Source organism: Coregonus lavaretus, assembly GCF_964263955.1.
Source record: "Coregonus lavaretus genome assembly, chromosome: 31".
In the NCBI taxonomy this organism is placed as follows: domain Eukaryota; kingdom Metazoa; phylum Chordata; class Actinopteri; order Salmoniformes; family Salmonidae; genus Coregonus; species Coregonus lavaretus.
Window position 1 is genome coordinate 10894480 of NC_140018.1, and position 60823 is coordinate 10955302.

A 60823-nucleotide genomic window follows, 5' to 3' on the forward strand; every position below is an offset into this window, starting at 1 on the left:
ACATCCCTTATAATGCATCTATAACCCCAGTGATATTATCTGAACTATCTGGACTCAAAGTATAACTAATATTTATCAATATTATCTTCCCAAATGTTACACCATACCATGAATGAAGTCCCCCCTTCTCCCTTAGACTTACCCTTCCATGATAGGCTTGAAGACTATGACATGTAGCCATGTCTCTTTTCACCCCATTTTCAACCCTAGCTTCAGATTTCTGTGTTGGTACCACTCCTCTTTAATGGTAAAAACCTCATATGGAAGCTTAAACGTTGACCTGTAACAACATCCTATCCCCCATAGGGTAAGAATATACTCTATCATCACAAACCCACCAAATATCTCTAAAATTCCCATAGTCACATTGTCAGTCAAAAGCTAATCTTTTAACCATCAAAGTCCTGCTCTTCTTACTACCTGATATATAAAAAGTAACCTATTATTTGTCATTACTACCCTTAAGGTCATACTTATCCAAGGTTATCCTATACTCATCACACTCTGATATTCCCATAAACATACCCCTTACCTCATATGTTTTATTAGAACAACAACAACTTTTATCCTCACTGGTTCACCTGAATACTTCAGGTTTCCACTGTTATCTGACTTTACTTTCCATCTAACAATTCCCATAGGGTAATCCATTTACCCAAGAACACTTAAACCCTACTGTTCTGACAACTACATTATTTTATCTGTCAATGACTGTTGCCGATACCACAGTCATGACAAAGCATAAGACTTACCCACACCTGATAGGCCGCGCGACCGTCTAACACGTCTTGGGCTGGCATCCCCAACAGACATCAACCCTCAAGATTCCTCACTGACCTTACAGAATGAGTCAATCTATCTTGTTTCTATCTGCTCTCCTATTTTAATCCTATTCGTACTATCATTGACAGCCCTCTCCATCCGTAACATAAACTCCTGAGTCATTATTTCTTTCCAAAGTTACCATTACCGTCGTTGATTCAGTTGATGAATTAAAACCCTTAATTCCTTCTAGTGGAAAAGCTACCCATATCCCATGTGTATTATTCACTGTTGGAGTGACTACTGTAATAAACTTATCCTTAACTCCCTCTGTGACTGTGGAAACTTCTACAGACTTCAAATCTTCCATTATAAGCGTCACCTTACAAATTACATAGCCCTTTAACCAATAATTCTTAACCAAAACAAATTTTAATGCTTTCACTAGATAAGTACACATATTCTCCCTAATTATCTCTCTCTCTCTCTCTGTGAAAGAAACGTCATCATCCTAAATGGCATATTATAATTATTATTCTCCTAACCCTAATAACAGTATTTTCCCCCTATAATTGATGCTGGACTCCTATAAACAACCTAGTTTTCCCAAAGCTCTGAACTCTTTACTTGTACTTCCATCCATCACCACTAGTGTCACTTTTTCCCCCTTTCAGTTCTACCTCTAAACTTTAAACCTTTTGATTATAACAAAAGGTACCCACAATTACCTTGATCTTCCTATTCTAAAGTGTCATTCATTACGGTTCTCTCTCTCTCTTACTACTAACGTTAAAACTTAGCTTACTGTCTCAGAGTTCCTTCAACCCTAATCTACTCCTAACTTATTTTAATCTAATCTTTTCTCTCATAACATTTAAAACCTTTTCCCCTGATTTTCACCAAATCCCCTACCACCAAATGTTTAGACTATGTGATTGGGAAAGTTCCCCACCTGCTTCTGACTCATTACACACAGACTTGGCAAAACCGACTAAACACCTTTAGCCTAACCTCAAATCTCTTTGTGTCAGGATGTAACCCAGAATAACAGTCACTCTATTAAGTTTATTTTCCCAGACAGATTGTCTAACAGGTAATCTAATACATTATCATCCTTCCTATGATATTATCTTTTAAGCAAATGATTCCCAAAAAACCCTACTTCTTAAAATATTCTACCAGACAGTCAGTCGTCTAGTGTGCCTCTGATTGAACACTTCAATTTACACCATGCATCTCTTCCCACAATGTCATTGGTATATTGTCTCTTTTAATTCCTATTTGACTTCTATAGCAGAGCTCAATTGATTCCTTAAGAGTAATTAAACTGTTTTACTACTTCCAATCCCTATCCTAACCTAATTAGTTTATTTTACAGAGTGATATGTTTAACCTCTTTAGACTGAACCCAGATAAGTTTTTCCCCTATTCACTATCACTTCTAATGGTCAGTTGTTTTTACTTCAATTGTTGGCTATTTTCTCTTCCTCTCCAATTCTGTGTCTGTCCAGACCTTGGCTGTGGATATAACACCTGGTACCCCCCTTGACTGATACAATTGCATTTGATATTGTTCAGTTGAAGCTGTAACAGTGATTGTTGATTTGATTCACTCTGATTCTTCATAACCAACACTTCTTTTCTTCTTCTCCACCACCAGTTATAAGTTGTATTTGATTGAGTTTTCTTCGTCCGGTTCTTCTCGTTGTGGACCTATCAGTATTCTTCAAAAGGTTATCTTCTAAGTTCTGTTCTTGAAATATCATCTTCTTACCAGTGGCCTTTCCTTTGGCCTCACTGTATTATTCTTCTCCTTCAATTCTTGAGGTCTTCATCCAGTCGTGTTACTTCTTCCACTTCTCCATTTCTTCTTTGCTCTTGTACCTTCAACTTTCATCAGAGATCAAATCTCTAGTATCCATTTCTTCTTTCCTCTCTTGCCACTTCCCTCTGATCACAGAGTCACCTCCACCCATGACCTCTCATCAATCACTCTCATCTTCATCATCCTCTTCTCCTTCACGTTCCAGACATCTCATTTTCTTCCGTCTTCTGGATTCATCTTCATCGTCGTTTCTGCTTGTTCTCTATCTATTCTGCCATTAGTTTCTCTTAACACTACTTTAGTTAAAGAACTATCCTAATTAGTCAATTTTCCCCTATATCAACCCTTTTATATTCCTTTATTGTGAACTATCTTATTTTAGACTGTATAGCCCATGGCTTCCCCCACTCTAATTCTTTTTTAAATAAATCAATTAAAAATCATGAATAATTAAAACCAATCTTTATTCCTATATCACCAATTTATCAATTAGTGTTGAGTATATTACCACAACCCATCAAATGCAAGTAAATTAGTCAACTTCAAAGCAATCCCAAAAACAAAGCCTCTAACCCTATCATTACTCCAATTCCCATCAAACCCCAGTGATACACAGAGCATCCAAAATGCAATTTTTAATGAAATAGTATTTGCCAAGCCTATGTAAAATCGTCATAACATCACATATCTTGTAACAGTAACCTTTTTTATGACTTGATCCTCTGCCGCGTCACGTGATCACTTCCTGTATCTCCTCGCTCCCCCTCTCTCCTGTCTCTCATGACAAGGGACAAAGACACAAGAACAGCTTTTAGTAGTTAATGCCATCACTGAGTATTTCCAACCATTCAATATTCATTCGTTCTACATTATTCACTCTAAGACTAAACTCAGAACTAAATAGATCGCTCAAAAACATTATTTTAATCCGTTATTTAATTATTTAATTCAATCCATTATAATCCATTATCATATATTTAATTTATAAATTCAATAGGTCCCAAAACAAGTTTCATCTTAACCCACCGCCGTTTAAACTTATAAGATTTGTGTTAAAATCTCTTTATGCGTATTTGTTCCGTCGTCTGTGTTCCTCTGTCTCCCCCTGCAGTTTAACCAATGTGTTGTTTTACAGAAATCCACGCATGCGCAAATATCATTTTAACCTCATGCTTGAGTTTCAGCATCCCATCGTGGTGCCGTCTAGTGCCGTAAAACAAAACGTTCCCTAATCTCGTGCCATAAACTCCAACTCCCCCTTTCTGTAGTGTAGTGTCGCAAAATCATGCACATGCGCACATCCATTCAAAAATACTTATTCACCGTGGAAGGGAGATTCTCTACTCCCTCCCCAACCAGACAGAATATCCGTCCAACTGTAACTCTCGTTTTCCCCTCCTAGTCAAACAACATTTAACAGCGCTCACAAAACATACAACCTGACTTACAGACAGTGACAAGTTTAAGAGACTTTAATCCATCGCAATGGAATCTCTAAGGATATCCGTTAGCATGTAGCACGCAACACAATTAGCATGTAGCATTAGCATTTAGCTTAGCCTAAGGTACACTGCGGCACAAAACACAATTAGCATGTAGCATTAGCATCCACCTCAGCCACCATGTAATGTAGCATGATTCACACTTTAGCCTTACAAAAATTAGCCTTAGCAACGATGTACCACGTGGCCTGAAACAATCAAGCATTAGCTTCAGCCTCCAGCCAACTGCGGCCTACTAGCTATACAAATGAACACCCCGCACCGCGGCCAAATCATCATCATCGCAATTATCTCCGTCTAACTTTTTGTTGCCGTAAGTTCTGGATAATCATAGAGAGGTTACCCCATACATTATAGTTCGTCAACCATACGATGAGTATATAACATGCATATAATCCGTCCAGCTTAATAATTCCCAGAATCAACCTTACACCACATAACGCGTTGCAAGGATTTTATGGCCCATTCCTAAAGAATCGCCTCGCCTCGAGGTCTTGTCCAGATTCACGGTGCTCTAACTATGCAGACATCTTTCAACATTTATTCTCTACCAATCCATTGTCACCCGTTACCAATGAAATATACACTTTCAATACTTAAATCCTACCGTTTAATGCTCTACATTCCAATTAACTGCCGTTCTTGATGGAATAAATTTTAGCAGACTCCAGTCGACCGCAATAACACCACCGAGGCCAGGTCATAATGGAACATCCCCTCAGTGTACACAAGTCATATCCAATCTAACAACCTCCGAAGCGGTAAGAACACTCACCCTTTTCCATGCTTCAGAGAGAGTTAGGCCGGCGGTTGACTGAAACAAGGAAGAGACGCAAACCCAGCCCCACGTTGGGCGCCATTATGTCGTATATGATGAATGGTGGTCATCATTGCTGTCAACAAAAGAGTCCATCTATGCTGCATCGTGTCAGAAGTTTTTATTCATACCACGAGGTTACAGCATAAATTACAGACACGCGTTGTCTGGAGAGCAGTTGCCTCGAATTATAATAACCGCTCTGGGGTTTATTGTCCAAAACCCTTCTTATATAGACACTGCCAAAATAAGGGTTACCCCCTCTTCTGGCCAATCACCAGTCTCCCCTCGGGCGTCATCCTCAAAAAGGCACATTTCAAATACCATCATAAACCATCCCCCCCTCGGTTCCTTTAAACAAAGCACACGTTCAGTTCCACTTAAAACAGTCATAATTTCCATACACTACAAAGTCTTTTGGACCTAGACTTGGCACTCTGGTACCGCTTGCCGTGCGGTAGCAGAGAGAACAGTCTATGACTAGGGTGGCTGGAGTCTTTGACAATTTTGAGGGCCTTCCCTCAAAAAAACACACACTCACTGTTTGTACTCATGTTATAGCCAAATCTTGAATTTTGTTTGAATTATTTTTTATAAAATATTTGTATCTAGTTGTCATGTATTCATTATCTTTAACTGGTTAAATGTTTGTAGTTTGCATGTTTCAGTAATGATTAACTTGGTTAAATAGTTGTAAATCTCTGCTTGATTTAGCTTTTGATATATTTGGCATTTTTATACATATTCTGTATTTCCACTGAAGAAAGCAATAATTAATCAACACACTACTGTAAATAAATGGACACTACCTGTTATAAAATGGTGAGAAATGCTCAGTCTGAAGCCATCCGGCTACGGGTTTCACAGCCCTATAATAATGATACAAGTTATAGCACCTTAAAAAGGGTTTATTTACAACCTCTGGGGTATAACATGTTGGGTATAGGAGTGGTATAGGAGAGTCTGACATATAACTTGAGTTCAGTCTTCGCCAATGAGAACCAAGAGGGGCCTAGCTTCGTCCTTCATGACTGGGAAAGGCCTCGATTCTAGGTCGTAGAAAATCCTACATCCATTTCATTAGATCAGAACAGGATGGATCAACAGTGATTCATACTACTGGTTTGCATCCTAAAAAAAGATAGTTGTGTTTTGCTGCATAAGACACTTACATTATTTGTCTACCCATATGATGTGGATCATTGTCAGGTTATTTGATATGTAAGCTTCAGTAACAAAAGAACACCATGGTTGTAATAACACTTTAAACAGGTCGTTTGTAAATGTGTAGAATGTGTTTGTTTTGGGTCCACACTGGTAAGTTAACTTATGTAAATTAGACAGTCACAGGGGATTTTCTTCTGAATAACTGGTCAGAGCATAGAACTTTCCATTCAGCTCCAGGCAACTTTGATGTAAGGCTTGATCACACTTGTAATGATTACGTCTATCCATCACACCCATTGTTGCTTATCCATTGTTCACTAGATATAACAATGTACAACACAATGTTGAAAAACATAATGCTTCCCACCACTAGATCACATAACAAGACGTGAGCTGGACGTGATCCCAACGCTGCCACCAATGTAGCGGAAAAAAGTGAAAGCTGCAACAGGGACTCTAACCAGGACTCATAAGTGGCAAAGTGAACTCTAACGGCCGTTGCCATGAAAGCCTAATAGGCCTCTGGGCAGAGGCAATAGGCCTACAATGCTGGCAAATGCTTTGTTACAATAGCCTAAGTAAATAAGTGTCAGCCAACATAATTCATTATTTTACATTAACCTGTTTAACTGCATTGATATGGCTTAATTGATCATAGTCCAGACTCGTTATAGTTGCAAATACCATGCAGTTGCACCAATCAAATACCTTCATCGATACCACAACAAAAAAAACTGCAGAATACAGATTTTTACTCCAATCTGGCAACCCTCATAAAATCGGAGATAGCACCAGTATCCCAAAGTATTAAGCGAAAAACAAGCATAGAAAACATCATTGTCATTAATAAATTAATTTTTAAAACGTAAGGCTACTATTAAGTATTTTTGTGACAACCTGGTTGATTAACAATATTGTTTTTTTCATATAAATAAATGTGGGACACAAAAAAAAGCAGTGTAGAACACCATTGCCCAAAATGCATTGCTCCAATAACTTTCAAAAGATTGTTCCAAAGTTTTCCCCCAAAACATGTATTTTCCTATGAATGAAGTCGCACAAAAATGTGTGTATTTTCCTACGAATTAGGTTGCACAAAAATGTGTGTATTTTCACACAAATTAAGCCACACAAAAACGCATGAAATCTGATTAAATACTTGTTGTACATATTTCCACGAATTGAGTGTGATATTATGTTGCCTAGTGCTAGGTTTCCATCCAATTGAGACAGATTTTCATACAAATATTCAAAAATCTGCATAAAAACAATATGCACATTTTCCCATCAGAGTTGTGTTTTCATCAAATTGACTTGTTGCAGGTAAAAGTCTGTGTGTAAGTATGTAGCGCACATAAAAAAATAACTTTTGCTGAACAAATAAAAAATACTAGTTAAATGGGTTTCCATCCCATTTTCAACTCTGATGGTTTGGTCACAAAAAAATTTGCAAAGGTATAGCGAATGTTCCCATGTCCACTCTGGTATTGTCACTTGCGCTTTAGTCAACAGCTAGCTGATATAGTGCTGGTAAAGCCTACATGATGAGATTATTATGGACAAAAGTGCGAGATTATTTTCATTTGTCAAATGGCCGCCAAGCATCTATCATCATGTCACCAGAAAAATACCCTAGATATTTATTGAAAGGACCATCAAGTTTATTACCGTGCACTTTCACCACCCTGTGAAGTTCATCATAACTTATTTCATCTGTAGCCTAATAAACTGCATGCATTCCCATAATGTTGTGACATTTTTTATCCAACATGGACTTTACTCACATAGAAGGGTTGGATGTAAACCTGGTTAAAGGAAAACTCCACCCCATTTATTTAATTAGTCAATTGTCGATATAGTCCCAAAATGTTTTGCATGTCAGCAATCAAAGTTTTCAAGATATATAACTTTCAAAACACAGAAATACAGCAAGCAGGGTGCTGGAATTATATTTTGGACAAATGTGTGCAAGCCTACAGGAGACTTTTGAAGTAACCTAATCAGATTAAAACATTGTGACTGGTTGTGTTTATGACATATATAAAAGGTAATACAATTTAGAAGTTCTAAATATTTAGGCTAAAGGCTATTGAAGCGTTAGGTTCTAGGTGCACAAGGAATAGCCGCCGATTGGAGAGGAGGCAGAGCATATGTGGCCACATTATTATAGGACGATTTGGGAGAATGATGATCTGCAACAGACAGCGCATTCAGTATCAGAAGTAAAAATACAGCCAGACTGGCCTGCTACTGTGCCTTTCTAGACCTTATAAACTGTTGAGCGTAGACCCACAAATGTTCCAAATGCAATGAAACATTCAAATCACAGGGCTTTTGCGCTGTTATTCAAATGACATTTTCACTGCAGCCTAGAGTAGAATGTTGTACTCACTTGAAAACGATAATGCAATTATTCATTGCATTGTGGTGTTGTAGGCTAGTCTAGGTAGGATAATTGTATTGTCCCTAAACAAGATCAATAGGGGAGGTTTTTGAGCTGCGTGTGTCATTTCTTCACTGTTCTTTCATGCGCAATGATGCACCTGGCCTCTCCGCTGCCTATCAGCTATTGCTATTTGTTCTTCTGGGTTCATATTAAAAACTGATGCCGCTTTGAATGATTTTATGTGTGGTATGATTGCTAGTTAGCCTATTGCAGATCTAGACAAACGATGCACCTACCAATATTGTTGTCACTATGAATGGTGGATAGAGGGCAACACACTAAAAATATTACATTTTTTGTTAACCAAATTCGACACTGTCATTGACCTTCATACAAAAACTCCTCGCTTGATGACAGAAAAAAACTAAAAAACGCCACCTGTTGGAGAAGACAGATTTTGGGCCCAGTTGTCACTCTCGCTTTGCCCCTATCTCTCTGACCAAGGCAAGGAAACATGGTAAAAGCATCGCGCCTCCCAGGTCCTTACAAAGCGGAGGTGAAAGTTCAGCAGTGCGCCTTGTAAAATGGCGGCTGAATTGACCAGAGAGTGGAGCGATGAGCAGCTAAAAAGTGATGATCTACCCAAAAAAGACATTATTAAGTTCATTCAGGACAATTCTGCTCATTCGGTATGTTTTATGTTTGATCCATGCATGCATTGGCGTGACAGCGCTCATTGAAATGCCATTGCTTACTTTTAGAGCGCACGCATGGTGATATCAGTTTACCTCCGCATTGGCGAACCGCTGCCAATTTAGCTTGATGCTAGCTTGTTAGCCTAGCATGTAGTAGTTCAGCATTGTATGCAGGTCTTTACTGGCTAGTACCATTAATTTTGCTTATCACCATGCCGTGTCAAGTTCATGTGGAAAAGGCTACATATTTAAAGTACTTTTTTTTCCCCAGCCTTTGGGCCTATGTGAAGTAGTTATTTTTGTGGCACCAGGCAGTAGGGAAGCTACGCAGGAAAGTGTTTCTTGCCAGATTTAGGAAATAATGCAGGTGTACAAAAGGACTTAAGTTGTAATTCATTCCGTTCGTGGCAAAATTACTACTCTTCTGACGTAGTGACTTCTCTCTTCCAGTTTCTTGCAGAGCACAAGCTGATGGGAAATATCAAGAATGTTGCAAAAACGGCAAAGAAGGAGCAACTGATTATTGCCTACAACGATTTGTTTGAGAGCAAGGTAGGGTGGACCACATGAATGGATTGAATGTGATACCTATTTTAAAAAGCGTATGACACATGATGGCTCAAATTTAAATAATGAATTCCTGTAATGTAGTATTTTGTTTGTGCAACCACCAGAGGTTTTTAGGTTCAGAACCCATTGAAGATGTGACGGAGCATGTGAAAAATGTGAAGATCGACGACAAGCCCAAAGAAGTTGTGGAAGTCGTTGATGAGGTATGTACACAACCCATGTTTGAAAAACTTTTGATTAAGTGCTTTCCACTGAAATAGGCATCAGGATAAAAGTGCTGTATTTTGCTTTTAAGTTTAACGAGTCTACAATTTTCTGCTCCTCTACATTCAGAAGGTTGTCAGAAGAATTGTACTGTTAAAATGGTAACTTATGTATTACAATTCCCAGGGTCCTCCTAAGTTCTTCAAGTCTGTGCTGAAGAAAGGAGACAAGACTAACTTCCCTAAGAAGGGAGACAATGTGAGCTGTTGGTACACTGGCTCCCTGGAGGATGGCACAGTGTTCGACACCAACATCCCTGCAAGTATGTTTTCTTTCTCATACTTCTGTCACACTTACTCACTCGCATTCTCTCTTACTATCTCTGTGACACACAATTTTATCCTCTTGGTCTCTCTCTCTCACACACACGTATTGTTACTCTGTCACATACTCACTTTACCTCAATTACCTTTCTCTCAGTAATACCAATAATGATTCTACTGTTTCCTCTGTCCTCCCCTCTGCAGCTGCCAGAAAGAAGAAACAGAGCAAGCCACTGAGCTTCAAAGTTGGCCTGGGCCGGGTCATCAGAGGGGTAAGACCATAGCGATACTGTATTATATTAATTACATATTGATTTATATGGCTAAAGGTGCTTTATTGCCTCAATTTAGCAATAATTATGATTTCCTTGTTCAATGGAATGCACCAGTTTTCATTGTCTTATGAGAAATGTTGTTTTCAGTGGGATGAAGGTATCCTAACGATGAGCAAAGGCGAGACAGCCAAACTGGAGATTGAGCCAGAATGGGCCTACGGGAAGAAGGGACTTCCTGATTCAAAGTATCCTTTACATTGGAACATCATGGGAACTATGGGCTAATATTGAATTAGGAGATGGCAGAAAGTGATGAGTCTTGGCTTTAATGGTATGTTTTTCACCACAAGTGATGGTCAGGAAGATTGCTAAGCCTCAGAGTAGTCGTCTCCTGTACAATGGCTCTATCATAGCCTTGTTGATACTCATTGAATTTGAGCCGGATTTATAACTATCTCTTAGTTTTAACACTTTTTATATGAATGTGTCTCTCATTAAATGGATATGCAACAGTTTCTGTGTGCATCCCTTAACTCTCCCACCACCAGAATCCCACCAAACGCAAAGCTGATCTTCGAGGTCGAGCTGGTGGCCGTCGATTAACGGCAGAAACCTACCCAGCATGCCCTTCTCTCCGTGGACGGGGAAAATGCGGTAGTCACTAGACGGCTATGCTCGAAAGGACAGAAGTGGTTGTAACGTTGTCAGAACGTTAAAGGAGTCTGATATATTGTCTTAATTTACGTTTAATGGGATGCTTTGGGAATTTGGCAATGAGGCCCTTTATCTACTTCCCCAGAGTCAGATGAACTTTTGGATACCATTTTTATGTCTGTCCAGTATGAAGGAAGTTAAAGGTAGTTTCTCGAGCCACTGCTAACTAGTGTTGGCACAATGACTGGAAGTCTATGGGTATCTACTAACATGCATTAACACTAGTTAGCATTTGCTCGTGAAACTAAATCTAACTTCCTTCATACTGGACACAGACATAAAAATGTTATCCACTAGTTCATCTGACTCATTGCCAAAATCCCAAAGTATCCTTTTTTAAGGTTAGTCTGGTTTTCTTTTTCTGCTTAAGCCAAGTCCTTTATCATTGTTTTGGCATATTGTCTGAAGCAGACCAGGGTTATTTGTGGTGAGTTGAGAAGGTGCCATGCTTCTGTCCTTTCCTGCATGGCCAGGTAGTGATGACCGGGCAACACTGTACAGATGGGGCATCCTTCCTGACAGTTACACACCGCAGAGGAAAGCCTTCCTGTTTTTTCTTGTTCTTTTGCATGTATAATGTACTTTTTAAAGATTAATAAACCAATTTTGGAGACTAAATTGACATGTGCAGCAGGTCTTGTTTATTTGGTGCCTTCAGCGAGTGTTTGAATGGTGAAGAAAACTGTGGGCAGTAGTGAATGGTTTGGAAGTAAGTTCCTGCTCTTTAAATCACGTGTTCTAATCAGAACCAGTCCTCCCTGCCATCTAAAAGGGCTTCCAAACACCCACCTGAAGGTGTAGTTTCATGCAGTAGTACACATTACACAATCGCAACTGGTCGGTCAGAACAGCACGAACTGGCCCAGTTCATGGAAATGTATACTCAACGGCAGACTTGTCTTAAGTTTGTCACTTTGGATAGCTGTCAGAACGATCATATGGTGCTGGTATTACCGGTTTCATTTTGACATCCCTTATACATTCATTTCCAAACTCCATTAGACTAGAACAGGCAAATTCGTACCTGGACCTTAAGTCAGTTCCACTGCTGATATTTTTTGCCCTCAAATCAAGGACTGATTTAGATTTGGTACACAAGTTGCGTTTACAGGCAGACCAATTCTGATTTTTTCCCCCCACCAATTGGTCTTTACCAATCGCTGATCTAAATTGGTCAAAATACCAATTAGTGAAATCTGAATTGGGCTGCCTGTCAACCCAGCCAAGGTGGGTGCCATTATCAGGTAGAACAGAAAACCAGCATAACTGCAGACCTCCAGGCTCAGATTTGAAAACCCCTGAACAAGAATGTACCAAATCTTTTGTCAGTGTGCTGTCCAAACAATACTTTCTAATAAGTCACTTATCAAACAACCCTGTCTCAAAATCATAAACACCCAAGACAGTCCAAGCCAAATCTTTATTCTGTACAGGAGGAAAACCTTTCAGTGCTTAAAAAAAAAAATCCCAAGCGTTCTCCTGAGGGGGAGGGGGGGTTCTTAGGAGTTGGCGTTGGGGCCCTTCTTCTTGCCGAAGGTGGGCACAACGTTGACGAAGCGCCTGTTGTACTGGATGCGACGCTTTGCACGGCCAGTCTTCTTCTTCTTCTTCTCCTGCTTGTCAACCTGTAGTGATAGAGGGGGACAGTGTCCATTACTATGCAGAAATATATTACATTTAGAAGACACTAATCCAAGAACTATAACGATTTTGAAACAATCAGACATTGTTACAACTGCCACAATACCAACTACCATAATGTCAAAGAGTATGTTTAAAAATATGCAGAAAGCATCTGCTGACCTTGGGTGTCTGTCCCCTCACTTTACCGGCACGGGCCAGGGAGCCATGGACCTTTCCTGGAGGGGAGAGAAAGCAAAGAGATTATCCTGAGTGAACATACAGCAATGGAACTGATGACAAAATACCTTCACAGAGCACCCATTAGTTAACTGCTGATCTGGAATGGAGCTGTACAGTGCATTCAGAAAGTATTCAGACCCGTTTACCTTTTCAACATTTTACCTTAACTCTAAAATTGATTCTCCCCCGATTGCTCAGTTTGGCCATGCGGCCAGCTCTAGGAAGAGTCTTGGGTGGTTCCAAACTTCCATTTTAGAATGATGGAGGCCACTGTGTTTTTGGGGACCTTCAATGCTGCAGACTCAACACAATCCTGTCTCGGAGCTCTACGGACAATTCTTTTGACCTCATGGCTTGGTTTTTGCTCTGACATGCACTGTCAACTGTTGGACGTTATATAGACAGGTGTATGCCTTTCCAAATCATGTCCAATCAATTGAATTTATCCCAGGTGGACTCCAATCAAGTTGTAGAAACATCTCAAGGATGATCAATGGAAAAAGGATGCACCTGAGCTCAATTTCGAGTCTCATAGCAAAGGGTCTGAATACTTATGTAAATAAGTTATGTTTATTTTTAATACATTTGCAAACATTTCTAAAAACCTGTTTCCGTTTTGTCATTATGGGGTATTGTGTGTAGATTGATGAGGAAAAATGTTATTTAATCAATTTTAGAATAAGGCTGCAACGTAACAAAATGTGGAAAAAGTCAACGGCCTGAATTACTTTCCAAGTGCAATGTATGTGATTGGATAAGTCAAAGCAAAGTTCCCACCCTATTTCTTTCTAAATCCAATCTTCTCATAGCTGTGATTATTCAATGGAGGAAGGATACATTTGCAAAATATTCAAATCAGGACACATTGAGATCATGTACAGGACTTAGTAAGCCATTGTGGTGAGCTGTATTTGGTGCTCCATCATTTTAGTCTTATCCAGAGCGATTTAAAGGAGTAATTAGGGTTAAGTGCCTTGCTCAAGGGCACATCTGCAGATTTCACCTAGTTGGTTCAAGGATTTGAACCAGCAATCTTTCGGTTACTGGCCCAACGCTCTTAACCGCTAGGATATCTGCTGCCCGAGTACTGACCTCCCAGAAGTCGGCCAGCTACTTCCAGGGTGCAGTGCTCAGAGATGCCACAGTCCACCAGAGAGGAAGCATCCTCCAGTGGGGAGCCGGCCAGCAACAGCACCTGGTCCTCCACTAGGAGACCCTCCAGAGTCTGGACATGGACCTGAAACAACCCCACAGACACACTCAATGGTTTGCTCCAGACATGCATATATCCCAAAAATGTACATGCATGTGACAAATCCAGACAATGTGGAACACTGTAATTGTAGACTACAGACAGTACACCAATTACACCACAATCATTGATTTATCCAAGCGTGGCCTCTCACCTTTATGTCTCTGACGGTCTCCTGTCCTGTCACCTCAAGGGTGTGAGTGTTCTGTGCACGCAAGAAGAGCTGCATCTTGATGCTGTGGATAGGAAAATATGGTTAGTTAGCGTTTACATTTACGTCATTTAGCAGACGCTCTTATCCAGAGCGACTTACATTATTTATTTTTTTCATACCCCCTGTGGGAATCGAACCCACAACCCTGGCGTTGCAAACGCCATGCTCTATCAACTGAGCTACATCCCTGCCGGCCATTCCCTCCCCTACCCTGGACGACGCTGGGCCAATTGCGCGCCGCCCCATGGGTCTCCCGGTCACGGCCGGCTACGACAGAGCCTGGATTCGAACCAGGATCTCTAGTGGCACAGCTAGCACTGCGATGCAGTGCCTTAGACCACTGCGCCACTCAGGAGAGTATGAGAACAGTAAATGGGGTGTCATTGCTCCACATTACATTTGCATTTTAGTCATTTAGCAGACGCTCTTATCCAGAGCGACTTACAGGAGCAATTATTGTTAAGTGCCTTGCTCAAGGGCACATCGACAGATTGTTCACCTAGTCGGCTCGGGGATTAGAACCAGCGACCTTTCGGTTACTGACACTACGCTCTTAACCACTAAGATTCCTGCCGCCCACATGACTTGAATCCGCCCTAAAAAGCAACAATGACTGAGCTAGGGATATAGACGCATTGACATACTGCCTGTCTAGGTGGCCCATCTGTTTAGATACCTAAAGCAATAGAAATTAGCGCTTTGGGAACCAATAACTACCACTTCGCAGGAAAGACAGCGCAATGCTAGCTAGCATAGCAGTAAGGTTGAGGCATGTTTGAAGTTGACTGGCTAGCTAAAGTTGTATTTAGACATACCTAGCCAGGCAATAAGAGTTTGCAAATCATGAGGATTTATTATAGTTACGACCATAACTAGTAGCTAGGCGTCCATGGTCGTTTGATTAGCTAGTCAGCCACACAGTCACGTAACTAAGCTAGCAAACATAATGCTAGCTAGCAAGCCACATGGGGCACGCGGTTCCAGAAACACTTTACTTTTTTGTGTGCTAAATATAAGGCAATCAAACAAACAATTATTCGTTTGGATGATGTACTTACGACCAATATTCCGAGCTGATATATTGTCTCTAATGGGTATAAAATGCAATATTTTATCTCAATTTGCACAGGCCTTACCTCGTTTGATGCTAGACGTTCAACACTAGGCAAAAAAGGACTTTCGGAGCGTCGGCAGTGCGCATGTGTCAACGTGTGACGTAGATAAGGCTGAGGGCACTACCGTAAAAAGCCTATGCGAAATGTATTCATGAATAAAATTGTTTTTTTTTTTTTTCTATGATTTTGTATACAAATAACATTGTACATTTTTGCCTGTCATACAGAAACATGTAATGATATGATACATCATGCTATGTTTCAACTGCTGGATCAAGACAGTAAGCTGAATGAGCTTTTTCGTGCTGGGCCACACCTTATATCTCTCCATGAGTACCTACATGTCAGTTTCAAATGGATCATGATTGGAGAGCATTCACATGTAACCAATCTATTCCCGTTTGCTTTCATGTAGCCGCAATGGCAGTGTTGTTAATATCGTACAAATATGGGTTAATTCAGGGGAGTACAAAACACATGAAATAGGATATTAATCTCTTTATTATGAAATAAAAAACAAAAATCTTCATTTCTGTTCTGTCCCAGGAAACAAAAACCTTAATCTTAAAAAGCTCACATTTTAGGAAAGCAGAGGAGAGGCTCAGGGAGGAGCATAGCTGTTACCACTACCTCCATACAAATCTATCATCTGTATCAAACAACTAGTTTCCCCACACAGACATATTGAAGAGGAACCAAATTATGCAGTGATCCAATCTAAAAATTAAAAACATCATTGTGTCTTTTCAACTGAGGAAAAAATTAAATTCATATGAAGTCTGCATCAACACACATGCGCAAGGAACACAAAAAGCAGCCAGTCGATGAATGATGGAGATGATGATGACAGTGAATGTGTCAATCTAATGGCCAATGGAAACAAATGACATCAAACAACAAAAGAGGAGGCGGGGCTAGCTGAGATGAGCAGTTGGACTGGGTAGAAAGGATGCCTCCTCTAATCTCTTCTTTCTGCAAGACCTTATGTTGGTGGAGGGGGGTAGTACTGGTTATACTGCTGGGAATACTGGTTGTACTGTCCCCAGGAGTTTTGGCCCCAGTTGTTGTACTGTTGCTGGAGAAGGAAAGCAAAAGAAAGACAGGGTTAGTTGGCATTCCTTCAAATACTTAGGAACATCTCATTCCAGCATTAGGGTCACCAGATGAAGAGAATAGAGTTCAACACTATCACACTCCCGTTTTTTACTCATTAAGAAACCAATTTTGCCATGAGGGATGGTATGACATTTGTCACCTATGCACAGTATGGTGAAAATACACTCAGTTGGCAGTTAATTAGGTACACCCATCTAGTACCAGGTCAGACCCCCCTTTGCCTCCAGAACAGCCTGAATTCTATAAGGTGTGGCGTTCAAATGTTGCTCAATTGGTATCAAGGGACCGAATGTGTGCCAGGAAAACATTCCCCACACCGTTTTTAGCTGATAGTAGTGGAACCCGGTGTGGCCATCTGTTTGCTGCAATAGCCCATCCATGACAAGGATCGACGAGTTGTGCGTTCTGAGATACCATTCTGCACACCACTCTTGTACTACTCCATTTGTGGGCCACCTGTTAGCTTGCACGATTCATGCAATTCTCCTTCAAACCTCTCATCAACGAGCTGTTTTCACCCACAGGACTGCTGCTGACTGGATGTTTTTCACAGGAAACCCTAGACACGGTCGTGTGTGAAAAGCCCGGGAGGCCGGACGTTTCTGAGATACTGGAAAAGGCGCACCTGGCACCGATGATCATACCACACTCAAAGTCGCTTAGATCACTCATTTTGCCCATTCTAACGTTTAATCGAACCGTAACAATGCCTTGATGCCCGTCTACCTGCTTTATATAGCAAGCCACGGCCACGTGACTCACTGTCTGTAGGACCGAACCATTTTTATGAACCTAATAAACTGGCCACTGAGTATATCGCTCAATGCAAAAATAAATTGGGTGTAAAACAGTATGTTTGAGTCTGCTCTTTATCATAGGACTCACCTGGTACCAGTTGTAGTTGTAGGCAGAGTTGTCTCCCTGCATCATGTGCCCTGAGCCTGAGTGCTCGTCGGTACGCTGTCTCTTCGACTCAGGCTCCTGCGAGCTGCAGGGACACAAAGGAACAGGTTAAATGTCAATCAAGAGCACCCAAATAACCAATTCAAGCATGGCGATTCACACCCTGCTATGAAGTGTCCTACCAATCCTATTGTTTTGTACTCCATGATGTCAATGTTAAGCTGAGGGAAGTGAATAAACTGAAATCTTACCCATTCTCTGCTTTCCTCTTTGTCGACTCGTGTTCTTTCAGAAGCTTCTGGTGTTCATCGTAAGCAGCCACTAACCTGTGAGGGTTAAAAATAATACATGGTTAAGATTAAAGATGCACTATGCAGAAATCCCTCTGCCATTTGCGAAAATTAGTGTCTGCTGGTTGTTTTTTTCCTTTCAATTAAGACCTAGACAACCAGGTGAGTGGAGTTCCTTACTCATCAGTGACCTTAATTCAGCAATCAAGTACAAGGGAGGAGCGAAAACCCGCAGACACTCTGCCGTCCGTGGACTGAGTTTGACACAGTGTAAAAAATCATTGCACCATCTAAACCGCTGTGAAATATATTTTCCATAACCCAAAATATTGTATTTTCAGCTGGTGTACTAAACCGAAAGTAACAAACGCAAAAACAAAACTTAAGAACGCGAAGCATAGAAAGTGCGCACATAACAGATCTGTTGCTTCTTAGACTTGCTTTCAATGAGAATGACAGATCTATAAATCACATTGCTATGTGAATTTGGTCAGGTCGCCAAAAAAGTACATATTGTAGCTTTAAGTGGAAAGGGCACAGTCATTCACAGACTCTAATTTGAACACTGGTCATGAAACATTCATTAATTGTATTTGAGAGTAGGTACTGCAGGTGAACTGACTTGTTGATGTCGCTGCCAAAGTCCTGGAGGAACTCGACCTTGCGCTGAGAGAAGGTGAGACGAGAGTCGAGGGGCAGCAGGCTGCTCAGGGCACGGTCGAAGCAGGCCAAGATGTCAGCTTCGTTCTGCTGCACGTCCCCACTGTACTCCAGCTCCAGCAGGTTCAGATACAGTTTAGGACTCGCCTGGGAGAGACACATAAAATAGATTCATTATGAACTCAAATGGTTTCTCTGAACACATTTTCTCTGAATCAAACTCCATTCGGCACCATGCGTATCAATACCACATCTCAATATCAAGATCCTGAACCAAGTGACTCCATTTCTCATCTAGCTTTGTGATCTTACCTGGTCCTTGTCTATGGCGTCCAGCAGCACCTTGCGGGCCTTGATGAGGCTTCTCTGCACCTTCAGCAGCTGCCGGGCCAGCTTCACGGCGTAGAACGAGGTCTCGCTGGTGTTTTTCCCCGACGCAATCGCCTCTCTCAGCAGGGCCTCCGCTTCCTCCAGGTTGCCGTGGCGCCGCTCCAGGCTGACCCGCCGCAGACGCACCATAGCCAGGGCTGGCACCGCCTCCTCCAGAGCCTTCAGGATGCCGCGCGCCTCCGCTATGTTCCCTACAGGGAAACGAATGACACAGACAAACTCAGTTCCACTTCTGGGTTGAATGTTTCTTACTAGTTTTTGTAGACAGAGGCTACCAATGCTTTTGAACTTGTATTATGTGATTGGCTCAGCCTCCTTATTTGAATGTACCCGTTTGTAAATCACTTTGGACAAGAGCATCTGCTAAAGGTCTAATGACATGTGAGATGTGTGAATGTGATGTCAAGAGGGATCTAGAAACACCACTCACCCTGTTGCTCCTCGAATGCAGCCCACAGCAGGTGAATGTTGGGCTTCTTGGTCAGGTGGATGGTACACGCCTTCTTGTACACGTGTCTCACTCCATCAATGCTGTAGCCCTCTAGATATTTTGCATACTTCAGAGTGAAGCGAGAGAAAGAAAGGAGGGTTGGAGGAAGAGGGGGACAGGGTGGATGGAAAGGAGGAGGTGGAGAGAGAAGACGAGGAGGGGAAGGGGACGACAACATTTTAAACACCCATTTCCGGGTCACTCAACCAGTGAATTTCTTCATTGACAAGATCGTGTTTTTAGAAATTTTCTTTGTAAACCCATCAGCACCTTCATGGAACGAATAAGATAAGTTTCTGTAAGGTAGTGGGAGACGGAGAAGATGCAACGTAGTAGTTGGCAAATGCTGGAGTCAAATCTTGTGTGGCAAAGCTGGCCATCCCCTAATACAACAGATACAGTGAGTCACAGATCAACGATACACGCAAAGAAGAGATGTGCAGGACGATTTACTGTTGTCAGGAAGTGATGAAATCGTTGATAGGGGAAGTGCGGGGAGTTCATTATTTTTGGGGTGTCGGTGGGTCAAAGGTTAAGGGTTGGGTTACCTTTGTCCAGAAGTCCTCGTAGAGAGCACAGGCGATGAGGCAGCGTTCGAACAGAACGACCACACGTTCGGGAGTGCCGTTCTCGATCTCATAGTCCAGGTACTCCTTCCAATTGCTGAGCTGGGTCTTCTCCAGGGCTTTGACATGGAAGTAGGGACGTTTTATCTACAAAAATAACAATTTCAGAGTAATAATTAGGGACAGTTCACCCCAAAATCAACATTTGTCCGATATTTTCATATCTCGTATTCCATCTATTGTGTAGACCTCTGTAGGCCTCAATCCCAAATTAATGGGAAAGAGTGGCACCATCCAATTCCATCTCGACCCAGCTTGACAAAGCCCACTTTAGAGGTATGTAAACTTTGAAGTGAACTAGTTCCTTTAGCATAATGAAATATAAGTGGATGATATTCTGACCATAAAAAAAAAAGAATAGGTGTCAGTACTCACCCCTTCCTCGAAGGCCCAGCGTTTGCTGACCTCCTGCTCGTTTTGGTTGAACACCTCCTGGCGCGACTCGATCACCTTGTGGCGCATGTTCTCAATCTCCGTCACCCTCTACACAGAACACAAGACACTCAATGTTAACCTTCTCACTCCACTTTAAAACAATCTCGTAACAATCTCATTCTCCACTGATGTGCAAACTGCATGTCCAGCTGCCAAGATTATTTACATCACCATGAGGCCGAGAGAGCCAGAGACTAGCAGGGGCCCTGCCTGTCGAAGGCGAGGGGGCCGACCCAGGGACCGAGGCCCGACCCGGGGCAGGGTATGTACCGTATGCACCCTGCCTGTAGGCCAGCCCTGGTGCTGGGGACTGGAAAGGACGAGGGGTCACTCGACTTGGCCAGCCGGCCCACGATCCAGCCATTCCTGACCCGCTTTAAGCCGAGTCCCTGACTGGATGATGCCAACTTGAATCCCCCACGTACTCATTGGCTTGGCTGCTGATGGAAAGACACCTCTTCAAACCTGCACAGATTTGTGTTTCTCTCCATGGATGATGATGATGATGAAGAGGCAAGGGCCTCTTTCCTAACCCTCTGGCATGTTGTGGCATATCAACCCCTCCTCGAGGGTGAGGAGGTGGAGTCGTACCTTTGCAGGATCTGGGAGGTCCTCGGTGCCTGCTGGGAGCTCCTCGGACTCGGTGGGTGTTGCTTCCTCTCCTTCCTCATTGGCTGCAGCTGCTACGTTGGCTTTGGCTAGCTCCACCCTCAGCTGGACAAACTCCTCCTCTGACAGGAAGTGTTTGGGGTTGTTGTTCTGCACATGCTCTTTGAACCTGCAGAGAGACATTCAGTACATCACTAGGAGAACCAAAAGTACTACCAGAGAAGTCAAAATCAAATCAAATTGTATTTGGCACATGCTTCGTAAACAACAGGCGTAGACTAACAGTGAAATGCTTACTTATGGGCCCTTACCAACAATATTTTTAACAAGGAATAAATACACAATGAGTAACGATAACTTGCCTATATACACGAGGCAGGGGTACGAGGTAATTGAAGTAGATATGTACATATAGGTAGAGGTAAAGTGACTAGGCAACAGGATAGATAATAGACAGTAGCAGCAGCGTATGTGATGAGTCAAAAGAGTTAGTGCAAAAAGGGTCAATGCAGATAGTCCGGGTAGCTATTTGGTTAACTATTTAGCAGTCTTATGGCTTGAGGGTAGAAGCGGTTCAGGGCCCTGCCGTGCGGTAACGGAGAGAACAGTCTATGACCTGGGTGGCTGGAGGACTACATTTTTTAAGACCTTCCTCTAACACCGCCTGGTAGAGGTCCTGGATGGCAGGGAACTCGGCCCCAGTGATGTACTGGGCCGTATGAACTACCCTCTGTTGCACCTTGCCATCGAAAGCCAAGCAGTTGCCATAGTGTGCCCGAAAGTGAGTTTCTGACAAGGGTAAAACTATTGCCAGTGTTCAGTATTTGATTTCTCTTAGCTACCCACTACCTGAGACGTTGACCATAACCATAGATATAGAATGAATAGAATGGACGTCCCCATTCAAGTCAATGATGGCATAATGGATGGACTGGCATCCATTTTGAGTGCACCCATGCCAGGAAGTAAAAGCAGGTGTACCCTTCAATCTAGGTAAGTACTATCTGGGATCCTTGGGACCTCCCTACCCTAAACATTCCCAAGGATCCAGGGTTTGCACAGACCCTTCAATATGTGCTGTGACTGATTGAGTCAACTCAACTGACATTAAAACAAATACATTCCATTGCATGAGCCACATCAGTTAGCATCATTCTACATTTCCATGACAATCCAGCATCAGTAGATAGAGCATTCCAAATGACCATGGAACTTATTGCATCATAACACCAGGCAGCCATTGCATGTGTACCTATGAGTTTACTAGTCAAATTGTCAGGGTTAGAGCTTCCAAGACCTTTCTTTTAATTATATAACCATAACCCTCATGGATGGTTTATCAAAACCCATTGTGAATGAGCTGACCCCTCGTACCTCTGGAGGTGCTGTGAGTAGAGCTGGGTGGGGATGCCCAGGATGCGGTCGTAGATGGCCGTGACATTGGCCAGTTTCTCCTGCTCCGTCTCCCAGTTGATGTAGGCCTCCCAAAGACGGTCAGAGCGGAAGTCTGTCCCTGCTGCCAACACAGCATGCTCATACGCACTGTGGGAAAGAACATAGACTACATAATTAACAATGCACTATGACCTGAAAAGTTCAGTAAGACACTTGTCGTTTTGGTTGTTGACGTGTCACAAGCTTCCCATGCACACAGCTTGAGGATATACAGGAGTGTGTGTGTTGAGGTGAGTGAGATGAGGTCTTTCACTTTTCAGTGACGACAGGGATCTTTACTCACCCTCTAATGCGTCCTGGTGTCTCTGGGTCTTCGTGGTCAGCGTTGTCCTTGATGAAGGACATGTAGTGAAGCCACAGATCCACACTGAGGGGGATGGCCTGCACACCCCGCCGGTACACCTGGGGACAGGACACAAAAGGACACTGGTGAATGAGACAAAGACCGTGTGAAATGCCAATGACTGCCACAGCAAGGACCCAAAAAGTAGAGCGAACAAAGCAGACTAACCCTGTCAAGTCCTTTCAGATCAGGACAGAGGACAGGTAGAGAAGAAGTCCATTTACACTATTGACTACATCAGCACATCCGCGAAAGAAGAGCTCTTTTCACGCTTACCTCCTCTGCCACCTGCGCATTGCCATGCTTCTTCTCAATGTCAGCAAACTTCTTCCAGTAGCCGTAGCAGTAGGGGTAGTGCAGGAAAAACGCATCAAACGCCTTCCTCACAACACCGAGATGATTCTGAGGAAAAAATAACATTTATAACTTGCTTCCTGCCAGACAATTTCCATCAATGTGACTTTAACCAAATCCAGCCTCATCATCAAACCACGGGCTCGCCAACGCTGTTTCGGGAGATCTACTCTCCTGTTGGATCCGTGCTATCTGGGATCCTTGGAACGTCCCTACCACATTGAAGTTGAAATGTAAAATGGTTAAAGTTAGGGTTTAGGGTAGGGACATCCCAAGGATGCTTGATAGCACTGACCACCCCAGCTAATCAACCAGCTAATTATTAGAATCAGGTGTGATGGATTAGGGTTGAAGCAAAAAAAAAACTACAGGACAGTAGCTCTCCAGGAACAGGGATGGAGCCCTGATCTAACCCTTTACTTAACCAGGTTTAGTCGCATTGAGATTTTAAATGTAGTTTTCAATACAGAAGACTATGAGAGCAGATTACACCTATTCACAATACAAGGGTTAACATAAAATTCCAGGACTTCTCTATGCTCACCTCTTGCTCCACATACTGCAGCAGGTAGACCCAACCATTGAAGTCTTCAGGGTTCTCCTCACACCCTTTAACCAGCTTCTCGTACTCAGCAGGGATGAGAGGCTCTGTGGGGACAGCTGGTTCATCAACAGCTTCCCCCTGTCCTGTCGTCTCTTTGGATTCTTCCAGCTCCATGTTAGCTGGGCTTCCATCTTCTGCAACCATTGGTGGCTGGGCTTGGGCTGGATCTTGTTCCTGATCTACAGGCTCTGACATCTCACCCTGTATCAGAGACTCTGTGGCTTCCGCTTGGTTGTTCTGTCCATCCTGGCTCTCTTCTTCTGACGACGCTTCCATTTGGTTCTGTTGTTCTACCTGGGGAGAACGAGACTGATCATCTGAATCCTCCTCTTGGAAGAGCTTGGCGCTCGCTAGCTGGAAGTGCTGCACCGCTTGTTCAACTGATCCCAGATCAGACTGCTGGTCCTGGTGCAGCTTGATTACCTCTGGTGACGACTGATCTGACTCTGAGTCAGTGTCGTGGATAACCGTGGTGAGGTTGTCAGGGGGAACCTGGTAGGAAGAAAAGTAGGCAAAGGGCACTGTTTGAAACATCAACATTATTTAAAGTTGAAAGCGTTGTGGTTTACTAGGACTGCAAGCAGAAAAAACATGACATTTGCTATGGGTTGTTGTTTAGAGTAATGATGACAGGGCATTGTCTTTATGATTCTGCTCAGGGGCATTTTTCGATTTCCTAGAGTAAACTCCTGTCTATTTTCACCACTGACCTGGTCCACGGTCCATTCAGCAGGGTGCGTGAGGACAGGCAGGTCTGGGAGGAAGCCCTCTCCATTGCCCTCCATGGCTGGGGAGTCCCCACTCTCAGAGCTGTCTGTGTCCAACATCCCCATCATGGGCTGGTCTGAGACATGCAGGTTTGAAGAGGGACACAGATTGCACGTCAATCAATATCACAACATCAAAACGGGTTGAGGGTAATAATTACCTTTGCCTTACAGGAAAATGGTGTAGAATCAGGAGTGGATCCAGTCAATATTGACATAACTGGGTTATTGTGGGTTCCTTGGGCATATCTACTAGTGCACGAAAACATCCTTATCAACCAAGGTTTGACATTCAATAAAATCTGTATGGCTCATCCAAATGTGTGCACATATACAGATATGGCTAGATAGGTAACGAAGTTAAATGTATTTATCATACGTGCTCCAGATATTAACCTAAAACATTCAAGTCAAGCTCAACTGAAGAATCCTCACTCTGACCGCATCTGTTGACTTGTTAAGAGTCGCACTGAGCTGTATAGCATGCGCACATCCTTGTTTAGCAACATTAGCATGCTAGCTAGCTGACTACAGGTGCGCGTGCTGGTAGATAGTAGCACATTATGTAGCAAGTTAAATAACATTTAATCCGGTCAATTAACTAGTTAGCCTATTTTTCTTGATAGTTAGCTAAAGCTTTTGGTCATCATTCAAGCACGGCACACAACTGTAAAGTTGGCTTAGGAACCTACTGCAGTCAGTAAGTATATAACTAACTACATCATTGGTCAGTGCACACTCAATGATGTTAGCTACACGTTAGCATAGTTAGGTAATTAAAACATATCTAACTAGCTACCCACTCTGTAGGTATCCTAAAAAATAAGACGTTAGTTACGGTTAACGTTACTGCGTGTTGTTGTAAAGACTGTAACTAGGGAAAGGCGACCGTTTCATTCTAATCCCAAATAATAGGCTGAAAGTCTTATCGTTACAAACAGCGAAGTTAGGGCTTCAACCTTGCCTCGGTTTGGGCCTAGTTAGCTAAAGTTAGCTGCTAGCTAGCCAGACCGCACACGTCCACCATCTTCACGTTACAGCAAGCGAACTAGAAAGTTCTCAAAATAAACATTTGATCAAAGAGGGTGTTTGAGACAACTTACCAGTATCTTCCATGAAATTTAGATGAGACAAATGTATATTTCAGACACTTTAAACGTATCTAACCAACAACATGTAGCCGCGTTTCTACTCTCATTCTCCAGCGACAACTTCGAGAAGGGCACAGAGACGCGCATGCGTACTGTAGTGTTATGGGGGCGGGTCCACTACAATGTAACCATTCTTGTAGTGAAGCTATATATCCAGTGTCTGTCTGTAATGAATCCAACAACCGTAGCCAATAGAGGCTGCAGTCACTGATTTATGCAAAAGGTGAAAGTTACCATTGCCATTCAGAATAAGAATAAGATGATAGGATAATAACATTCCTATAAATAGTTGACACTATTCCTATAAATAATGTAGAATAATTTAAATGTAATGTAAATGTAGCCAACATAGAAATCCAACAATAGCCTATGTGTGATTGAGAGCATTCTGTCTGGCTGCATCACCACCTGGTATGGCAACTGCACCGCCCTCAACCGAATGGCTCTCCAGAGGCCAACACATCAACGGGGGCACGCTGCCTGCCCTCCAGGACATTTACAGCACTCAGTGTCAAAGGAAGGCCAAGAAAAGCATCAAGGACTTCAGCACCCGAGTCACGGTCTGTTCCCTCTTCTACCATCTAGCAGACAGAGAAGGTACTGGTGCATCAAAGACAACACCGAAAGACTGAAAAACAGCTTCTATCTCCAGGCCATCAGACTGTTGAACAGCCATCACGCAATCTCCTGCAGTAACAGACAAAGACACACTCCCTCACACAAAACAGATACACAAGCTCACACACACCTCATACACAAGCAGACCCCTGTACTCACATATGCACTCACACACACGCATACGCCCATACTCACAAACAAACACGCACACACACACACACACACACACACACACACACATGATAGAGACATTAAACACTGGACCGTTTCTTTATACTGTTTTTCACAAAGTAAACCACTGTAAATTTACAGCAGGGATGTTGTAATATGTTTTTACAATAAGAAAAAGAGTACTAAAGCAAAATGACAGTATTAAGCTGGCAACTCTGGTGCCAGTATAATGCTGTAAAATTACAGAGAAAAGTTTTACAGTGCATACTGTATTTTTTACATAGCTCATTCTAATATATTGCATTTTTGCTACACTGTTTATACACACCGCATATTTATATACTGGATTCTTGACATAGCTCACTGTAATATATCTACTGCTGTACACAGCATTCTTAGTATATATTTTTGGTGTATACTGTATACGCATAGATAGCATTTGGATTACTGATGCAGTGTTATTTCGGTTGTTTAGATTAGATTTTCATTTAGTCACATGAACAGGGTCACAGATGAAGTTGCAGTGAAATACTTACAGTTTTTCTCAATTGCTAAAACACTAAACCCTATTGTCTGAACCAAATGCTCAGTTGCCTGAACCCACTGATTGAATCAATCACTCTTTTGGCAAAACCATAAGCACTTTTCACCTGTTTAGACATAACTTGTCAACACATTTTCATTGTGATGCACCCGTGCTGCATAATGGTGAGCACAGGTGACAAAAGTCAAACACAATTAGAGCACAGGTGTCACCACTTGAACACAACAACTCAAAATTGATCACACTTGTGGCTAATGATGTGAGGGAACATATACAGTAAGCCAGTTCAGAGAGCACTGGTTTGTGAGGCCCTACAATGGATAGAAATCTGAGAGGAAGAGTTTGTGTGAGAGGAGGTCGAGGTGGTCAGCGAAGACAAAGAACAGTAATATCTGATGAAATCAGAGCTACTGTGATTGACCATGTTCTTGTCCATGGTATGAGCATGAGGGAGGCTGGACAAAGGGTACAACCAAACATCAGTAGATTCACTGTGTCCACCATAATCCGAAGATTTAGAGAAGAGAACAGGTAATTACCTTTTTTTGACATTATAGTACAGTATGTAAATGTTGACAGCAATTACTGTATGACATACTATATACTGTACCACAGTATACTGTAAGTAAATATATTTCAGTACATCACTGTACCAATGTACTGTAGTATTGTAAGGGAGGGTTGGTCTAACTGTTTGTAGGCCTAGTATTCCATGTATATTTTTTGTAACTCCATGTTCTCTTTTTGTAGAATTGAAAGACTGCCACATGGGGGTGGGAGGACAGGTATGTTCTCCCCACACCAAGAGACCCTAATTGTTGATATGGTCCGTGAGAACAATGCCATTAAACTGAGCGAAATTCAGCAGAAGATCATTGAGGACCATTTAAATTTTGAGGGTATCAACAGTGTCAGCCTCTCTACTGTTGATCGTGTCCTCAAGTGCAACAGACTGCGCATGAAACAGCTATACAGAGTGCCCTTTGATCGCAACTCAGACAGAGTCAAAGAGCAAAGATTACAGTATGTACAGGTTGGCATATATCCAGACACATTCAATGTTGATTACTCTAAGTAGTGATTTACTGTAGTGGCCTAAATCACTTTTTCCGTATCACTTACAAAACTATATCTATTTCTACAGAGGGTTTTTCAACTGGATGCAATGGAAAGACCCCATCAATACATCTACATGGATGAAGCTGGGTTTAATCTCACCAAAAGGAGAAGGAGAGGCCGTAATGTGATTGGCCATCGGGCCATTGTTGGTGTTCCTGGGCAGCGTGGTGGCAATGTCACATTATGTGCTGCCATCAGCAATCATGGGGTTGTCCACCATCATGCCAACCTGGGGCCCTACAACACTCACCAGCTCCTCATTTTCCTCAATCACATGCGAGATGCTTTGTTAGGGCAGCAGGATGAGCATCCCATCTATGTTGTTGTTTGGGACAATGTGAGTTTTCACAGAGCCCTCCAGGTTAGAGAGTGGTACAATATGAACCAAGGTTTTATCAATCTTTGCCTTCCACCGTACTCCCCTTTCCTAAACCCCATTGAGGAATTATTCTCCTCATGGCGGTGGAAGTTATATGAACGCCAACCTTACACCAGGGTAAATCTCCTGCAAGCCATGGGACTTGCCTGTGGTGACATAGGTGTGGAGGCATGCCAAGCCTGGATACGGCATGCCAGGGGTTTTTTCCCCCGTTGCCTGGCCAGACAAAATGTGGCCTGTGATGTGGATGAAGTCCTGTGGCCTGACCCAGTACGGAGACATGATGCTGTGGCTGAGTAATGCACTTATTTGTATATTTTTGTACTTTATTTTTACATGGGCTTACTGTACACAAGTGGCAAACGCATAAGATTTCTGTTTGTTTGTACAAGTGCTAAATGCACAGGTTTTTTTTGTTTTGCAACATGCATTTAGGCTACAGTGAACAATAAACATTTATTTCTCCAGCTTCATGTCCTGAGCATTGTGTTTTCTATTTTTCTACATAGTGTTTAGTGACTGTTCAGTAGTGTTTTTTATTTTGATTGACTCGGGGCACGATTTGACAACATAGTTCAGTTTTGAGCACAGATTGAACTGTTTTGAGGTGAAAGTTTGGTTTTGCAAGAAGAGTCTGAGGTTTTGTGAATGTAGCTTGAAAATTGGGTTTTGTGTTCACAGTTAAGAGAAAAGGAGAGCAGCTTTCAAGAAAAGTCTTAGCAATCGAGAAAAACTGTAAGCTCCACAGGTCTGTGGACGACACTGTCAACATTGGCCTACACTACATCTTCAAACAACTCGATAACCCAAAGACATATGCAAGGATATTGTTTGTGGACTTTAGCTGTAGAGAGGGTCATTGGCTGCCACCTTCCCTACATCGAGGTCCTGCACGACTCCAGGACAAGGAAGCGAGCAGGAAAGATCACTGCTGACCCATCCCACACCAGTCACCCCCTCCTCCAAAAATTCACCTCTGGCATGCGGTTCAGGTCACTCATGACCAAAACCTCCCGCCACCTGAAAAGTTTCTTCCCCTGGGTTGTTGCCCTCACCAACCGACTATTTGACCCATAGAGACTAAAGGACTCTGCACTCTATGCTGCACACCGCATCAAGCCATCTCTGAACTGTACACAAAATAACTGCACTATACTGCAATTGCACTCTGTTAATCTCTCTGCATTTAGATATATTCATACCACAGGAGGTTGGTGGCAGCCTCCACTGATTCATACTGATACTGTACATTTGTACATCCACTGCATATCAACCGTATACCCACTGTATATTTGTATATTTGCTCACTCTACCTAGTTATATATAATATACACTACCGTTCAAAAGTTTGGGGTCACTTAGAAATGTCCTTGTTTTCGCAAGAAAAGCAAATTTTTTTTGTCCATTAAAATTACATTAAATTGATCAGAAATACAGTGGAGACATTGTTAATGTTGTAAATGGCTATTGTAGCTGGAAATGGCTGATTTTTAATGGAATATCTACATAGGCGTACAGATGCCCATTATCAGCAACCATCAGTCCTGTGTTCCAATGGCACGTTGTGTTTGCTAATCCAAGTTTATCATTTTAAAAGGCTAATTGATCATTAGAAAACCCTTTTGCAATTATGTTAGCACAGCTGAAAACTGTTGTGCTGATTAAAGAAGAAATAAAACTGGCCTTCTTGAGACTAGTTGAGTATCTGGAGCATCAGAAACAGACGCCTCACAGGTCCTCAACTGACAGCTTCATTAAATAGTACCCGCAAAACACCAGTCTCAACGTCAACAGTGAAGAGGCGACTCCGGGATGCTGCCCTTCTAGACGGAGTTGCAAAGAAAAAGCCATATCTCAGACTGGCCAATAAAAAGAAAATATTAAGATGGGCAAAAGAACACAGACACTGGACTTTCTCTTTGCAACTCTGCCTAGGTCAGCATCCCGGAGTCGCCTCTTCACTGTTGACGTTGAGACTGGTGTTTTGTGGGTACTATTTAATGAAGCTGCCAGTTGAGGACCTGTGAGGCGTCTGTTTCTGATGCTCCAGATACTCAACTAGTCTCAAGAAGGCCCGTTTTATTTCTTCTTTAATCAGCACAACAGTTTTCAGCTGTGCTAACATAATTGCAAAAGGGTTTTCTAATGATCAATTAGCCTTTTAAAATGATAAACTTGGATTAGCAAACACAACGTGCCATTGGAACACAGGACTGATGGTTGCTGAAAATGGGCCTCTGTACGCCTATGTAGATATTCCATTAAAAATCTGCCGTTTCCAGCTACAATAGCCATTTACAACATTAACAATGTCTACACTGTATTTCTGATCAATTTTATGTAATTTTAATGGACAAAAAAAAATTGCTTTTCTTTCGAAAACAAGGATATTTCTAAGTGAACGGTAGTGTATGTAAACTTTGTTTAAACTCTGCTGTCTGTGTTCTGTCTCTAAGTCTATTACTAGCAGCACCATATCACTAAGTACAATTCTGAGTATGTGTAAATGTACTTGGCGAATAAAGGTGATTCTGATTCTGATAATGATTTCTAAAAAAATCTAAAGGCTTTATGAACCCAATACTAAATGTATCTCATATCCACAAGTTTCGTCTGTTTGTACTGTAATGTTAAGCTAATTCAAATTCACAGGAAGCTGGTGTTGGGAGGACAGCTAATAATAATGGCTGGAATGGAGTGAATGGAATGGTATGAAATACATGGAACTATGCGTTTAATGCGCTTGATACCATTCCATTGATTCCATTCCTGCCATTACTAGGAGCCTGTCCTCCCCAATTAAGGTGCCACCAGCCGCCCGTGAATTCAATATATGGCATACTATTGTGTTTATTGTTGATGCCATTGCTGTTGCAAAAAGAAGGGCTCAAATACAGCATTTAAAAAGCAAGTTTATAGATGGACATTTGACGTCATTTACCGGCATTCTCTCAATTTGGGCATTGCAAATTCTCACATTACATCTAATGAACAATCACGACGTCATAATGAGCCGACAAGCAAAATGACGTAAGCAATTGGGAGATAAGTTTCTAGACGTGTAAAACACAGACCCAGAAAATCACAAGACAAAATTAAACCGTGCTGTTTTCTATCAATACGCACGAGATATTCCTAAATAATACCAAAGCAACTACAGCATTTTTCTTTAGTTTCGAGACAGACAAAACGCAGAGCGACACAGAGCCCAAATGGCGTCCATTTCAACTGTCATACGATCGGTTTGCTGTTGAGTCTCTCCGTGTGCGCATGCCAAATGGCGTAGTGCGTTTGTGCATGAGCAATCGAGAGGAAGTGGCGGGTGATCTGGGTCCGCACCTTTTCCGGTAACACAGCACCGCCACCGCTGTGACTGAACGACTGTAGAAAGAGGGAGAGAGGCAAGAGCGGGGATAATCAACCTGGGGAACGGGGGGTTGCCGCAGTTGCAGGTACCTATCACATTTTTCAACGTGACTCTTTTGATTTATATTACGCGCTATTTTCAGCCTAGAACAGTGCGCTTTGGACAGAACGGTAGCCGATTAAAGTTGTGCTCTGTCTGTCTGACACCCCTCCCTTTTCTGAACCGCTCCTGTGTTACAGGGAGAGAGAGAGAGAAGAGAGAGGAAGAGCTGAAAGTCGGATGAATCAATGACATTTTGAGCATTCTAGACCTGGATGTCCCGGCGAAGATACGACCGGGAGTGATCTTATTTGTCTCTGTTGCAATGAACTACCGAATAGAATCGTTCATTTGAATCCACCGATTGGAATAAGGGCAAGTTGACAGCCGGCAGACAAGGAGGAAGTCGGAATTACCACGGGCTTTTGAGAGGGCCTAATTTCTTAAACGCAACTATTAGGCTATATTTTTTGTATCTCTCTCTACATTATTAAAAACACCAAGGTAGGCCTACGCACCGGGAACTGAAATGGGGATTTAAAGATGACGGTACACTAATCGTTTTAATCAAAGAGACAGTGTTTGAATCGGAGTGTTGTACGATTATGAAAATATTTCCCCACCCTCTCCCGTGCACTGAGACGCCCAATTCTCAAGCACTTAAATTTCCCTTTGAATCCTCTCTTCTAGGCTAGCACCCAGCTATTTTCTGACAGCTGTTAGTGTAACGGGATATTTGTATCTTTCAGTGGATCATTTTCCATTGATTGACCGCCGTTCTAGACATAAGTGTAACGTTATCTGGAACAAACTTTTGTAACTGCTACCTTAATTTATACTTGTGTCAACCCACCACTGATAGACTGTCACGTGGATGTCTGCTGTCAGGAAACCTGCTGCAGCATTAGAAACAAAAACCTGTTAAGCTTTTATTTTGAAGAACAATTTCTGCTCTCTTGAAATCATAGGGAAGTAATTAACTTTTTTTCCCCCCAAGGAAGTGATATTTATGCACAGCCTACAAGATGGGGAAAATGCTCTCGAAGATCTTTGGCAACAAGGAGATGAGGATATTGATGCTTGGACTTGATGCTGCTGGCAAGACCACCATCCTCTACAAACTGAAGCTGGGCCAGTCCGTCACCACCATCCCAACAGTCGGCTTCAACGTCGAGACGGTCACCTACAAGAACGTGAAGTTCAACGTGTGGGACGTCGGGGGCCAGGACAAGATCCGGCCTCTGTGGAGGCACTACTACACCGGCACCCAGGGCCTCATCTTCGTGGTGGACTGTGCCGATAGGGACCGGATAGACGAGGCCCGCCAGGAGCTCCACCGGATCATCAACGACCGGGAGATGCGGGACGCCATCATCCTGATCTTCGCCAATAAGCAGGACCTGCCCGACGCCATGAAGCCCCACGAGATCCAGGAGAAGCTGGGTCTGACCCGTATCAGAGATAGGAATTGGTACGTTCAGCCCTCGTGTGCTTCCACCGGTGATGGACTATACGAGGGTCTCACCTGGCTCACCTCAAATTACAAATCTTAATGTTCATCACTTCTATGCTCAGCCTGGACTGTTTAGTTACAATAACAAGCAAAAAAGCAAAAAATAAGTGAAATGAACAACCGATGGAAATAATTACACGCTGAGGCAATTAATGAATAACAAGACTTCTCAGATGAGTAGGCCTTTATAAAAGAGAAGTTTCATTATAATACTCCCTTTTTTTTCATTTGATAATGGTGAATGATGCCCCTATAACCCATGTTTTTTTATAAACAAAAAAACAAATATTTTTGGCTGGCTTTTCTTTAATTTTTTTGGTTCGCTTTGACTCTGTAGTATACTTTACTCACTCTCTAATCACTCAATACTTCGCAAAATATTATTTTCAGAAGCTCTGAAAGATGCAGATTACTTTTTTTTTTCTCTTGTAGGATTTATTTCTGGGGTGGCAGGGTTCAGGGTTAGGGCGTGCTATTTTTTGTCCCTCAGTTATAGATACATAACTGAATAGAAGGTTGTCTGTATTCATACAGTATTCTCATGACCCAACATCAACCCAAAGGATGGGAAAGGCCAATGCCCCTGTGAGGACGTTACCCGCTCATATCTGTGCCGGAAACCAAGGGGCAGAATCAGCATATCAGTTCTCATGGTTCCAAACTGCCACCATGGTTTTTAAAGAGTTAAGCATGTGTATTACGGACATGTAAGGACCTCATGAAGAAGTACTATTTTCACTTTTGATTGATTGTACAAAATTGTTGAGATGATTGAGAAAAATGTGTTCATACTTAATTCCTTAAACAGTGATTCCATCCATGTCTGCTAGGGAGGTTTTCTGAAAAGACACTATGGACACTGCGACATGGATGGATATCATTGTATTTTTGTTCTGTTTTGGGTCAGAATCTGTTACCACTGATCTCTTTTTGCCTCTAATCTTCCAAGAGCTTCCATTTCCAGTTGAGTATTTGTAGTTCCGGCTGCCTTTTGGGAAGCCCTGAGTTACAGGTGCACCAACAGAAAGACTGACAGCATGGGGGAAAGCACCCTCATAGCTAAGTCTTCACTAGGGGTGGGGGGGAGGGGACTACCCTTTCCACGAGAGGGTGGGGTGGGAGGGGGGCTACACTTTCCACGAGAGGGTGTGGTGGGGGTGGGACTACACTTTCCACGAGAGGGTGTGGTGGGGGGGGGGGGGACTTCACTTTCCACGAGAGGGTGGGGGTGGGGGGGGACTACCCCTTCCACGAGGGGGTGGGGTGGGGGGGGACTACCCCTTCCACGAGGGGGTGGGGTGGGGTGGGGGGGGACTACCCCTTCCACGAGGGGGTGGGGGGGGGGGGGGGGGGACTACCCCTTCCACGAGGGGGTGGGGAAACACAATACCATAGGGCCCCTTGACTAAAAGTGCACACTTGACTCTTTCTGACTGACTCTTGGGCCCCAGTAAGCAAGTGTTTACTTTTCAACCCACCACCACTTCCATGGTGCTCTGCTCTCCAGTAAATGGGGCTTCCCGCTCAAATCAATTTACATCAGTTGTACAGCTCGTCATGCAGTCAGACAAGATTACACGTTCTGTTCATAAGTTATAGATATGAAAATGCTTTGTTTTATTATTTTTGTTCCATTTGCTATGCTGATGAAATAATAAAAAAATATGTATCAGATCAACATGGAAGTGGAGCTTTTTCAATATGAAGCCTATAACATTTCACATTATCAATGAGCATGTACTTGCCTAAACTATTTGAAATGTCACGAAAGAGGAAGTGAAATATGGGTGTTTATGAGAGTTGGAACAGAAAAAAAGGTTGTGTGAACTGTGAAGTCAGTTTGGTGTGTTTCCGTTGTGCTCGTGAGTCACCGGCTGTGAATAAGTGATGATACGAGCTCTGGTTTCGGGGTAGTGATTGGCAGGTAGCTTAGGTCCTACTTTCCGGGCCTACTTCAAGACCTCTCTCTACGTATTTCTTAGTCTATCATTAGAATACTGTAGTAGGAGTCTCTGGTGTATTCAACCCAAAGTGCTTTTTTGACATTTAGGGACGTGTAAGCAAAACATGCCCAAGCCGTTGTTATTTAGTGAATTTGTAAGGTTCTGTTCTGGAACACGGTTTCTTCATCCTTTGTCAAACTTGAAGTTAAGCAAAGTTAGTCCTAAAGTTGGTGTTGGTTTGAGAACGTAGGAGACTGCTGGCAGATTGATAGATTGAACCCCACCACTTTGGCGATTACCCTTAAATGGCCACAGTTGAGAGAGATCGACTGTATGAAACTGACTGACACTTGTGTACATAGAGAATAGATAATCTGATTGACGTGGGTCATTCAAACAAGGCTTTGTCCTCAAGAACAAACAACTCCGTGTGTTTGAGTATGTACATTGGCCTGTACAACTGTATAGATCCACAGATTTAAATAATACATAAGGCAAGGGGAAAAAAGTCAGTCACATTTGAACATGCTCTTAGTTGCTCAAAGTAAGTTACTGTATTGGCAAATCTGTTGGCAAGTGTACTGTAATGCATTTGAGTTCACACCAATGAGAACTTGCTTGGCGACTGGGCTGGAGAGTGATGTCATCCTTCATGCTTGTGTGACCTGTATAGGGAATAGGGTGTCAGCCACACAAAAGGACCCAACCAGTCTGGCTGGCAGCTCGCCCTGATCTAGTATTAGTTTACCTGCTCCCTAACTGTAACCATTAGAGTGGGGGACTGCAAAACTGATCTTAGATCAGTGTCTATGGGCAAGTTAATCTTCTGACAGATGGAGAGGCAGGGTGAGTTATTGGTATGACATCAACGACTGAAGTCAGGAAATGCTAGAGGGAGACAGAGGGAAGATCTCAATTGCATATTCCTCGCGTCCGCTCTCCTCATCTCCATCTTAAAACCCATTGGATGAGAAAGCCAGAGGTCCCGCCCCTCTGACCTTCTCCTCCAATGGGTTTTGAGAAGGAGGCAAGGAGAGGGGACGTCGAGGAGTATGAAATTGCGATTCTCCCATGCACGTCAGTGTGATTGTTGTTTGGGGTGTGGCCCAGCCATTCCAGAGTGCTAAGACAGGCAGCCAAGTGTGACGCTTCACTTTTAAGCAATAAGGCCAATATACCACGGCTAAGGGCTGTTCTTAGGCACGACGCAACGCAGCCAATCAGCATTCAGGGCTCGAACCACTCAGTTTATAATTGTGCTTAGATGAGGTCAGTGTGACCTTTCTGATAAAGAGAAAAAACAAGGAGCGGCTTAGGGTATTGGATATTTGCAGTATTCTACTCTACAGTTTGTGTTACCCACTCACAATAATCAGGCAGCTAGTGCCCAGCCCTGAGTCTGTGAAGGAATGTCAGTCCTGCTCTTGTCTCTCACTCCCTTCTCTGATTAAATGGAGGCATGGCTGCAGTGTTGGCTGTGTTTGTTCTGTGTCTGTTGGTTTGGAGTTTGACCTGGCTGTCGCTGTGTTGAAAGGATTGAGTGACTCAGGCTGGCTGGACCAAGGACGTGTAGTTAAAGTCCACACCAGGGAGATCAGATGCAGCCGCCTGCTGTCTCCTCTAAATCAACCTGCTTTCACCGCTGATGCCTTTGCAACTGTCTGTAAGCTTAACTAAATTCTAGAAAGACAAAAGGAAAACTTCCCCCTGCTGTCCCTCTCTCGCTAGCTGTATGGCAAATGTTTGAATAAGCAGCGTCTCCATTTGCCTGGTATGCACACTAGCGATCCCAGCATACACAGTGAGGGGAGTTGAACTCTCAGGCTCCGTCTCAATCGACTGATGTGGCCTACTCTCCTTGTCTTCTCTCCTTGTCTACCATCTTTCATCTTAAATTATCTGAAAACATAGGAGATGCGAAGGCACCGTGTTGGTATTTGCTTTCACCAGTCCACTTCTCTCCAAATCAGCTCAGATGAAAGAGAGGACCCCAAGGACAGGAAGCCATTTTAGACTGTTGAGACTCAGCCCTGTAGTGTTTGATTAGAGAGGCTCAGAAGCACACGTGTCAGAGGCTTTTCTACAGCTGTCACTGTACTCTGAGCCAGATGTACAATAGACAATAGCTAACATCCTCTGCTGTCAGTCTCACCTGTGGCCATATGTTAAAGAGTTTGTGTTCTTCTGTGTTCAGTAAGGCTTCTGAACTTTATCATGATGGTCTGTCTGAAATACCTATTTTTAAAGTTAGTAGACACATAGGTCCATGTCTGCGAAACGCACACATTGAAGCTGTATTCCCCTGCTTTTCTGGTTCTAATATTTTTACATCAAGATTAGGGGAACTACTATTGAATCGCTCACTTTCCTCTAATTTCGTAAAGAAGGGTTTAGAATTGAAAGTTATTGGAGAGGCACATATAGTAAGTATGATTGAGTGAAAGGCAAAGAGAACATGCTTGGGTTTTGCTGGGTGGATTTAGCCTTGAGCCTGACCATTGTCTGCTGCAGTGTGGGGGTGGACTGATCTATTGTGTTAGTTTTGGAGTGAACTAAAACAAAAATGTTTAATGGACCTTGTTGCCAGTTCCCTGTAATTTAGTTTACTCAGGCGTCCCTCCCTGATTTTAATATTATTACTGCTGTGTTGAACCACACACACACACACACAACAATTCTTTCTTGAACAAAACATAACTATTTATAGACACCACAACCAAATGCAATGTTACTTTGGTTATTAATGATTTACACTTATTATTTGGACTGCAAATTTACAGTCACACAATATTAGTAAAGGGGATGTTTGTTGTGTTCACTGGGGTGACTAATAAAAGTGTTAATGATGTTGTATCAGGTGTATTTGCACTTAGTGACAGCTTCATTTGAGCCTACCTATGAAACCGATATACACACACACACACATACACACACATTAACCCAACTCACACACTACTATTAACATAGCAGCAGTTGTTACAAGACACCTCTACGGAATTCTGGTTAGTACAAAATCACTTTTATTTTCTGAATCTTTAAGCTAACCCCCCTTCAAGGTTGTATTTGTATACCTCTAGTTTGTGTCTTTCTATATAATAAGGAGCTGGCATGCTAAACTCAAAGTGAAGGGATAAGTGTTTTCAGTTTTGGGTCCTTGAATCTGGTATTTTATTAGATCCCTATTAGCTGTTACAAAAGCAGCAGCTACTCTTCCTGGGGTCCAGACAACATTACATAATACAGAACATTAATAGACAAGAACAGCTCAAGGACCGGACTACATAAAGTTAAAACGTCACACAGCTTACATTTCAGTACATACAGTGCCTTGCAAAAGTATTCATCCCCCTTGGCGTTTACAACCTGAAATTAAAATGGATTTTTTGGGGGTTTGTATCATTTGATTTACACAACATGCCAACCACTTTGAAGATGCAAAATATTTTTTATTGTGAAACAAACAAGAAATAAGACAAAAACACGGAGAACTTGAGCGTGCATAACTATTCACCCCAGTCTCAAATCTCTGGAAGACTGAAACAGGTTTCCCTCAATAATTTCCCTGTATTTAGCGCCATCCATCATTCCTTCAATTCTGACCAGTTTCCCAGTCCCTGACGATGAAAACATCCCCACAGCATGATGCTGTCACCACCATGCTTCACTGTGGGGATGGTGTTCTCGGAGTGATGAGAGGTGTTGGGTTTGCGCCAGACATAGTGTTTTCCTTGAAGGCCAAAAAGCTCAATTTTAGTCTCATCTGACCAGAGTACCTTCTTCCATATGTTTGGGGAGTCTCCCACATGCCTTTTGGCGAACACCAAAAGTGTTTGCTTATTTTTTCCTTTAAGCAATGGCTTTTTTCTGGCCACTCTTCCGTAAAGCCCGGCTTAAAGTGGTCCTATGGACAGATACTCCAATCTCCGCTGTGGAGCTTTGCAGCTCCTTCAGGGTTATCTTTGGTCTCGTTGTTGCCTCTCTGATTAATGCCCTCCTTGCCTGGTCTGTGAGTTTTGGTGGGCGGCCCTCTCTTGGCAGGTTTGTTGTGGTGCCATATTCTTTCCATTTTTTAATAATGGATTTAATGGTGCTCCGTGGGATGTTCAAAGTTTCTGATATTTTTTTAGAACCCAACCCTGATCTGTACTTCTCCACAACTTTGTCCCTGACCTGTTTGGACTTCATGGTGCTGCTTGCTTAGTGGTGTTGCAGACTCTGGGGCCTTTCAAAACAGGTGTATATATACTGAGATCATGTGACAGATCATGTGACACTTAGATTGCACACAGGTGGACTTTATTTAACTAATTATGTGACTTCTGAAGGTAATTGGTTGCACCAGATCTTATTTAGGGACTTCATATCAATGGGGTGAATACATATGCACGCACCATTTTTCAGTTTTCTAAGTCCTTCTTTGCAGCACCTAACCATATGACTGGACAATAATCAAGATATGATAAAACCAGAGCCTGCAGGACTTTCTTTGTCTTTACAACCATTGAATCAATATGGTTTGACCGTGACAGTTTACAATCCAAGGTAACATCAAGTAATTTAGTCTCATCAACTTGCTCAACAGCAACATTATTCATTATCAGATTCAGCTGAGGTCTAGAACTTCGGGGATAATTTGTATGGTACCAAATAAAATGCTATTCGTTTTAGAGGTTCAGGACTAGTTTATGACTGGCCACCCATTCTAAAACTGACTGCAACTCTTTGTTTAGGGTTGCAGTGATTTTACTAGCTGTGGTTGCTGATGCGTATAGGGTTGAATAATCAGCATACATAGACACACAGGCTTTGTTTAATGCCAGTGGCAGGTCATTAGTAAAAATAGAAAAGAGTAGATGGTCACGAGAGCTGCCCTGAGGTACACCACACTTTACATGTTTAACATTAGAGAAGCTTCCATTATTAAGTTCTATTATACTGAACAAAAATATAAACGCAACATGTACCGTGTTGGTCCCATGTTTCATGAGCTGAAATAAAATATCCCAGGAATGTTTCATTTGCAAAAAAAGCTTATTTCTCTCAAATTTAGTGCACAAATTTGTTTACCTCCCTGTTAGTGAGCATTTCTAATTTGCCAAAATAATCCATCCACCTGACAGGTGTGGCATATCAGGAAGCTGATTAAACCGCATTATCATTACACAGGTGCACCTTGTGCTGGGGACAATAAAAGGCCACTCTAAAATGTAGAGTTTTGTCCCACAACACAATACCACAGATGTCTCAAGTTTTGAGGGAGCGTGCAATTGACATGCTGACTGCAGGAATGTCTCCAAAACTGTTGCCAGAGAATTCAATGTTAATTTCTCAACCATAAGTCGCCTTTATTGTTGGTTGACAGGATCCCTGGACAGATAGTACTGGTCCCAGCAACTGATGCTACAAGTTTTCTAAAACGCACTTGTGAGGTCCACCAACACTGAGTGGACAGTGAGAGTTGAATGCAAACTAGGTGTCTGGATCTCCAAATATTCCACTGTAAACATTTGAGTTAAAGGATGATGAAAGTAAATGTTTTAGATTTATCACTCTTATTCCCTTGCTTCAAAGCTGGGACCGAAAGACTGAAAAACTGCTTCTATCTCAAGGCCATCAGACTGTGAAATAGCCATCAACAGCCGGCCTCCACCCAGTACCCTGCCCTGAACTTAGTCACTAGCTGGCTACCACCCGGTTACTCAACCCTGCACCTTAGAGGCTGCTGCCCTATGTGCATAGACATGGAATCACTGGTCACTTCAATAATGTTTACATACTGTTTTACCCTTTTCATGCAGTTGAAGTCGGAAGTTTACATACACCTTCGCCAAATACATTTAAACTCAGTTTTTCACAATTCCTGACATTTAATCCTAGTAAAAATTCCCTGTCTTAGGTCAGTTAGGATTACCACTTTATTTTAAGAATGTGAAATGTCAGAATAATAGTAGAGAGAATGATTTATTTCAGCTTTTATTTCTTTCATCACATTCCCAGTGGGTCAGAAATTTACATACACTCAATTAGTATTTGGTAGCATTGCCTTTAAATTGTTTAACTTGGGTCAAACGTTTCGGTTAGCCTTCCACAAGCTTCCCACAGTAAGTTAGGTGAATTTTGGCCCATTCCTCCTGACAGAGCTGGTGTAACTGAGTCAAGTTTGTAGGCCTCCTTGCTCGCACACGCTTTTTCAGTTCTGCCCACAAATGCTCTATAGGATTGAGGTCAGGGCTTTGTGATGGCCATTCGAATACCTTGACTTTGTTGTCCTTAAGCCATTTTGCCATAACTTTGGAAGTATGCTTGGGGTCATTGTCCATTTGGAAGACCCATTTGTGACCAAGCTTTAACTTCCTGACTGATGTCTTGAGATGTTGGTTCAATATATCCACATAATTTTCCTTCCTCATGATGCCATCTATTTTGTGGTGCACCAGTCCCTCCTGCAGCAAAGCACCCCCACAGCATGATGCTGCCACCCCCGTGCTTCACGGTTGGGATTGTGATCTTCGGCTTGCAAGTCACCCCCTTTTTCCTCCAAACATAACGATGGTCATTATGGCCAGACAGTCCTATTTTTGTTTCATCAGACCAGAGGACATTTCTCCAAAAGGTATGATCTTTGCCCCCATATGCAGTTGCAATCCGTAGTCTGGCTTTTTTATGGCGGTTTTGGAGCAGTGGCTTCTTCCTTGCTGAGCGGCCTTTCAGGTTATATCGATATAGGATTCGTTTTACTGTGGATATAGATACTTTTGTACCTGTTTCCTACAGCATCTTCACAAGGTCCTTTGCTGTTGTTCTGGGATTGATTTGCACTTTTCACACCAAAGTACGTTCATCTCTAGGAGACAGAACGTGTCTCCTTCCTGAGCGGTATGACGGCTGCGTAGTCCCATGGTGTTTATACTTGCATACTATTGTTTGTATAGATGAACGTGGTACCTTCAGGCGTTTGGAAATTTCTCCCAAGGATGAAACAGACTTGTGGAGGTCTACAATTTTCTTCGGAGGTCTTTGCGGATTTCTTTCGATTTTCCCATGATGTCAAGCAAAGAGGCACTGAGTTTGAAGGTAGGCCTTGAAATACATCCACAGGTACACCTCCAATTGACTCAAATTATGTCAGTTAGCCTATCAGAAGCTTCTAAAGCCATGACATTTATTTCTGTGATTTTCCAAGCTGTTTAAAGACACAGTCAACTTAGTGTATGTAAACTTCTGACCCACTGGAATTGTGATACAGTGAATTATAAGTGAAATAATAATATGCCATTTAGCAGAAGCTTTTATCCAAAGCGACTTACAGTCATGTGTGCATACATTTTTACGTATGGTTGGTCCCGGGGATCGAACCCACTACCCTGGCGTTACAAGTGCCATTCTCTACCAATTGAGCTACAGAGGGTCTGTAAACAATTGTTGGAAAAATTACTTGTGTCATGCATAAAGCAGATGTCCTAACCGACTTGCCAAAACTATAGTTTGTTAACAAGAAATTTGTGGAGTGGTTGAAAAACGTGTTTTAATGACTCCAACCTAAGTGTACGTAAACTTCCGACTTCAACTGTATGCATATACTGTATTCTACTGTATTCTAGTCAATGCCACTCCGACATTGCTCATCCTAATATTTATATATTTCTTAATTTCATTATTTTACTTTTAGATTTGTGTGTATTGTTGTGAATTGTTAGATACTACTGCACTGTTGGAGCTAGGAACACAAGCATTTTGCTACACCAGCAATAACATCTGCTAAATATGTGTGACCAATAACATTTTATTTAATTTTTATTTGAGTAATATTTATCCCTTCCGATTATGTCCCAAACTTCATTCTCAGACACAAGCAGCAATCTGATGTGTAAAACATCAAACAGAAAGTCCTTAGCATCAGAATCAGTAGGAAGGAAGGTCTATTGTTTGGTGACAAGTACATAAACCGACACACTGGGAGATTCTACCTTCAGGTAGTCTGATCAATGAGTAGTAATTATCTGCGCCTTCTACTCTCCTGCCAGCCTGTTCAGGTGTGACATAACCCAGGGTGCATTTCAATACTCAAAATAGCTTCCTATCTCCTCATCTCCTTTCCTTTATCCTTTCACTTGAGCATGGAATCTTCCAGTATAGTCAAGAGGGAGGTGAAAGATTTCACATACAGTGGGGGAAAAGTATTTAGTCAGCCACCAATTGTGCAAGTTCTCCCACTTAAAAAGATGAGAGAGGCTTGGAATTTTCATCATAGGTACACGTCAACTATGACAGACAAATTGAGAAAAAAATTCCAGAAAATCACATTGTAGGATTTTTTATGAATTTATTTGCAAATTATGGTGGAAAATAAATATTTGGTCACCTACAAACAAGCAAGATTTCTGGCTATCACAGACCTGTAACTTCTTCTTTAAGAGGCTCCTCTGTCCTCCACTCGTTACCTGTATTAATGGCACCTGTTTGAACTTGTTATCAGTATAAAAGACACGTGTCCACAACCTCAAACAGTCACACTCCAAACTCCACTATGGCCAAGACCAAAGAGCTGTCAAAGGACACCAGAAACAAAATTGTAGACCTGCACCAGGCTGGGAAGACTGAATCTGCAATAGGTAAGCAGCTTGGTTTGAAGAAATCAACTGTGGGAGCAATTATTAGGAAATGGAAGACATACAAGACCACTGATAATCTCCCTCGATCTGGGGCTCCACGCAAGATCTCACCCTGTGGGGTCAAAATGATCACAAGAGCGGTGAGCAAAAATCCCAGAACCACACGGGGGGACCTAGTGAATGACCTGCAGAGAGCTGGGACCAAAGTAACAAAGCCTACCATCAGTAACACACTACGCCACCAGGGCCTCAAATCCTGCAGTGCCAGACGTGTCCCCCTGCTTAAGCCAGTACATGTCCAGGCCCGTCTGAAGTTTGCTAGAGTGCATTTGGATGATCCAGAAGAGGATTGGGAGAATGTCATATGGTCAAATGAAACCAAAATAGAACTTTTTGGTAAAAACTCAACTCGTCGTGTTTGGAGGACAAAGAATGCTGAGTTGCATCCAAAGAACACCATACCTACTGTGAAGCATGGGGGTGGAAACATCATGCTTTGGGGCTGTTTTTCTGCAAAGGGACCAGGACGACTGATCCGTGTAAAGGAAAGAATGAATGGGGCCATGTATCGTGAGATTTTGAGTGAAAACCTCCTTCCATCAGCAAGGGCATTGAAGATGAAACGTGGCTGGGTCTTTCAGCATGACAATGATCCCAAACACACCGCCCAGGCAACGAAGGAGTGGCTTCGTAAGAAGCATTTCAAGGTCCTGGAATGGCCTAGCCAGTCTCCAGATCTCAACCCCATAGAAAATCTTTGGAGGGAGTTGAAAGTCTGTGTTGCCCAGTGACAGCCCCAAAACATCACTGCTCTAGAGGAGATCTGCATGGAGGAATGGGCCAAAATACCAGCAACAGTGTGTGAAAACCTTGTGAAGACTTACAGAAAACGTTTGACCTGTGTCATTGCCAACAAAGGGTATATAACAAAGTATTGAGAAACTTTTGTTATTGACCAAATACTTATTTTCCACCATAATTTGCAAATAAATTCATAAAAAATCCTACAATGAAATTTCTGGAAATTTTTTCTCATTTTGTCTGTCATAGTTGACGTGTACCTATGATGAAAATTACAGGCCTCTCTCATCTTTTGAAGTGGGAGAACTTGCACAATTGGTGGCTGACTAAATACTTTTTTTCCCCCACTGAATACCCAGTGTGCCTTCATATGAAGGCTGATGGGAGAGGAAGCCACTTTAGTCTAATGAGATACACACTGTCTGGTCAGCTGTGGATGCTTTACACTGCTCTATAAAACAGCCATGCTGTGCTTCAACAGTGTCGCTCAGCCTTGAGGCTGCAACCAGCCGCTTTAGAAAATGTCACAGAAAGCTTTTCCCTCTGCCTTTGCCACATGCTAACAATTATACAGGGCCTTGAGGGCCTAGTGCATCTGGTGGCGGTGTTTTGTGAGAGGGATGCGTGCTGCGGCTCTCTAAAACAGGATGTGATGCAAGCTGCCAGATCTAAATAAATATGAGAGGAATCGAGCCCTGTTCATTTTTTTAATGCATCCTTCCTTTCTAGATTACTTGGAGTCACTGATCACGATTGGTTAGGTGAAAACAAGGCTTATCCAATCATGCTGATTGCTTAGTGATTACTACCAGGGAAGGGAGGAAGGATGGATGTGTTTTTGAAAAGTGTTGTAACAGGTCCCAAATATAAAAGGAATTATGTGTTTTATGTTCCCCAATGCAGATCTCAATCTTGATTCTCCTCCTTCCTGAAGTCTGCAGTTATCTCCACCTGTAGGATACAGTATAAAAGCATTGGACCAATCCAGTGCTACAGAGAGGAGTGAAAGAGGCTGCTGTGAGGTCCAGAGACAGATGGTCATATTCAGGCAGGGGAGGCTGGTGGGGGGAGCTATTGGAGGACGGGCTCATTGTAATGGCTGGAATGGAATAAATGGAACGGTATCAAACATATAGAAACCACACGTTTGACTCCATTCCATTAATTCCAGCAAGTCCTCCTATAGCTCCTCCCACCAGCCTACTGGGATAATAACCCTTCTACTACAGCACACAGACATTCTCTAATCCACTTGAGTACATCCGAAAATAAAACAATCAAAGACACATTACCCGATTCAAATCCAAGATATCAATCGTGTTGTGTGTTTGTTAATTAGTAAAGCCACTGCAATTATCCGGATTGAGTTTAAGAGGAATTCTGCCAGGTCAGCAAGACCATGTGGAACGGTGTAATCAGCTGACTCATATCCTCTGCACACACACACACACACACACACACACACACACACACACACACACACACACACACACACACACACACACGTACACACATATATTTCGTTTGTATCTTTTATCTTGTTTGTATTCATAAAGACACTCAAAGCCTCTGAGATCAGAAAAAATGGCTTGAGAAAAAAAATATGCTAAAACATAAATACATGTTTTTTTCTGTTACCCAACATTATGACAACTATGATAAACATTGGGGTGGAACTGAGATGGAGGCTCCCATTCACTGTAAATTAAATTATTGATACTGAGGAACTGAGAACAGGAAGTCAATTACTGTAAATGTCACTCTCCCTATGGTCTATCCTCTATTTCTCTCTTACACACACACACACACACACACCTGCCGCAGACAGACCCTCACATTAACACTGCCTCTTTAAATAGCCTGCCACTCCACTCTCCCTCAACAAGACATTTTATCCTTAAATAACCTCCCTGCCAAGAGCTCAAACACCTGCTATGTACACCTGCTGGACACACACACACGCACCTTCCACTGATTCTTTCTAACGACCTCCCTGAGGAACCAGCTGCTCTTTCTGTAGGGCAGTCAACAGGTCCCAGACCAGCAGTGTGTACGTGTGTGTCTTTGTGTCTGTGGAGACGATGCAAGTGAGTATTCTTTCCATGCATTGGGAGGACACACACACACTGCGACCAGTCTGTTCCTCCCAGCTGACGCTAACCTAGTCTGCAGTTGTTGTCCCACAGGCATTGCTGGTGATGAGGGTGGTTGGTTTCATGGTCTCACATTACAGACTGGGACAATACTGCCTCTTTTCCTAGATGGATTGCAACAGGGATGTGATGCCTTTGTTGAGAGGTGGCCACTTAGATACATGAAACACAAAGATGTTGAGTAAGAAATGTCTTGTAATATCTTGTTATTGTAACTTAGTACTGTGTATTAATTTTCACTGTCTGGTGTCTGTGTTATGGAAACATCTTGTGGAAACATGTTATGGAGAGTTGGTTGGCTAGCCACTGGTCCTTTATAACCACAAGGGACTATTTGGCTGACTCAGTGTGTGAACTCATTACCCCATCACATTGGCAGCTCTTACTTGCTGCTGCTTGTCAATAAATGGTCTCATTGAAGACCACAGATTTTTTTCCCAGTCTGATTTTCACTGAGTAGGCCTAAACCGTTTTAAATCTTTGCAGCTGGGGCAATGATTTTACTATATATATGCACTACCGGTCAAAAGTTTTAGAACACCTACTCATTCAAGGGTTTTTCTTTATTTTTTACAATTTTCTACATTGTAGAATAATAGTGAAGACATCACAACTATGAAATAACACATATGGAATCATGTAGTAACCAAAAAAGTGTTAAACAAATCAAAATGTATTTTATATTTGAGATTCTTCAAATAGCTACCCTTTGCTTTCATGACAGCTTTGCACACTCTTGAGATTCCATATACAGTGAGGGAAAAAAGTATTTGATCCCCTGCTGATTTTGTACGTTTGCCCACTGACAAAGACATTATCAGTCTATAATTTTAATAATAAATAATAATAATAATATGCCATTTAGCAGACGCTTTTATCCAAAGCGACTTACAGTCATGCGTGCATACATTTTTGTGTATGGGTGGTCCCGGGGATCGAACCCACTACCTTGGCGTTACAAGCGCCGTGCTCTACCAGCTGAGCTACAGAGGACCACCTTAATGGTAGGTTTATTTGAACAGTGAGAGACAGAATAACAACACAAAAATCCAGAAAAACACATGTCAAAAATGTTATAAATTGATTTGCATTTTAATGAGGGAAATAAGTATTTGATCCCCTCTCAATCAGAAAGATTTCTGGCTCCCAGGGGTCTTTTATACAGGTAAAGAGCTGAGATTAGGAGCACACTCTTAAAGGGAGTGCTCCTAATCTCAGCTTGTTACCTGTATAAAAGACACCTGTCCACAGAAGTAAGCAATCAATCAGATTCCAAACTCTCCACCATGGCCAAGACCAAAGAGCTCTCCAAGGATGTCAGGGACAAGATTGTAGACCTACACAAGGCTGGAATGGGCTACAAGACCATCGCCAAGCAGCTTGGTGAGAAGGTGACAACAGTTGGTGCAATTATTTGCAAATGGAAGAAACACAAAATAATTGTCAATCTCCCTCGGCCTGGGGCTCCATGCAAGATCTCACCTCGTGGAGTTGCAATGATCATGAGAACGGTGAGGAATCAGCCTCAAACTACACGGGAGGATCTTGTCAATGATCTCAAGGCAGCTGGGACCATAGTCACCAAGAAAACAATTGGTAACACACTACGCTGTGAAGGACTGAAAACCTGCAGCGCCCGCAAGGTCCCCCTGCTCAAGAAAGCACATATACAGGCCCGTCTGAAGTTTGCCAATGAACATCTGAATGATTCAGAGGAGAACTGGGTGAAAGTGTTGTGGTCAGATAAGACCAAAATCGAGCTCTTTGCCATCAACTCAACTCGCCGTGTTTGGAGGAGGAGGAATGCTGCCTATGACCCCAAGAACACCATCCCCACCGTCAAACATGGAGGTGGAAACATTATGCTTTGGGGGTGTTTTTCTGCTAAGGGGACAGGACAACTTCACCGCATCAAAGGGATGATGGACGGGGCCATGTACCGTCAAATCTTGTGTGAGAACCTCCTTCCCTCAGCCAGGGCATGGAAAATGGGTCGTGGATGGGTATTCCAGCATGACAATGACCCAAAACACATGGCCAAGGCAACAAAGGAGTGGCTCAAGAAGAAGCACATTAAGGTCCTGGAGTGGCCTAGCCAGTCTCCAGACCTTAATCCCATAGAAAATCTGTGGAGGGAGCTGAAGGTTCGAATTGCCAAACGTCAGCCTCGAAACCTTAATGACTTGGAGAAGATCTGCAAAGAGGAGTGGGACAAAATCCCTCCTGAGATGTGTGCAAACCTGGTGGCCAACTACAAGAAACGTCTGACCTCTGTGATTGGCAACAAGGGTTTTGCCACCAAGTACTAAGTCATGTTTTACAGAGGGGTCAAATATTTATTTCCCTCATTAAAATGCAAATCAATTTATAACATTTTTGACATGCATTTTTCTGGATTTTTTTGTTGTTATGCTGTCTCTCACTGTTCAAATAAACCTACCATTAAACTTATAGACTGATCATGTCTTTGTCAGTGGGCAAACGTACAAAATCAGCAGGGGATCAAATACTTTTTTCCCTCACTGTATTTCATAGTTTTGATGTCTTCACTATTATTCTACAATGTAGAAAATAGTAAAAAGAAAGAAAAACCCTTGAATGAGTAGGTGTTCTAAAACTTTTGACCGGTAGTGTATATATATATATATACATATATAAGCACACTCTTGGCATTCTCTCAACCAGCTTCACCTGGAATGCTTTTCCAACAGTCTTGAAGGAATTCCCACATATGCTGAGCACTTGTTGGCTGCTTTTCCTTCACCCTGCGGTCCGACTCATCCCAAACCATCTCAATTTGGTTGAGGTCGGGGGATTGTGGAGGCCAGGTCATCTGAGGCAGCACTCCATCACTCTCCTTCTTGGTAAAATAGCCCTTACACAACCTGGAGGTGTGTTGGGTCATGGTCCTGTTGAAAAACAAATGATAGTCCCACTAAGCCCAAACCTGTCACGTTCGTTTACAGATGGGACGGACCAAGGCGCAGCGTGATATGCGTACATGTTTATTTTTCCGAATAAACACAATGACAAAACAACAAACGAAACGTGAAGTCCAAGGTACACAAAACAAACATACCTAACACAGAACAAGATCCCACAACCCACTAGTGCCAATAGGCTACCTAAGTATGGTCCCCAATCAGAGACAACGAGCTACATCTGCCTCTGATTGGGAACCACACCGGCCAACATAGATCTACACGATCTAGATCTAAACATAGAAAATGCAACATAGAACATACCACACAGAAAATACACACCCTGACTCAACAAATACGAGTCCCCAGAGTCAGGGCGTGACAAAACCAGATAGGATGGCGTATCACTGCAGAATGCTGCGGTAGCCATGCTGGTTAAGTGTGCATTGAATTCTAAATAAATCACAGTGTCACCAGCAGAGCACCCCAACACCATAACACCTCCTCCTCCATGCTTTACAAAAGGGAAATACACATGCAGAGATCATCCGTTCACCCACACCGCGTCTCACAAAGACACGGCGGTTGGAACCAAAAATCTCAAATTTGGATTCCAGACCAAAGGACAAATTTCCACCGCTCTAATGTCCATTGCTCGTGTTTCTTGGCCCAAGCAAGTCTCTTCTTATTATTGGTGTCCATTAGTAGTGGTTTCTTTGCAGCAATTCGACCATGAAGGCCTGATTCACGCAGTCTCCTCTGAACAGTTGATGTTGAGATGTGTCTGTTACTTAAACTCTGTGAAGCATTTATTTGGGCTGCAATTTCTGAGCCTGGTAACTCAAATGAACTTATCCTCTGCAGCAGAGGTAACTCTGGGTCTTCCATTCCTGTGGCGGTCCTCATGAGAGCCAGTTTCATCATAGCGCTTGATGGTTTTCGCGACTGCACTTGAAGAAACTTTCAAAGTTATTGAAATGTTCCATATTGACTGACCTTCATGTCTTAAAGTAATGACGGACTGTCGTTTCTCTTTGCTTATTTGAGCTGTTCTTGCCATAATATGGACTTGGTCTTTTACCAAATAGGGCTATCTTCTGTATACCCCCCCTACCTTGTCACAACACAACTGATTGGATTCAAACGCATTAAGAAGGAAAGAAATTCCACAGATTAACTTTTAAGAAGGCACACCTGTTAATTGAAATGCATTCCAGGTGGCTACCTCATGAAGCTGGTTGAGAGAATGCCAAGAGTGTGCAAAGCTGTCATCAAGGCAAGGGTGGCTATTTAAAGAATCTCAAAAATAACATATATTTTGATTTGTTTAACACTTTTTTGGTTACTACGTTATTCCATATGTGTTATTTCATAGTTTTGATGTCTTCACTATTATTCTACAATGTAGAAAATAGTAAAAATAAAGAAAAACCCTTGAATGCGTAGGTGTTCTAAAACTTTTGACCGGTAGTGTGTGTGTATATATATATATATATATACACTGCTCAAAAAAATTAAGGGAACACTTAAACAACACAATGTAACTCCAAGTCAATCACACTTCTGTGAAATCAAACTGTCTACTTAGGAAGCAACACTGATTGACAATACATTTCACATGCTGTTGTGCAAATGGAATAGACAACAGGTGGAAATTATAGGCAATTAACAAGACACCACCAATAAAGGACTGGTTTTGCAGGTGGTGACCACAGACCACTTCTCAGTTCCTATGCTTCCTGGCTGATGTTTTGGTCACTTTTGAATGCTGGCGGTGCTTTCACTCTAGTGGTAGCATGAGACGGAGTCTACAACCCACACAAGTGGCTCAGGTAGTGCAGCTCATCCAGGATGGCACATCAATGCGAGCTGTGGCAAGAAGGTTTGCTGTGTCTGTCAGCGTAGTGTCCAGAGCATGGAGGCGCTACCAGGAGACAGGCCAGTACATCAGGAGACGTGGAGGAGGCCGTAGGAGGGCAACAACCCAGCAGCAGGACTGCTACCTCTGCCTTTGTGCAAGGAGGAGCACTGCCAGAGCCCTGCAAAATGACCTCCAGCAGGCCACAAATGTGCATGTGTCTGCTCAAACGGTCAGAAACAGACTCCATGAGGATGGTATGAGGGCCCGACGTCCACAGGTGGGGGTTGTGCTTACAGCCCAACACCGTGCAGGACGTTTGGCATTTGCCATAGAACACCAAGATTGGCAAATTCGCCACTGGCGCCCTGTGCTCTTCACAGATGAAAGCAGGTTCACACTGAGCACGTGACAGACGTGACAGATTCTGGAGACGCCGTGGAGAACGTTCTGCTGCCTGCAACATCCTCCAGCATGACCGGTTTGGCAGTGGGTCAGTCATGGTGTGGGGTGGCATTTCTTTGGGGGGCCGCACAGCCCTCCATGTGCTCGCCAGAGGTAGCCTGACTGCCATTAGGTACCGAGATGAGATCCTCAGACCCCTTGTGAGACCATATGCTGGTGCGGTTGGCCCTGGGTTCCTCCTAATGCAAGACAATGCTAGACCTCATGTGGCTGGAGTGTGTCAGCGGTTCCTGCAAGAGGAAGGCATTGATGCTATGGACTGGCCCGCCCGTTCCCCAGACCTGAATCCAATTGAGCACATCTGGGACATCATGTCTCGCTCCATCCACCAACGCCACGTTGCACCACAGACTGTCCAGGAGTTGGCGGATGCTTTAGTCCAGGTCTGGGAGGAGATCCCTCAGGAGACCATCCGCCACCTCATCAGGAGCATGCCCAGGCGTTGTAGGGAGGTCATACAGGCACGTGGAGGCCACACACACTACTGAGCCTCATTTTGACTTGTTTTAAGGACATTACATCAAAGTTGGATCAGCATGTAGTGTGGTTTTCCACTTTAATTTTGAGGGTGACTCCAAATCCAGACCTCCATGGGTTGATACATTTGATTTCCATTGATAATTTTTGTGTGATTTTGTTGTCAGCACATTCAACTATGTAAAGAAAAAAGTATTTAATAAGATTATTTCATTCATTCAGATCTAGGATGTGTTATTTTAGTGTTCCCTTTATTTTTTTGAGCAGTGTATTTACAATTCCAGGGGAGCATTTTCCACTGCTCTATGTGCTCTATTGTCAGTATGCTATTTAGTGTGCATTCCAAATTGGCCCTGGTAAAAGTTGTGTACTATATGCAATAGGGTGCCATTTGGGACTCAACTTTAGTAAATCTTTATATAGTACAGTAGTAGAACACTAAACCATGTTAGTACCATTTTACAAGAGTAGTTTTGATTGAACATGTGTATGTATTGACATGCTTTTCTTTGTCTTTAATGATCATAGACATGTACAGTTCATGTGAGCGACAGTGTGGTATAGTTCCTGTCTGATGTGGGGTGGGGTCAAATGTTGTTTCTGTGACTTCACTGAGCGCTGGAGTGAAACTGCTGCTCTTAACAACCGTCATAAAGCTGTTTCCTGTTGGCTCTCATGCTCCTCCATCATCCCCCTCTCTTTCTTCCCTCACTGCATGCTTTCCATCTCTCTTTCTGTCTGAAGAGAAGATTTGTCAAAGTTTAAAATGTTGTGTGTGTGCGTGCATGTGTGTGTAAGTGCCTTATATGTATGTATTTGTGTGGCCTATATTGCCTATAAAATAATTTATTAAATACTCATCAATAACATAATTGTTTGTGTAAAATTACACTGTAAACAATTAAATTTCCCTATGTAGTCTGTAGAGGAGCCTGTGTGTGGGGGCCCATAGCAAATTATCAGCCCTGGATAATCTGCTGAGCAATCTGCTGTATATTGACTGCTCCTTGAGGGAGACTGACTGCTCAGCAAGTGGGAAAGGGCCACTCACAAATACATAAAACAGACATATGACTCATATCAACTGATCTACTGACACACATATAACCCTCCGTATCATATCAACTGATCTACTGACCCATATAACCCTCCGTATCATATCAACGGATCTACTGACCCATATAACCCTCCGTATCATATCAACTGATCTACTGACACATATAACCCTCCATATCATATAAACTGATCTACTGACCCATATAACCAGTGCTTGACCCGGGCAGGAGCTCACCAGAACTGAGAACCAGTACCTCAAATGTTCTACTGCTTGAGTCTCTGCACCTCTTATATAATATTAGCTCAAAAGTGTTGTGGAGTTCCTGCACCTAAATATAGAGAGTACCGGCACTCAAAATGATTACGCCCACCTATTTCAGTCAGTCAAGCACTGCCTAGCATATAACCCTCCATATCATGTAAAGTGTGAAGGAACACACACACCTTCACCTTATTTACCTTAGACAATGCCGAAAGCATCCAAAGCTTTACTAGACTAGTGAGCCCTCAGACACAAGAGGCTAGATCACTGCACTGCTAAATACCTTTGCTTTGTTGGCACTTGTTTCCGTGGTGACCACCTGACACCAGTTTTATGGCAGGAGAGGGAGAGAGGAGGGCGGGGTATGAGCAGTAGACACTATAAATTGAGAGTCTGTTAGGTATTTTGTGTAAGAGAAATGAGTAAGCTAATTCTCCCATAATCAGCCGGTAACTGAACCACAACCAGGAAACATCTTGATGCTGCATGTGGAGCATGAGCCGCAGCCAAAATACTTCACCCCCCCCTCTCCAGAGCCATGACATAATTACTGTGCGTGTGTGCGGGCCTGCATGTGTGCGCGTGTGCTCGTGTGTGTGTAAGAGAGAGGGATAAAGAGTATGAAAGAAAGAATGTTTCAGTGAGAGTGGGAAAGAGAGGGGAATGTGTGCTTTGTGTGCTTATGGGACATATTTGGTAGTAGTGAGTGTATGCTTTGTGCGTGTGCATGTGCGTGTGCATGTGTGTGTGTCTGTATATCTGTGTATATAAATGTGTGTGTTTCCAAAAACAAAAACTATGTACTGGCTGTTCTGTGCTCTTGCTCTAGCACTGAAATAAATCTGCATCCAATGGCTGGCTGCATAGTGATAGCAGAGGGTAATGCATTCCGCACTAAAACAATAGTAAGGCACACAGTCAGATCTCAAATCAGCACACCAAATATGGTTCCTACACAGTCTCTCTGTGACAGTGACTTGTGGATAAATAAAGTAAACTGGTTGTTTTTGCTTTATATAAACTATCCAGCCACAAAGTGAAACCACAAGAGCCTGTTCAGTGACTCCAGCCTTTTATTAGGCTTACTATAGGTATGGTGTACTACTGTCAGATGGCTTCACTAAATGAGGGTGTGTTTAGGTTTACATAGTGTCAAGTTCATTCATAAGTCATACTGCTTGTTCTCTAAGGTATGATAGAGGTAAGCGCTGTTGAGATTAGCTAATCTTTCCATAATAAGGACCAGTCAACCCCCAGTTGTTTAGAAGTTGAAGTGATTTGTAGATCAGATAATCTGACCAGCACCTTGACTCAGGCTGGCCCTTGTAAACCAGCAGATTTAGACGTTTCACTCTGAATAGGGTTACCAAGTCTCCTGGAATTGGCCTTTACCCCTTTACCTCCCAGGGAGCAGTGAAGCTAATCTGGGAGATTTTTTCTAAAGCCAGACTGAAATTAATACTGTCAAATGTACACAGTGTTAAAGCCTGAAGGACTTTGATGATATACCAGAAGGAGTTTGATCCCAGTTGGCAACCCAACCTAACCCTAGCCTAGCTACAGGTGATACCTCAGCCTTAGAGCCAGTCTCTGACCTTGTGGAGGCCAAACATATTCCCTTACAGGCACAGTGGCACACCATGGCCCGGCTGGCTGGGTCTCTTCCAAAACCTGCAGCACAGGGCTCACTTTCTGCTTGGTCATATAGCGTAAAACAACAACACACAAGGAGAGATGAAGGACAGCATGGCTCATTGCAGTGATTAGACCCTACTGGACATGCTACGCTGTTCCAAGATAGCGTAGCAGTGCGGTCGTGTTCTCTTGTGTGTCCATGTAAATAGCCTGTTTTTTGTATTTTTTTGTATTTTACGTATATATTTCCCTATCACACTTTTCATCCTTCTACTAAATATACTTTCCTGCAACCCGCCTCACTCAATGTGGAACGGATTCTATGATTTACTCACCTTTATCTAGAATCTCCAGTTGAAACTAGCCAGCCAGCTAACTAGCTACTTGCTATTAGCCACTGTTAGCGGTTTTCACTCAGAACATCGGATTCAATACTTTCACAATGCAACATTGGATTTTCTGCCGGAATTACTGAATCACTGGACCTTAACAGCGGATCTAGCTAGCCGCAACCGAATGGATGTCGAATGGATGTTGCTGTAGGCTAATCACCACTGCCCCTGCAGCACCAGTTAGCCTTGAGCCTTGAGCTAGCCCCGGCTATCTACCTCTCTGTCTACCGGACGGGAGTAGCCAGCTAACCAGCTAACTAGCTACTTGCTATTAGCCACCGTTAGCTGCTTTTTCTCCATTGTCCGTGGCCTGCACTACCTACCAGCCAGCTCTAGTCTGGACTATTATCAGCCAGTCTGCACAGCGAGTTATCGACCCAGAACCTATCGGATTTTCTGCCGGAATCACTGAATAACTGGACCTTTAACTCTGGATAATCGCAACTAGCTAGCTGCAACCAAATGAACGTTGTTGTTGGCTAATCAGCCTTGAGCTAGCCTTGAGTCAAGCACATCTCCTGGCTATCTACCTCTCTGTCAACCGGATGGGACCTCCTAGAGTCGACACAGAGCCCTGCCGATCCATCACGACTGGTCTGCCGACGTAATCGTCTGTGTTTTCAACAGGCTTCCCGTTGCGACGACCACAAAGATCCATCTGCTAGCCCCGGCTCGCTAGCACACGCAAACTACAACCGTGCTTCCTGCTCGCTGTGCTGAAGCACCAACTTGAACTGCTCTCGGATTCACATATTGCTGTTCACTGGACCTTATGATCACTCAGCTGCACAGCTGATGCCTGCTGGACTGTTCCTTTACACGGTACCCTGTCCTGTTTATTCTGTTTAGCCTCAGCCCAAACTTTATCGCCATTACCAGTTGTTGTCTTAGCTCTCTCTAATAACACCTGTGATTGCTTTATGCCTCTCTCCCATGTCAATATGCCTTGCCTATTGCTGTTCCAGTTAGTTCTTATTATACAATTTCACTGTAGAACCCCAAGTCCCTCTCAAACTGCCTCAAATAGTTCCTTTGTTCCACCCCCCATACACGCCGAGACCGGCTCAATCGGTGCCTCCAGTGATGCTATCTCTTTCATTGTTACCCAACGCATAGGTTTACCTCCACTGTACTCATATCCTTCCATATCCTTGTCTGTACATAATGCCCTGAATCTTTTCTACAACGCCCGGAAATCTGCCCCCTTTATTCTCTGTACCCAACGCACTAGAAGACCAGTTCTTAAAGCCTTTAGCCGTATCCTTATTCTAGTCCTCCTCTGTTCCTCTGGTGATGTAGAGGCTATCCCAGGCCCTGCAGCCCCCAGTATTACTCCTACTCCCCTGGAGCTATCATTTGTTGACTTCTGTAACCGTAAAAGCCTTGGTTTTCTGCACGTTAACATCAGAAGTCTACTTCCTAAGTTTGAGTTATTCACTGCGTTAGCACACTCCGCCAACCCTGATGTTCTAGCAGTATCTGAATCATGGCTTAGGAAGGCCACCAAAAATTCTGAAATGTCCATCCCCAACTACAACATTTTTCATCTAGATAGAACTGCCAAAGGGGGTGGAGTTGCAATCTACTGTAGAGATAGCCTGCAGAGCTCTATCATACTATCCAGGTCTGTGCCCAAACAGTTTGAGCTTCTACTTCTAAAAATCCACCTTTCCAGAAATAAGTCTCTCACTGTTGCCGCTTGCTACAGACCCCCCTCAGCCCCCAGCTGTTCCCTGGACACCATATGTGAATTGATTGCCCCCCATTTATCCTCAGAGTTCGTACTGCTTGGTGACCTAAATTGGCATATGCTTAACACCCCGGCCATCCTACAATCCAAACTAGATGCCCTCAATGTCACACAAATTATCAACGAATCTACCAGGTATAACCCTAAATCCGTAAACATGGGTACCCTCATAGATATCATCCTGACTAACTTACCCTCTAAATACACCTCCGCTGTCTTCAACCAGGATCTCAGCGATCACTGCCTTATTGCCTGCGTCCGTAACGTGTCCGCGGTCAAACGATCACCCTTCATCACTGTCAAACGCTCCCTAAAACACTTTAGCAAGCAGGCCTTCCTAATTGACCTGGCCCAGGTATCCTGGATGGATATAGATCTCATTCCGTCAGTAGTGGATGCCTGGTTGTTCTTTAAAAGTAATTTCCTCTCAATCTTAAATAAACATGCCCCATTCAAAAATAACAGAACTAAGAACAGATATAGCCCCTGGTTCTCCTCAGACTTGACTGCCCTTGACCAGCACAAAAAAAATCCTGTGGCGTACTGCATTAGCATCAAATAGCCCCCGTGAAGTTAGGAACCAATATACACAAGCAGTTAGGAAAGCAAAGGCTAACTTTTTCAAACAGAAATTTGCATCCTGTAGCACTAACTCCAAAAGTTTTGGGACACTGTAAAGTCCATGGAGAATAAGAGCACCTCCTCCCAGCTGCCCACTGCACTGAGGCTAGGAAACACTATCACCACCGATACATCTACAATAATCGAGAATTTCAACAAGCATTTTGCTACGGCTGGCCATGCTTTCCACCTGGACACCACTACCCCGGCCACCAGCTCTGCACCCTCCGCTGCAAGTTGCCCATGCCCCCCCCGCTTCTCCTTCACACGAATTCAGACAGCTGATGTTCTGAAAGAGCTGCAAAATCTGGACCCCTACAAATCATCTGGGCTAGACAATCTGGACCCTTTCTTCTAAAACTAGCCGCCGAAATTGTCGCAACCCCTATTACTAGCCTGTTCAACCTCTCTTTCGTAACGTCTGAGATCCCCAGAAATTGGAAAGCTGCCGCGGTCATCCCCCTCTTCAAAGGGGGTGACACTCTAGATCCAAACTGTTACAGACCTATATCCATCCTGCCCTGCCTTTCGAAAGTTTTTGAAAGCCAAGTTAACAAACAGATCACCGACCATTTCGAATCCCACCGTACCTTCTCCGCTATGCAATCCAGTTTCCGAGCTGGTCATGGGTGCACCTCAGCCACGCTCAAGGTCCTAAACAATATTATAACCGCGATCGATAATAGACAGTACTGTGCAGCCGTCTTCATCGACCTGGCCAAGGCTTTCGACTCTGTCAACCACCGCATTCTTATTGTCAGACTAAATAGCCTTGGTTTCTCAAATGACTGCCTCGCCTGGTTCACCAACTACTTCTCAGATAGAGTTCAATGTGTCAAATCGGAGGGCCTGTTGTCTGGACCTATGGCAGTCTCTATGGGGGTGCCACAGGGTTCAATTCTTGGGCCGACTCTTTTCTCTGTGTATATCAATGATGTCGCTCTTGCTGCTGGTGACTCTCAGATCCAGCTCTACGCAGACGACACCATTTTGTATACATCTGGCCCTTCATTGGACACTGTGTTAACAAACCTCCAAATGAGCTTCAATGCCATACAACACTCCTTCAGTAGCCTCCAACTGCTCTTAAACACTAGTAAAACTAAATGCATGCTCTTCAATCGAACTCTACTGGCACCCGCCCACCTGACTAGAATCACTACTCTCGACGGGTCTGACCTAGAGTATGTGGACAACTACAAATACCTAGGTGTCTGGTTAGACTGTAAACTCTCCTTCCAGACTCACATTAAGAATCTCCAATCCAAAGTTAAATCTAGAATCGGCTTCCTATTTCGCAACAAAGCCTCCTTCACTCATGCTGCCAAACATGCCCTCGTAAAACTGACTATCCTACCGATCCTTGACTTCGGCGATGTCATTTACAAAACAGCCTCCAACACTCTACTCAGCAAATTGGATGTAGTCTATCACAGTGCCATCTGTTTTGTCACCAAAGCCCCATATACTACCCACCACTGTGACCTGTACGCTCTTGTTGGCTGGTCCTCACTACATATTCGTTGCCAAACCCACTGTCTCCAGGCCATCTATAAATCACTGCTAGGCAAATCCCCGCCTTATCTTAGCTCATTGGTCACCATAGCAACACCCACCCGTAGTATGCGCTCCAGCAGGTATATCTCACTGGTCATCCCCAAAGCCAACACCTCCTTTGGCCGCCATTCCTTCCAGGTCTCTGCTGCCAATGACTGGAACGAATTGCAAAAATCTCTGAAGCTGGAGACTCTTATCTCCCTCACTAACTTTAAGCATCAGTTGTCAGAGCACCTTACTGATCACTGCACCTGTACACAGCCCATCTGAAATTAGCCCACCAAACTACCTCATCCCCATATTGTTATTTATTTTGCTCATTTGCACCCCAGTATCTCTATTTGCACATCACCTCTTGTGCATCTATCATTCCAGTGTTAATACTAATTGTAATTATTTAGCACTATAGCCTATTTATTGCCTTACCTCCATAACTTGCTACATTTGCACACACTGTATATATATTTTCTGTTTGTATTTTTGACTTTATGTTTTGTTTACCCCATATGTAACTCTGTGTTCTTGTTTTTATCACACTGCTTTGCTTTATCTTGGCCAGGTCGCAGTTGTAAATGAGAAAAAGAAAAGAAAAAAGAAAAAAAACATGTAACTGAATGGGTATCGAACCCAGGTAGTCTATCTATTTGACTCCAGACTGTGTAAGCCTTCTAAGATAAAGTCTTTAGTTACTCA

At 42.9% G+C, this 60823-nt stretch overlaps 4 protein-coding genes across 7 annotated transcripts; 2 read left to right on the plus strand and 2 right to left on the minus strand.

Moving 5' to 3' along the window:
• Positions 1-8902: 8902 nt before the first annotated feature.
• Positions 8903-11862, plus strand: LOC311106429 (peptidyl-prolyl cis-trans isomerase FKBP3-like). The gene is made up of 7 exons (XM_084148762.1): positions 8903-9148; positions 9605-9706; positions 9829-9927; positions 10115-10250; positions 10456-10523; positions 10674-10771; positions 11075-11862. The coding sequence occupies exons 1-7, from the start codon at positions 9044-9046 to the stop codon at positions 11127-11129; spliced, it is 663 nt and encodes a 220-aa protein (XP_084004888.1). The 5' UTR covers positions 8903-9043; the 3' UTR covers positions 11130-11862.
• A 779-nt stretch (positions 11863-12641) lies between these two features.
• Positions 12642-15782, minus strand: LOC311106430 (ubiquitin-like FUBI-ribosomal protein eS30 fusion protein). Its single transcript, XM_084148763.1, has 5 exons — positions 15706-15782; positions 14510-14591; positions 14196-14340; positions 13044-13099; positions 12642-12865 (listed from the first exon to the last, which is right to left on the minus strand). Exons 2-5 carry the CDS (start codon positions 14582-14584, stop codon positions 12740-12742), a joined length of 402 nt encoding a protein of 133 aa, XP_084004889.1. The 5' UTR covers positions 14585-14591; positions 15706-15782; the 3' UTR covers positions 12642-12739.
• Positions 15783-16167: 385 nt separating this feature from the next.
• On the minus strand, positions 16168-25948 carry LOC311106530 (pre-mRNA-processing factor 39-like). The gene is made up of 15 exons (XM_084148892.1): positions 25830-25948; positions 24670-24803; positions 23900-24451; positions 23278-23403; positions 22942-23060; positions 22578-22745; positions 21186-21372; positions 20535-20642; positions 20082-20246; positions 19474-19600; positions 18966-19234; positions 18616-18800; positions 17955-18029; positions 17686-17788; positions 16168-16759 (listed from the first exon to the last, which is right to left on the minus strand). Exons 1-15 carry the CDS (start codon positions 25840-25842, stop codon positions 16667-16669), a joined length of 2424 nt encoding a protein of 807 aa, XP_084005018.1. The 5' UTR covers positions 25843-25948; the 3' UTR covers positions 16168-16666.
• Positions 25949-31983: 6035 nt separating this feature from the next.
• Positions 31984-33915, plus strand: LOC311106936 (ADP-ribosylation factor 6-like). Of its 4 annotated transcripts, none has more exons than XM_084149336.1 (3): positions 31984-32160; positions 32315-32618; positions 33116-33915. In XM_084149336.1, exon 3 carries the CDS (start codon positions 33140-33142, stop codon positions 33665-33667), a length of 528 nt encoding a protein of 175 aa, XP_084005462.1. In that variant the 5' UTR covers positions 31984-32160; positions 32315-32618; positions 33116-33139; the 3' UTR covers positions 33668-33915. The 4 variants fall into 4 exon arrangements, with proteins under 4 accessions (XP_084005462.1, XP_084005463.1, XP_084005461.1 ...); XM_084149335.1 differs by having other exon boundaries at positions 31991-32160; positions 33112-33915; XM_084149337.1 differs by lacking the exon at positions 32315-32618 and having other exon boundaries at positions 31989-32160; positions 33112-33915.
• Positions 33916-60823: the final 26908 nt, after the last annotated feature.

Coding starts and splice junctions, on each gene's coding strand:
- LOC311106936 (XM_084149336.1), top strand. CDS start 33,140: ATGGGGAAAATGCTCTCGAAGATCTTTGGCAACAAGGAGATGAGGATA.
- LOC311106429 (XM_084148762.1), top strand. CDS start 9,044: ATGGCGGCTGAATTGACCAGAGAGTGGAGCGATGAGCAGCTAAAAAGT. Junction 9,707..9,828: donor ACGATTTGTTTGAGAGCAAG/GTAGGGTGGACC, acceptor TGCAACCACCAG/AGGTTTTTAGGTTCAGAACC. Junction 10,524..10,673: donor TGGGCCGGGTCATCAGAGGG/GTAAGACCATAG, acceptor TGTTGTTTTCAG/TGGGATGAAGGTATCCTAAC.
- LOC311106430 (XM_084148763.1), bottom strand. CDS start 14,584: ATGCAGCTCTTCTTGCGTGCACAGAACACTCACACCCTTGAGGTGACA. Junction 14,341..14,509: donor AGACCGTCAGAGACATAAAG/GTGAGAGGCCAC, acceptor GGGTTGTTTCAG/GTCCATGTCCAGACTCTGGA. Junction 13,100..14,195: donor AGCTGGCCGACTTCTGGGAG/GTCAGTACTCGG, acceptor TCTCCCCTCCAG/GAAAGGTCCATGGCTCCCTG.
- LOC311106530 (XM_084148892.1), bottom strand. Junction 18,801..18,965: donor ACGCCATAGACAAGGACCAG/GTAAGATCACAA, acceptor TGTCTCTCCCAG/GCGAGTCCTAAACTGTATCT. Junction 16,760..17,685: donor ACAACTACAACTGGTACCAG/GTGAGTCCTATG, acceptor TTCCTTCTCCAG/CAACAGTACAACAACTGGGG.